The 72,089-nt window shown below is 38.5% G+C and overlaps 1 long non-coding RNA gene across 1 annotated transcript; it reads left to right on the top strand.

The window, feature by feature from the left end:
* The first annotated feature begins 41,665 nt into the window (after positions 1-41,665).
* Positions 41,666-49,275, top strand: LOC122639388. The gene is made up of 3 exons (XR_006329507.1): positions 41,666-41,678; positions 43,798-43,799; positions 49,141-49,275. It is a non-coding gene; the product is annotated as an uncharacterized LOC122639388 (long non-coding RNA).
* The last annotated feature ends 22,814 nt before the right edge of the window (positions 49,276-72,089 follow it).

The following is a 72,089-nucleotide window of genomic DNA, read 5'->3' as shown; positions in this document are numbered from 1 at the left end:
AACTATTTGATCAAAAGAATATGACCTCATCTGAGGATGAGAGAGAGAGAGAGAGAGACATCAATTCAGTGATGTTGAATCTGCTACTCAAATATTACCTGGATTTTTTATGATTAAGTTCCCTTAAGAACGGACCCAGGTTATCCAAGGACCTGCCATCAATATTTAGCTTTATGACATTAGCTCTAGGTGGTATCTAAAGAGGTCTCATTTACAAGTTATGTTTACATAATGATTTTCTTTAATACATTTAACAATGCACTCGAAAGAAGAAAGGGAGAAGTCTTCTCTGCTCTTACTCTATTAGGTTTCTGGTAGTTTCTGGAGTTGATTGTTCTGATTCTTTGTTGTAGAGTTGGCCTTGAGTCTACTCCTTGTAACTGTTTGCTCTTTGTCTCTTATTTTGAGCTTGAGCTTGAATCTCTATCTTAATTTGATGACAGAATTGCATCAATGGCATCCTTTAGTTGAGAAACCTCAGGAGCTTTTCCACCTTGAGCCAGCCAAAATTCATCCATAGCCAAAACCTGAACCAAACATAATTCTTATTATATTCATGTACACTCTTTAAGCTTAGAGAGAATTTTTTGATTGAATAATTGAGTTAAGTAATCACCTTCACTTGCAATTGAAGAAAATTGACATAACTAATGGCCTTCTCTAGCATGGTAACCAAATCAACCTAAAGTAATAAAATCAAAGAAAGGGGAGACTATTCTCATCACCTCCAAAAACCCAATACAGAATTAAAAAGAAAAAAAATAAAAGCTGGGTAAAGAACTAGATAGGAATCAAACCTTTGCTCCATTGGGTACTAGATCCTGCAATATCTTCAACCTCTCACTGATTCTTAATTTCTCTTCGATTCTGAAACAGAATTGAGCTTTTAGCTTTTACATTTTACTAGACCTATATCTGCTAACACTAAACCTGTTTTTGGAAAATTAAAATCACAGAGCTACAATGCAAAGCTTTCGGATTTTGGTTTGGCCAAGGATGGTCCAACTGGTGATAAGAGCCATGTGTCTACTAGAGTCATGGGGACCTATGGATATGCAGCTCAGTAGTACCTGGCTACAGTATACAATTTATTTGTCTTTGTTTGCCTCCATATTTGCATGTCATGTGCTATTTTGAAACAATTTCGAACTCATGTGGACTAGTTTGGCTTCTATGCATTTTATTCTCTGTGTTATTATGCTGGTGCAGCAGTTGATGCACCTGATTATAAGAGTGCTCACAGAAAAATAGAACCTGACTGTGCAATGACCTTGTTTTGGTTACTAAATGTCTCCTGTTTCGTTCGCAAACTAGACTTGGTTGTAGATACTGGACTTGACCTGCTCTATCGATCTAAGTTGATTAGACCTGTTTTTGTATGTTAAGTCCTAATTAGTGTCCTGATAGGCTACTTGCTATAGCTGGTGGCAGTTCGCTTTCTCATTTTTTAAACTAGTTTTAGGAAATCCTAATCAGTATTTGATTGAGGCCAAGGTCCTTTTCTTAGTCTACAAATAAATTGCAAGGCTACTAAGTCAACCCCACATTTTATGGAATAGAATCCAGTCCTCCCCCCCCCACTTCTTTTCGTGAGTGCTTGCGAGGGTTTGCATTGTGGCTTGGGCAGATTCTCAGCATAGTTATTAAGGCGTCGCCATGGTGTCGAGGCTCCTTGGTTGCCTTGGACGCCATGGCGGATGCCTTGCCGTCATGGCAGTGTCGCCATAAACCTCTATCCCCTCTAAAATGCCATGGTCGCTTTCCCGCCTTGCTAACTATGATTCTCAGATTCCTTGTGGATTCCAGGCATCTGAACTTGCAAATGGATTTCTGTTCCTCTCTCAGATAGAATCCCAGTATCTCCACCCCCTCTCATTTCTGTGAGTGCTATGAGGTTCCTTGTGGATTCCTGTTCTTCTCTTCCCTTCTACAATCTTCTACTTTCTATTTATTTTCCAATATGTCAGGTTAGTCTTCTGCCTATTTCCTACCCTGCAGCACCTCTGTTTTCATTCTTATCCAGTTAACTTCTATAAATCATATCTTCTTATTTATTCATATGTTTACTAAAAAATTTCATATCTGAGATTTATTCGAAGTGCTCTCTTGTTTAGTCAATTCCATATTCTTCCCTGTTGTTTGGAGATCAGATTTGCCGTTACACTCTTTCTTACTACACTACACTTTTTTATTCTAGATGCAGTATCGAAGAAGAAGAGAAGGATGAGCTGATCTGGTCCTACTATGGAGGTTCTTTGTCTTTAAGAATCTAATACAGTCCTGGTCTTGGCGTAGTAATTAGGAGTCACTTTTGATTTGTTTATTCAGTACTGTAAGCTGGAATTAGGTCAGTATTATTCCAGCTTGAATTTCAAGAGTTATTTTAATGTTCTAGATGGAATAGGAGTCTCCATCAGCCAGTCGATAGCTTAGTTTTTGTTTTCAGTTATGGACTTTAAGTTTTGGGTTTGATTTTGGTTAGTCCATATTGGAGTCTGAAACTGTCCACTCAATTCTATAAATAGATTTAAAGGCATAAACCCCCCCACCCCCCAATAAGTTTATGAATTATATTTCAGTTTTCTACTACACATTGTCAAATCAGTACTTGCTCTGAGTAGATTCTTAGGTTCAACTTGGTAGATGCCAAAGGGGATTCTAGGTGAATTCCCGACCTGTTATATCTCTTCAATTTTTCAACTTAATTTATCCCAACAAAAGACCAGTTTATTCTAGCATCTAAACAACTGTGGCCCCCCTATTCTATCAAGTTTTCCTACTAGTTTGCTGTGCTAATTTCCAGAATACTTCATATTGTTGTCTCAGATTTGGTATTCAACTTTCTGAATAAAGTTTAATGGATACCTGATATCTTATACTGAGTTTGAACTGTTGGAATACTAGTGCAGGATCTACAGCCCTATTTTCCTAGATTTGTACTGCTGAGTTGGAGGCATTGAATGGTATTAAGACTTGATTCATCTGAATGGAAAACCCCAGCCCGACTCAATTTTATAATTAGATGACATGGGGCACAGTTGCTTAGAGAATGACTGCTACTTATATGTTAGTACCTCCCAACTTCTTGGGAGTTCATTCCAATCCGTAGTGCAGACCTAGTTGCTTCTATTGGTTTGGCATGAAGGGTAGTTTTTGAATTAATCACTATATTTTTAGGAAGAAGCTTATATAGCACGTGGGTTTGACATCTCAGAGTCTAATCCAACAGTAGAAAATTTAATCATATTCTATTCGGTTGTGGATGGTTTCTGAGCTCCTGTGATCTAAACATTTCAGATTTGTTTGCCTTTTGTTTTTATATATGTCTGAGCTCTAATAAAGTATTTCCTAATTATTTTCTAAAATAGGATATGGTTACATTTTTGTTGTTGTTAATTTACCCTACATTTGCAATTAGATTCTGAGCCCTACTCTAATTAGGATTCCCTTGAAATGTCCGGTTCCAATTGGTTTTTCAATAAAATCAAGTAATCCTACAACAAGACTACACAAAATTGCTTGGTTTGGTTGAACCTGTTCATTGGTTGATCAGTCCAGTCAAATTCTTAAAGCTACATGGAACCAACAGTCAAGAATCAAACAACCATGCCAACAACTGTATCAAAGGAGATTATGCCATAAGAAATGAGCCTCTAATGCAGTGAGTGCATTTTATGGTCAAGAATAGGAGGGGAATTTAGTCTCACATAGGTTGGGTACGTAGTGTAAGAAAGTCTATTTGAGCTATAGTGGTACTCATGTCACACTTGTAGGGAGACAAACCATTTTCGATCGTCAATGAAGAACAGGGGTTAGATTGTTTTTGTTTTATCTCGAACAATTTCTTTGTCAATATGATTTTGGAATCTCTGGGTGCAACCTTCTAATAATTTGTGCCTCCGAACTCGGGGTTTGGATTTATGTTCATGGAGGTTTTCATATGGCAGTCTACTAGTCTAGAATGTGAATTCATCCATAAACACAACCTTCCAGGATTTCTTGTGTTTACTACAGGATCTTTCTATTACAATAATCTGAAAATTTCTAGTTACTCATGCAAACAGAGTCAGTTAAAAAATTCTTAGTTGTGTATTTCTACATTACTGCAGATAAATGTTTAACAAGATGTCCATAGCATGTACAGAGTATAGAATAGCAAATGACCACCAGGAAGTTAAATTTTATAGATGCATAAAATTGTGCCTGTAGTTCATATTTCATTTTTATGTCAGCATAGATGCAACCTCCTGAAAGGACTCACAAACCAAAGAAACCACAGAAATATCTAGTCTAAGAAGCCTATGAATTCCTAGAAGAACTTGGGTTTTCTCTTTTGCTTCCATGAACATACATTTACATCAGTTCCAATAACACAGGGAGAGAGCTTACTTGTCGTAGTATTGTTTAAACCAAACATATTTGCATGTAACACTTTGCTCCACAAGAAGCAGGAATAGTGCTTGTAAATGGCTCAAGAGTCTTCCATCTAGTGAAGCTCTAATGGGTCTATGATAAGAAAGAGAAACCTCCTAGTACCTTATAACAAAAGAATGTTCATTTAAGGTTTTATGGTTGCAAAGAGAAGTACAGAATGGAAGAAAGAGGGAGAGAGGGAGGGGACAGATTCTGATAGTGATGGTTTTAAGGTATGAAAGGCCTTTTCAAGGTTTGGATTTTAACAATACTTTCGAGCATGAAATTCTTTTTCAAGGTATATATGAAGATGCTATTAAATAAAGAATAAACTAATTGATTTGAAACATTAGAGCATGACAAAATATCAAATTTCAAATTACTGACTCCAACAGAGGAGCCTCATGCATTGGGTGCTCCCCTTTTCTTTTTTGTTTTTAAACTCCAAAGAGGAAAGGTTGTTAAGATGAATGAGTAGCAAGATCATGAAAGAGATTCAAAAACAAATCCTACTGAGGAATTAAGTTTAGCACTCATTCAAATTTTAATCTGATCATGTTCAATGAAGGCCAGTGGCTGCAACTCTGGAATGGAGCACAATGGTGAAGATCTGAGCTTTAAAATAGAATGGCAGACAAAGATGTCAATGAGGTATTCAGAATTGATTAGAGAGCTTACACTGTAGTACAGAATATGGCTTTGTATGGGAATGGACTGGCCTTGAGAACTCCTAATGTCTCTAAATCTGGATATGCCCTTTCTCAAAAACTACTTAATGGTCTATGATTTATTGGTGGTAGACGGTGGTTGTGGAAAAATGAAGCTTGATTAAATTGAAGTGTTATCATTGCTTGTGGGAAGTGTTATACATGGTGGAATATAAAGCTGAGATGCACACTTTATTGCTTTTCCACATGGCTAATCTCAAGGGGACCTTATGGGATGGACAGGCCTGCTTTTGCATTTCAGGGGTAAAATCCATCTATTTTTTTTTTCTTCTTCTTTCAATTGTGGTAAAGTCCTTCCTACACACTTACTTTGAGGAATGAGCACTGTTATATTTAATAGGTTTTTTTAAGATGAAAAACACCTACTCTATTTAAGGTTGTGTGCAATGTTTCCATTTCAGGATTTTGTTGAGCATTTTTTTCTGGGTTTAAAGCCTTGAAGATCGTTACAAGGTATGGCTCTCTCGATCTCACTCACTCTAAGAATAGCTTTTAATCCGATGCTGAAATAGGAAAATACCTGTATTTTAGTTGTAGGAACTCCACCCATAAAGATCTTCTTCATCAAAAAATCCTTAAGAGTTAATGGCTCCCTTTGGTATGGTCCTCTTGATTTCAACCTAAATATTTCAAACAAAAAATACCTACCTGTTTCCCATTTATAATTTCAGTGTTTTGACTGACTTTATCTACCACAAAAGAACCTGCATAAGTCACAAATCCAAACCCATATCCTTGTCATTTATCTCTTTCAATTATCAGATGTATTTAGAGAAGGTTAGCAACATAAATATTTTGTACATGCCCTGCGATGCTTGTTTCATTTTGGATTTGCAGACAGTAGTAGTAGAAGTATATGAAACTTATTGGATATTTCAGCTAAGAGACAGAGTTGCTAGCTATCTGCTCTCTACAGAGTTTCTTCGTTCACTCCGAAAAATTTAACCATGTTATTGATGATTTACAAACTATCCTATCACCATTAAGTTCAAATATTAGGTAAAAGCATCTAAAATTCAAAATACAGTACTTTGAAAGTTGAATTCACTGCCTGATTTAGTTTATACATCAAAATAAGGCACTAGATTGTAGATTTTTAGAGGAAATTTGAATTGGAAAAAGTGATTCTCTTGAAATAGCAATTACATCTTATAAAAAAAAAATTACACTGGCCTCCACCTTTCGAATACAAATATATTTTTAGGTTAGCATAAAAGATAAGCCCCCACCAGTAGAGGGGTTATGCAGCTGTTCAACATAACTACTTGAACATGAACAGAAATCTTGGGGTGTTCAGGGCTTAGGGTTGTTGTTAGCTATTATCACATTACATTGATTGTATTCTTCCATCTCCTTTTTGTAAGCCTCCATTGCTTCTGTTGCTTTAACATTCCAAAGCTGTTTATCCGCTTCATTGAGCTCCTGTATTACACAATCCACATTATCAATGAAAAATGCAGAATGTAAAGCATGGAAAGAAACCATATCCAATCACATCTATCCTGACTATACCTTCCATTTTACTGAAATCAGAGTATTAAGAGTGGAGTAGCTGATGCCTGGTCTTTCCAGCAGAAGTTCCTTCCTCATTTCTTTGCTGTGGCCACAAAATAAGAACACCTCATTTTGTTGAAGAGTTTCTAGAACACAGATTTTGCAATTGAATAAATTTTTAAGAGGTGTAAAAGTTGAATGGAGTGCACCTGAAATCTCCCAAGAGCAGCTGCATTAGCAGAAAGGAGTTTAGACAATTCAGTCATAGAAGCTGCTCTAAATGTTATTATTGAATGTAACCACCAAACAAGACTGGCCTTGACCCTGAAGTACTCCTCCCCCTTCAAACCCAATGGTGGCCCTAAGCTACTCTCCAAGGGCAACCCTGTGACCAGAAATTCTATCCATAGATTGTACTCTGACCCTTTGCCCCAAGACAGAGATTCAATCTTCTAAACAGCTGTACATGGGCTTAATGTAGATAGTTGCCTTTGCAAGAGGAAAATTATTCCTTTTTTATTCCTCCCCTCTATTCTCTATTTCTTCTTTAGAAAAAGAATTAAGATCTATATATCAAAAAATTCATTATAGTCATTACATCCTCCCTTCAGTGTATATATCAGTTTAATCCGAAGAATGGTGATTTCAAAACTGTGTTAGGGCCAAACCTTTAGTATTGCTGCTCCAATTTGATCAATCTCTAAAATTCGGAGACCCGCACCAATTTACACAGTATTTGAATCAGGTTCAATGATTGATCACAGTCCCAAGTGTATCATCGTCTGTGAATAAAATTCAGCATGGTCCTGCACACCCAATATGAAATTCAGTTCATTAGGTACAAGGATAAGATGGAAAGAATCGCATGCTTTGTGACACAAGAGTGTGAGGCATTTAAGTTGACATTCACCTACACTTTCCAGCAGAAGTTCCTTCCTCATTTCTTTGCTGTGGCCACAAAATAAGAACACCTCATTTTGTTGAAGAGTTTCTAGAACACAGATTTTAAGTGGATAGAAAACCAAACCACACCTGATGACTTTAAAGGGTTAGGTGCCATTCCACAATCCCTTGTTTTCATGGCAAATCCACCAACTACATACACAAGCCATAAAACTGTCCTCGTTATTTTCTTTTCTTTTCTTTCTTTCTATAGCTATGGCTGAGACCACATGGACCTCAACCAAGCACCTTCACCCCACACACACACACATACAACACAGTCCCATACACACACCCAACCACACACACATATCCACAAACACCTGGACAGCAAATAAACACAAATACAAGCACCATCATCATTTACCTCTTCTTCTTTTTCGTTTTTTCTTTTCTTTTCTTTTTCTTTAGTCTTCTCTTTTACTTGGTAATGGCTGGGGCCACAAAGCACCCCAACCACCACCGAATCACAACACACATGGAGAGGAAAGAGGGAAGCTGACCTCCAGCCCTGCTGCAATAGGGCAGCAGCTCCCAGTCTCCATCTCTTCTGCAACACTTCTTATATTTTGTCTCCTTCAACTTCTTCTTCCCATTCTACTCTTCTTCTTTCATTTTCTTCTTTACTTTTTCTCTTCCCTTTGATAGCTATGGTTGAGACCACATGGATCTGAACCAAGCACACTCGTAGCCACATGGCCAGCAACCCATGCAATAACAACATTATAAAGAAATACACACAAACCATACCTACTCCTTGCTGCCCCTACACATACTCACACACTCACTCACCCCCACCCCTTAGGCACATCTTCTAATCCTTTCCACAAACCAGGGCCAGTTCATGGGGGTGGGAGGAGAAGGGAACAATTGTTAGGGACTTGGGTAGAACTCATCCTTAAAAGCTCTAGCTAGTCAATCTCAGAACAGAGGAAATAGACACCAAAGAAGAAGAGGGACTGTGGGGGTGAGGGGAGGAGGGAGGGGGGAGAGTAAAAATCAATTCTATACAAGGATCCTTACTTCTACAATATCACTTGCACAATTGCAATAAGGGACTATATTTTCAGACACCAAAAAATTGTATGTTAAATTACCTGTCCTCAACTAGACCTACTTAAAGATTTTCAACTATTTAGATAGATAGGAAGAAATTTGAAGACTGATCAAAGGGAAGGTTGGGTTATCTTTTGGTCTTTTTTTTTTCTTTTTTCTTTTTCTTTCTCTCTTTAGGGACTTGGAAGATTTACGGGTAATGTATATGGAGTTGTTGGATTATTCTACATCTTTTTGAGCTTTGATAAGAAGATGAGATAAGTTTGTACTTGGAAGTTGTTATTGTGTATGTAAGTGTGTCACTGTGCCTCCTCATGACTACAGGCAATTAATCCAAGAAGCAACCTACATGCCCCTGTTCTCAAATCCCTAAACTCCTCCTTCATTGCCTATGCTTATTCCCATCCTCATTGGAATATACAATTGCTTTGATGTTACAGGATCGTCATAGTATTTCAATACCATATTATTGCTATGTGGACAAATTGCTAATTAATTTGCTATTTGATTCAGTAGTGCAGTGTGTCATAGTTTTTTAGATTTGTGGGGAATTTGGATCTGTAGCGCATCTCTTGAGTGATTGCCTATTTGGTTCACATGCATCTGTTGTTGGAAATCTCTGTTAGCTTAGTTGCAGAATCAGGGAAAGGCTCCTTATGTTCCAATTCCTGGTATTTCTTAAAGAGAGATTCTTTTAGAGGACATAAAATTCCAAACACTTCTTTATTCCACTGCTTAAAGTACATCATAACTACTCCATTTAGCTGAACAATCAAATTTTGGTTACCAAGACCTTACCATTTAGAAACTAGAAACTCATGAAATTGAGGATTAAACCAAGTTGCCTGAAAATGAACTTCTTTTTCAAAGCCCAAAGAAGGGAGAGATGAAGAGCTGCTTCCCTCCACAAGGAGATCCAAGTTGGATTACTAAAACCCCCCATCCAAGAGCATCCTTGATGAGATTTGGGGGATTTTGTCTATTTGCAAAGTAGAATAGGACACTAACAAAGGCAGTTCAGGTGTGTGCTCAGGTATTGGGCAGCAAGGGGGTGGGTGCTCAGTTGTAGGGCGGCAAGGGGGGGTGTGCTCAGTTGTAGGGCAGCAAGGGGGGGTATGCTCAGGTATTGGGCAGCAGGGGGGTGTATGCTCAGGTATTGGGCAGGAAGGGGGGTGTGTGTGCTCAGGTGTAGGGCAGCAAGGGGGGTGTGTGCGGTGTGTGCTCAAGTATTGGCTAGCAAGGGGTGTGTGTGTGCTCAGGTGTAGGGCAGCAAGGGGGGATGTGTGTTCAGGTCAAATTGGGCAGCAAGGGGTGTGTGTGCTCAGTTATAGGGCTTAGTAGCACTCCCTTTTCTTGGGGTCCTACCTGTTCTCTTATCTTCCCAACAGGGAATTGATCAGCTTAGAAAATCTGATATACTACTTTTATTAAGAGGGTTCCTCACCCTTCTTGAAATCCATGAATGAGTTCTTTAACAGTTTTAAGCAATTGGCATTAATAGTGTATGGATTTGGCATTATATAATTGATTATCAAATGAAAGAGGAAGAAAGAAAGAGATTAGTATGAAAATTTTGAATTTTTCTTTGATGATTAAACATATGGCCCTTTTGTGAGCTCCACTCCTTGGATGGAGGATGCAAGCTTGCAATGACACTATCTGAAAGTGAAAAGAAGACAACCATGCTCCCCTTCTCCCCCATTAGTTTCTTTTTATGGGATCCAAGTGGGGGAATGTGAGTTGGAAAGCTTTCAATTGGGGTATAAATCCATGCACTAAATCCGTTTGAGAAAGTGAAATTGAGTATTAGTATCTTTGTAGGCCTACTTTTATTTTTATTCAACATTTCATATTCTCCTCAGCAGCCTTAGTACCCACTGAGTTAGCTTGAGACAGGTTAATTAGATTTGAATGGGATGCAATAGCTATCTCAGCAGCTGCTGGAGTCTTCCTTGGTAAGTAGGTTTTCGCACTTGTACAGAAGTGTTTGTTTCCTTTCTACTGTTGGAATATATATCATGATTCCCTTTTTTTCATTTTTCTGGTTATGTTGTTTGAACTTTATGGAATTGATGTCGGAAATACAACCTATATTTACTTAAATGTGGTGTTAGTGATTAAAAATGGTAGTTTAGTTTGGTTTGGCATTATCAATGAAATTAAAGTGTCAAGATGATGACTTGGCAAGTTGGATATGGTTTACCACTTCTTAGTGTGAAGATGATGACTTGTCAAGATGATCTCTTTTTGTTTCTTTTAGTCCTTCAAAGGATTTTTACTTATGTGTAATTTGTTCATCTATGTTTCCTTCAGGTCCAATGAAGTTAGAAGCTAGAAAGTTCCAACTATGAAATTCGAAAGGATGGAAATTGGAAGGAGGACTAGATTATGATGTTCTTGATCTGCAATGTGGACAGCAACGGTGATGAAGTACTTTATTGGAAGGAGTACTAGATTATGATGTTCCTTTGGCTAGAAATTTTTTCTCTCTGGGTTTTTTTTGTTGGTGTTTTGGTTAACAACATTGGTGGAGAGTTGATTGAAAGTGAATTTTAAAGGAATACTAGCCTTTTGAGTTTTTTGTGTTAATGGAAAGCAATGAATTAATGCAATGTTTATATGAATTTTGTAGTTAATTGTTTTTCTTTTATGGAATGAATATTATATATAGATGTAAATTGCAGGTGAAAATATCCTTTTCTGAATTATAAATGAAAAAAACAAAAAAAGAATTTTTGCCGACGGTAAACTTATTACCGTCGCTAAAGATTTATTTTTACCGACAGTTATTTAATTGTCCGTCGTATAAATTAGATTTTCTCTGACGGTATACAAAAGGCCGTCATCTAATATTTACATTTTTAGTGACGATTAAAACCGTCGCTAAAAATACATTTTCCACGACGCTTTATGTTTCCGTCGCTAAATATATATTTATGGCAACGGAAGCATAAATGTCGCCATAAATATATTTTTAGCGACGGAAACATAAAGCGTCGTGGAAAATGTATTTTTAGCGACGGTAATATAAAACGTCACGAAAAATGATTTTGCTAGACGGTAGCAGTTTTACTGTCGCGATTTTCCCCGACGCCAGTTTAGCCGACGGACTGGCGACGGTTAAATTTACCGTTGCTTATATTTTTAGCGACAGATATCTATTTTTGGCGACGATTTATTACCGTCGCGAAAAATCATATTTCTTGTAGTGGGAAGGGTATTTATGGAAATAAAAGGGACATATGATTGCCTTTCAGATGTACTTGCAGGTGTAGAGCACACCACCATTTATGAAATTGTTCTCTATGTTACATCAGTTTCAATAGCCTGATTAATTGTGCCTATAATCATTTTCATTTTATTACTTTGTCTTGTCCAAAATTTCCTTTGGACATAAAGGCATTTAGTAGTCTTAGTTCATAACTAGGGTTGGATTGTTTCTCTTTTAACTTAGCGAAATAAACTGTCCTTTGTTTAGGAGTAAAAGCTTGGAGCCTAGAAATTCTTGCAAGGGACTTTGGAAATAGAGCTCGAAGAGCTAGACGTATGGACCGATATTGGAGATATCATGCGTGGGTGACATCCTCTATGTTGGACTTGGGAGATATTCCCTTTCTTAATCATAATTAACAATATTATATCTCATTTTAAGATTGTAAATATAAAATGTAAGTAGCAACATCTTTATCTAGTCTCCATAAAAAAATGCATCTTTATCTAGTTTATAAACTATCAGAACTAGAGAGACTAACTATGTTGAAGGTAGTACTACTTTAGATGTTATTTTCGCAGTTTTAAGTTAACGATCTTGTTGCCCTCCACCCACGGTGGATAGGATCCCAATCACCGTAGGGTGGGAGAGGATAGGAAAGAGTATCGGGAGGTTATTTTGAAACATACAAAAACCTTAAGAAGAATTTGTGCACCCTAAGATGGTGTGTGAAGTGTATGGGGAAGGGAAACTTTTATTTTGGGTAAACAGAGGGAAACTTAGTCCTTGTCATTTCTTTTTGTTTTGGTTTTGCATAAAAGAAAACTCATCTCATTTACTTATTTTTAGGGGTTGAGAAGGTGGGACCCTCCACTCATCTTTTTTTTTCTTCCCCTTTTCATTATAAATAACTTCACAATTATCTCTCCTTTCTTTTTGTTAAAGGACCCGACCCCACACTATTTGTCTACTTTCTGTCCCCCTCCCCCTACTCCCCCCATAGAAAAAACAAAAAATTTTGTGGAGCAACATGAGAATCTGTCTTGTGAGACAATCTGTGCTAGCTCCAGCATCTCAAATTCCATGATCAATTGACCCTAAAAAACTAAACTTAGTATTTATTTGTCTAGAATAGTGTATATAATCCACCAGGTGCTGGACCAGAACCTAATATGGGGAATTGCAGATATGATAGACATTAATGATGAGATCCATTTATAAGTTGTTTCTAGACTTCATTTCCTGATGCAAATAGAAAGAAAAGAGATTTATAGAAAACAGATCTGCCATTTTTCATTCCTGTTAAAACTTTAATTTACAAAATCCACTTTCTTCTATAGGGCTGGGGTGCTTTCTCATCTGAGTCTACCAACCCTCAAATCTCAATGGAAACTGGTTCTCTGTATATGAAGCAAAGGAGGAGAGAAATAATACTCAATAAATAAATAAAAGATGAAAAGGCTATTGTAAAACTTCTAGGAGAAGTTTGAACCTCAAATATCAATGGAAATTTTCGACACCAAAACTGGTTCTCTGTATATGAAAACAGAGGAGAGAAATAAAAAGAAAAGCTGAAAAGGCTATCGTTAATCTTCTTGGAGGAGCTTGTAACCCATTCGGCATGTCTTCCTCTATGATTGTCTCTAGCTTCTTCGGAGAATTAGATGATTTCTGACGGGGAGAGATGTAGAGTGCTGGTGCAACTTCTTCCATCCATGGCTGCAAATCTCTTGCCATCTCGTTTGGTGGGTGATCTCCTTTTTCTTCTACGCCCTTTCCTTAGAAATGAGAATTCCTTCTCTGTTTTTAGAAGAGAACTAAAGATGGAAAGAGAATTTTTTCAAATGAAAGTCTTCACTGGGAGATGTGATCTTGAAAACTTTGAAGTAGTATGGTATTAAATAGAGAGAAGGAACCGTGTATTGTATATTTAAAAAAAAATAAAATAAAATAAAGAGCTGGTGACTTGTGAGCAGTTAAAACCAATTACAATATTACACGGTGTTGGAGAATACAGGTGAGCAATGTTGAGAAAAGCTTGTAAAAGTTGCTTCTTCATTGCAATTGATGGACTCCTACAAATGTGAATACAATTCAGATCTTCTACGACGCTGCCCGTAGTGGCCTGAACGGTGCACAAATAGGGTGCATTGCAATGACCGCCTTATCCCTACCTGAGCGCTTTCTCTGAGCGGGGGTAAGGCGGTCATTGCATTGCTCCCTATTTGTGCGCCGCTCAGGCCGCTATGGGCAGCATGCCGTAGACGATCTAGATCCAAGTTGAGAGAGAGAGAGAGAGAGAGAGGGGTTGTGGGCCTTCTCTAAATGGCACACACATTCTTAATGGGTAGGTTATATTTTGTATGGAGAGAGGAGGGGAGTGGAGAATGGTTCAAGTTCTCTTATGTCTGCCGCACAGATGGAATCCAAGAGAGTGAGTGGATTCCATCTGTGCGATAGATGCTGTACAAGAACCTGATCCAGCCTCAAGGTGAGAGTGGGATTGTCTCCACTTTCTTATTCAATCCTCCAAAGTAGTGGGAGACCTTAAAATAATTTCTCTTCCTCCTTAAGTATTATATATTTCTTTAAAGGGAAAAAGAACCCTGTCTGTCCGGGAATGTGGTCAATGCCAACACTCCCATGAGTCTATCTCTCTCTTCCCCATAAGAAAAAACAACTCTGCCTCCTTGTTTTAAGGAAGAGAGAGATAGACACATGAGAGTACTGGCGTAGCCCACACTCGGACAGAAAACTGTTTCCCTTCTTTAAAATTATAAAACAAACGAAAGATAATGCTACATGGGCATGTGCGCTGCCCCTATGCCAAACATAGTGACAAGTGAAATGATCACCGTGTCCCTTGGAAATTCCACCTTTCCATGGGGGCGTGGTGGTTATTTTGCGCGTCCTTGTGTCTGGGCATAGGGACAGCACACCACACGTGTCCATGTAGCGTTCTTTCTCCCATAAAATAATTAAAATAAATGTATTCTAAGAAGGAATTAAGTCCACCATGTCTCCCTTACCCAAAGTCAATCCCAACGTAGAAATAGCTAGGTAACTTTTAAGAGTCTGGAAGGCCACCAAAGCACCAATATTTTCACCCTTTTTATAGAGTCAATGATTATTTATTTTTTCAATGCCCCCTAAGGAGGATAATTTATTAAGCCCTAGAGGGCAGCAATTGTTGTACAATATTAAACAACTTCTTACGGAGCAAGGAGACAGACCCAAAGACACATACAAGGATAATCAAATGCTCATTTAGAAATAGAATGGGTCAAATCATTTTCTCCTTATATACAAGATAGAAGTAACATGAAACAAACCTAGGCTGAAGGAACTTTATATCCTCAACAACTGTGAATACCTCCGGCCACAGGGGTTAAGTACGCCCCAACAACAAGCACTAACCCCAAAGTCAAGGAAGTTGAAAATGTGGATCAATTTAGACCTATTAGTTTGTGCAATACAATATACAAAATTTTTTGCAAAGGTCTTATCCAAGAGGTTGAAAAAATGCTTGAATGCTACATGGGAACGTGCGCTACCCCTGTGCCAGACATAGTGGCATGCGAACTGATCACTGTGTCCTTTGGAAATTCCGCCTTTCCATGGGGGCATGGTAGTTATTTTGCGTGTCCCTATGTATGGGTACAAAGACAGCATATCACACGCACCCAGGTAGAGTTCTTTCTCCAATTAAACAATTAAAATAAATGTATTTTAAGAAGGAATTAAGTCAACCACATCTCCCTTACCCAAAGTCAATCCCAACGTAGAAATAGGTAACGTTTAGGAGTCTGGAAGCTGAAAATATGGATAAGTTTAGACCTAAAAGTTTGTGCAATATGATGTACATAATTTATACAAAGGTCTTATCCAAGAGGTTAAAGAAATACTTGAATCTGATTGTGATGCATAAGTAGAATGCATTTGTTGAGGGAAGAAGCATTTCTAAAAATGTTTTGATTGCTAATGAGTTATTCCATCACATAAAACAGAGAAAAGGGAGGCATCAGATGTGAATACCTTGCAACTTTCAAGCTTGATATGAGGAAAGCATATGACTGTATTAAGTGGGGCTTCCTTTTTACAATTTTAACTTCATTGGGCTGTATGAAAAATGGTTGCATCTCATATCTCAGCGTGTCAACATAATTTCTTACTCATTCCTTCTAAATTTAGTTTAGAAAAGGAGTAGTTGAAACAACCAGGGGGCTTTTTCAGGATGGAAGGAGAAACTTCTCTCTCCGACAAGAAGTGAAGTTTTGATCAAGTCAGTTGCTTCAGAAATTCCCTCATATACTATGGCCCACTTCTCTTTGCCTATTGGCTTGTTATCATATTTGAACAAGACCTATTGTAGATTTTTGTGGGTGTAAAAGCTGCAAGAGAGGAAGTTTCACTGGGTTAGGTGGGATGTCGTTAGCATCCCTAAGATCCATGGAGGGCTTGGGATGTATGACCTTGTTATTCAAAATGAAACATTGTTGGCTAGTTGGGATGACAACTTTTGAACAAGCTAAACCTCCTATGACAAGGTTGACTAGAAGTATCAGTTTTCCACATGGTGAGTTTCTCTCTGCACAGTTAAGGGAGCAACCTTTATGGGTATTGAGAAGTATTTGGAGCGATAGGAATGTACCGGTGATAGGGATCCTATAGATGGTGGAAAAAAATAATCCCATCCAGATTTGGAATAACCCATGGGTGCCTGATCTTGAAGGGTGTAACATTCATTCCCCCAAACCCCTAGATTGTATAGATTGGTGGTGGCTGCCTTAGTTCTCTTTCTGCTCAATGGAGGGTGGATAAATTGATGAGGCTCTTTAAGCCTTTTGAGGTGGAGGGTATCCTCAAAATCTTTCTTAGTTTTGAAGGAGGACTGAAGTGTTTATGTTGGGGCCTCAAATCCTAAGGGCACATTCTCAGTTAGATCTACTCACAGATTGGGATCATCTTTGGCTCCCCCTTAATCAAGTTCTATTAGAAGGATTACTTGCATCCCTAAACTAGGGTTGGACATTATTTGAAACTATAAGACCCCTAATAGTCTAGTCTTTTCTTTGGAAGGCTTGCTTTAATGCTATAGGAGTTTTGGTGAACCTCAAGAGAAACAATATTGTACCATTTAAGTTGTACCTAGAGTGTGGGCATAAGGTTGAAACAGTGGAGCATGCGCTTCTTGAATGCCCCTTAGCTCAATAAGCTTGTTTTGCATCTTGTGTGAGTATGAGGTCCCCATTTGGTCCTCCAATGCCTTTCTTTGAATGTATTCTTAAATATGGTAAAGTCCCTTGCTTGACAAAGGAGTAATAGAGGTTCCTTACTTCACATGTGATTGTTGTTTTAGAGATTTGGAGGTTGAGGAATTCAAGATGCTTTAGAGTCTCCAGATATACCTCCTTTCAGCTCTCGAATCTATTGTTAATAGAAACGTGGAGGAATCCCTCTCTTTGATCACATATTCATCTCCTGCTCATAGCACTACTGAGCTATCTCCTTTTTCCTTTGACGACCCCTTAGAGACCTTCCTTGTGTATACTGATGTTGTTGTTTCTGCTTGACCAAAAGCAATGGGGTTGGGAGCATTATTCTAAATGGGAAGTAGGAGCTTTGTTTTTACTACAAGAAAATAAACTTTTAGCATCGATTTTAAACTGATGTCGTAGACGTAAAAAACATTTCTATAGACCTGTAATGGTGGTTTAAAAAATTATCGGGAATTTGTCATCGATATAATGAAACAATACAATTTGATGTACGGTTGCAGTTTAATAATTTGACAGGTATCCATTTTTTGTGGCATTTTTTAAATTTGCGGCCATATTGTGTGAGGTATATTTTAATTTAAATATTTGTTAATTACATTTTCCCTTTTATGAGTTATTTATTCATCTTTCGCGGTGATTTTCTAACTGAGACCATGGACCACATTTTCATCTATAGATCTATTTAGAGAAAAATAATTAAAATAAATGTATTCTAAGAAGTAATTAAGTCAACCATGTCTACCTTACCCAAAGTCAATCCCTACATAGAAATAGGTAACGTTTAAGAGTCTGAAAGGCCACCATCGCACTGATATTTTCACTCTTTTTATAGAGTTAACACTTATTTTTTTTTCCAATGCCCCCTAAGGAGTATAATTTATTAATCACTAAAGGGCAACAATTGTTATACAATATTAAACAACTTCTCAGGGAGCAAGGAGACCCAAAGACACTTACAAGGATAACCAAATGCCCATTTCGAAATAGAATGGGCCAAACCATTTTCTCTCTATATACATGATAGAAGCCACATGAAACAAACCTAGGCTGGAAGAACTTTATATCCTCAACAACTGTGAATATCTCCATAGGGGCTGAATGGGCAACAACAACAAGCACTATCCCCAAAGTCAAGGAATCTGAAAATGTGGATCAATTTAGACCTATTAGTTTATGCAATATGATATACATAATTTTTGCAAAGGTCTTTTCCAAGAGGTTGAAGAAATGCTTGAATCTGATTGTAATGCCTAAGTAGAATGCATTTTTTGAGGGAAGAAGCATTTCTGAAAAATGTTTTGATTGCTAATGAGTTATTATTCCATCACATAAAACAAAGAAAAGGAGGGCATCAGGTGTGAATACCTTGTACCTTTCAAGCTTTATGTGAGGAAATCATATGATCGTATGAAGTGGGGCTTCCATTTTACAATGTTAACTTCGTTGGGCTGTATGACAAATGGGTGCATCTCATATCTTAGTGTGTCATCGCAATTTCCTACTCATTCTTTCTAAATGAGTTCAAAAATGGGGGATTTAAAACAACCAGGGGACTTTGTTAGGGTGATCCACTATCTACTAGTCTCTCTATTATGTGTACGTAATGCTTCACATCTCTACTTGTCGATGTTGTGTCTTTTGGGAGTCACATGGAATTTAGGGGCAGTGACAAAGTCCTCAAACCACTCATCTTTTTTTGCTGATGATTGCCTCATTTTCCTAAAGTCTAAACATGGCTCCCTGAAATATCTCACAAATTCTTTTGATTTGTATTTTGGTGCAGTGGGCCAATTTGTGAATAACTTTAAATCATGTGCCACGTTCATCCCAAATAACCCTATTAGACTGAGACATATTTTCACAAGAATAGTGGGTGGTCGTGGGATCACAAAGAGGAAGGTACTTGAGCCTTCCATTTCTGATAGACTAGAAGAAAGCCTTCAAAGAAATAAAGGATATAACACTTAGCAGGATATCAGGATGGAAGGAGAAACTTCTCTCTCTGGCAGAGAGAGAAGTTCTGTTCAAGTCGGTGGCTTTAGAAATTTCCTCATATACTATGACGCACTTCTCTTTGCTGATTGGCTTGTTATCAGATTTGAACAAGACCTGTTGAAGATTTTTCTGGGTGTAAGAGCCTTTCAAGAGAGGAAGATTCACTAGGTTAGGTGGGATGTCATTAGCATCCCTAAGCTCTGTGGAGGGCTTGGAATCCATGACCTCGTTATTCAAAATGAAGAATTGTTGGCTAAGTTGGGATGACATCTTTGAACAAGCCAAACCTCCTATGACAAGATTGATTGGAAGCATCTGTTTTCCCCATGGTGAGTTTCTCTCTGCACAGTTAGGGGCACAACCTTTAAGCACATGGAGAAGTATTTGGAGGTGTAGGAATGTACTGGTGAAAGGGATCCTATGGGTGGTGGAAAATAATAATCCCATTCAGATCTAGAATGACCCATGGGTGCCTGATCTTGAAGTGTATAACATTCATTCCCCCAAACCCATGGATTGTGTAGATTGGTGGGTGGCTGCCTTATTTCTCTTTCTCCTCAATGGTGGGTGGATAAAAAATTGATGAGGATCATTGAGCCTTTTGAGGGGGAGGCTATCCTCAAGATATTTCTTAGTTTTGAAGGAGGGTAGGAGCATTTATGTTGGGGCCTCAAATCCTGAGGGCACATTCTCAGTCAGATGTACTTATAGATTGGGGCCATCTTTGTCTCCCCCTTAATCAAGTCTTGTTAAAAGGATTACTTGCATCCCTAAACTCGTATTGAACTTTATTTGAAACTGTAAGACCCCTTATAGTCTGGTCTTTTCTTTGGAAGGCTTGCTTGAATGCTATATGAGTATTGGTGAACCTCAAGAGAAACAATATTCTAACATCTAGGTTGTGCCTAGAGTGTGAACATGAGGTTGAAATAGTGGAGCATGCTCTTCTTGAATGCCCCTTAGCTCAACAAGCCTATGTTGCGTCTTGTGTGAGTTTGAGGTCCCCATCTGGTCCCCCAATGCCTTTCTTCGAATGCATTCTTAAATGGGGAAAAGTCCCTTGCTTGACATAGGAGTAATAGATCGAGGTTTCTTCACATGTGACTGTTGTTTTAGAGATTTGGAGGTTGAGGAATTCAACATGCTTTACAGTCTCCATATATTCCTCCTTTTAGCTCTTGGATATATTGTTAATAGAAACATGAAGGAATCCCTCTCTTTGATCACATATTCATCTCCTGTTCATAGCACTACTGAGCGATCTCCTTCTTCCTTTGCCGACCCCTTGGAGACCTTCCTTGTGTATACTGATGTTGTTGTTTCTTCTAGACCAAAAGCAATGGGGATGTGGTGCATTATTCTAAATGGGAAGTAGGAGCTTTGTTTGCACTACAAGGAAATTAACTTTTAGAACTAGTTTTAAAGCGATGTCGTAGACCTAAAAACCGTTTCTATGGACTTACTATGGTGGTTTTAAAAAGTACTGGCAATCTGCCGTGGATACAATGACGCAATACAAATGAATATACGATTGCAGTTTAATAATTTGACAGTGTAACCATTTTTCGTGGCATTTTTTAAATTTGCGGCCATAGTGTGTAAGGTGTATTTTAATTTAAATATTTGCTATTTACCTTTTCCCTTTATGAGTTTTTTATTCTTCTTTCGCAGCGATTTTCTAAACTGAGGCCATAGACCACATTTTCATTTATAAAACTATTTATAATACAATTAATACCACCAATGCCACCACCATGCGTCCCCACCCCACCCACTCCATCGCAACACCCCTAACCGTAACATACCCTACCACTGCTGCAGTCCGCCATGGACACCCCAACCTGCTTCGTTGCTACCTGAGAGAGAGAGAGAGAGCAATTCAGATCCTCTATGGCGTCTTGCCCGTAGCGGCTTGAGCGGCGCCCAAATAGGGTGAGCTATAATGACTGCCTTATCCCTGCCCGAGCGCCTCGACTAGGGTGCCGTAAACGATCTGGATCCAAGAGAAAGAGAGATTTTTGTTAGAGTATTAAATCAATCTAGTGTAACATAGTTAGTACAATGGCATTTGATGTAAATACTTGAATTATGTAGGGTTGTATTACAAACCATTATGTTTTAATATATCAAGTACAGAACTCTTTTAGAGTCTCTCATTCTGGGAGAACTCTCAAACTCGTCTCTTCTCTGTTCCTCTTATGGTATCAGAGCAAGAATAGAGCTGGTCTCTCGCGTTCGTAGCTGCTTTCCTGCTTGAAGCCAGTGCTATGGCAGGTTCATCCATGGCATTTCCCTATCCAAGGGCGCTCAAAGTTGCTAATTTCGTCACTATCAAACTCACGCAGACCAATTTTCTGCTCTGGGAGACACAAATGCTTTCCCTAATTGAAAGCCAAGATCTGGTCGGTCTCATCAATGGTGAATGCTACTCACCATCTCACGGAATCCTGGACTCAGATGGCAAAGAGATCGTGAATCCAGCCTATCAGGTATGGATTCAAACAGATCGCCTGGTCAAAGCGTGGATCACCGGAACCCTTTCTGAAGAGGTTCTTGGTCTCGTAGTAGGCATTAAGACAGCCTGTGATTTGTGGAGCACTCTTGTTGCTGCTTTCTCATAGGCCTATGAAGCTAGGGAGTTCGAACTACTGTCGAAGCTCCATTTCTTGAAGAAAGTGGATTCCACTTCTCTCTCTGCGTTCTTGATTGAATTCAAGAATATATGCTATCAGTTAAGTTCCATAGGCAAGCCGGTTGAAGACCAGAGGAAAGTCTTTCTTCTTCTTACAAATCTTGGATCATCTTATGAAACTTTGCAACCACCATGCTGAAACCCCCTGTGCCTAGTTACCAAGAACTCGTTCCTCTCTTGCTTAGCCATGAGCTTCGGAACAAAGGTAACATGTCTTCCTCTGATTTGGCCAATCCACATTTGGCACTTCTTGGGGCGAAATCTTCTCGAGGGAAGGGACGATGAGGTTCTTTCACCTCTCGTGGTCGAGGTTTCATTCAGAATTCCTCTCGGTCTTCCAATTCTGATGACAAAGAAAATAAAGTTGAGAACAGAGGATCTTCAAATTCCTCACAGCCGAACAAAGGATCTTCAAATTCAGGCTACAGATCTGTTATTAAGTGCCAGATATGTCATAAACATGGACATGGAGCGCTCAAGTATTACAGCTGGTTCGACAATAGCTACCAGCCTGATGATCTTCCTCAGGCTCCCACTGCAATGCATCTCAAGAATTCGCTAGACTCTGAGTGGTTCCCTAATACCGGTGCCTCTGCTCATGTCACTGATAAACGAGGTATTCTTCACTCTCTTACTCCCTATAAAGGTAGTAGTACTATAATGGTGGGGAATGGGATTCACCTTCCTGTTACACACATTGGGAATGCTAACATCACTGCTGGTTCTGCTTCTCTACCACTTAAAAATGTTCTGCTAGTACCAGATATCAAGAAAAATTTACTCTCTGTGTCTCACTTACCAGAGATTTTCCATGTTCTTTTGAATTTGATCATACTGGTTTTGTGGTTAAGGACCTACAGACCAAGAGGATTTTGGCATCGGGGAGTAACTGTGGTGGTTTGAACACCTTTGATGCTCCATCCGAAGTGAAGCACCAGTCTGATAGAGATCTCTTAGCCTTGTTTTTGTCTCGATTTCATTCCACTACAGAGGATGTTTGGCACCAGAGACTTGGCCATCCTCATGGCCGTATTGTTCAGTTTCTTTCCAATAGAGGTTTAATATCTGTAACTAATAAATCCAAACATTTGTGTTCTAGTTGTGAGCTGAGTAAGAGTAGGAAACTTCCCTTTCTTACCTCCTATGCTCGTTGTACTGCTCCATTGGACCGTGTTCATTGTGATTTGTGGGGGAAAGCCCCTATTGGTAGTGTTCAACACTTTAGATTTTACGTTATTTTCATTGATGATTTTTCTAGATATACCTGGCTGCATCCTCTTAAGAGGAAATCTGATTTTTTTGCTGTACTTTTGGAGTTTCAATCCATGGTGGAATGGCAATTTAATACCAAACTTAAGGTGTTCCAATGTGATGGTGGAGGGGAATTTATTGACAAACAATTTTTGGCTCATCTCCGGCGCTGTGGTATACTCAACACTGTGTCTTGCCCTGGAACTCCTGAGCAAAACAGTGTGGCTGAAAGGAAACACAGGCACATTATTAAGCTGGGCCTTGCAATGCTATATGCTACTTCTGTACCCTATCGGTTCTGGGTAGATGCATTTTCTTCTGCTATTTTTTTTATCAACAGACTCCCCTCTAAGGTTTTGGAAATGGACACCCCGTTGCACACTTTATTTCATAAATAGCCAGATTATTCTATGATGCGAGTGTTTGGTTCTTTATGCTATCCATACTTGCGTGGGGATGCTGCTCATAAGCTTGCTCCATGCTCACTACCATGTGTTTTTTTGGGGATATAGTGATCGACACAAAGGGTATCGGTGTCTCTACAGATCTACTGGGCGCGTCTATATTTCTAGACATGTTGTCTTTGACGAGGCTCTATTTCCTTTCAAACAGCCCAACCATATTCCTTTGGTCAGTTCATCTTCTTGTGATATTGGAACTTTTGAAAGGTGGCTTACTCCATCATCACAGGAAGCTTCCACTCAACAGCAGGAACCTGCTCCACGGGTGGATTCATGGTTCTCTGATTTAGCAACTCAGCAAAATGCTCCTGCACCTGTAACTGATAAACAGCCCCATGGGCCTGTTCCTGGTCTGCAGCCCCATGGGCCTGATCATGGGTCTGATCCTGGTTCTAGTATTCAATCCCATGGGCCTTCTGGTTCTAATTTGCAGCCACATGGGCCTGCTCAAAATGGGTCAAACACAACTATGCAGCAATCTGGGCCTGCTATTACTTTACCCTCAGATGGGTCTCCTCAGCCTACTGTGGATCAAACTGGGCCTATTGCTGTGTCTCATCCAATGCTCACTAGGAGCCGTGCCGGCATTCGCAAACCTAACCCACGCTATGCTCTCGCTGTATCCTCTATACCCACTGAACCCACTTCAGTCAAGGCTGCTCTTCGCCATCCCGGTTGGGCTGCTGCAATGCTTGAAGAAATGCAAGCACTGGCCCAAAACCAGACTTGGACTTTGGTGCCTAAAGATGATTCTATGAATATTGTTGGGTGTAAGTGGGTTTTCAAAGCCAAATTAAAAGCTGATGGGTCATTGGAGCGATTGAAAGCCCGCCTCGTTGCCGAAGGGTTCAATCAACAAGGGGGGGTGGATTTTATTGAAACCTTTAGCCCGGTTATCAAACCTGGTTCTATTCGTTTGGTTCTATTGGTTGCCACTGTTCTTGGGTGGCCTATTCATCAATTAGATGTTAAAAATGCCTTTTTACATGGCTTTCTTTCCACACCAGTGTATATGCGTCAGCCCCTGGGGTTTGTTGATTCCTTGTAGCCTAATGCTGTGTGTCGCCTTGATCATGCTCTATATGGTCTTCGACAGGCTCCTCGGGCCTGGTTTGATCGATTTAGCATGTTTTTTTAGAGTGTGGCTTCTTTTATTGCACATCTGATTCCTCTATGTTCGTCTACCTGTCGGCTGGATGTGTTGTAATACTGCTTCTTTATGTTGATGATATTGTTCTAACGGGGAATAACTCGAAGTTTGTTGACGAGTTTATTCTCACATTGGGTTCTCGTTTTGCAATGAAGGATCTCGGCCCACTGCATTACTTTCTTGGCATCGAGGTGTCCACAACCCCACAAGGGTTATTTCTTTCTCAGGCGAAATATGCTACAGACATTCTTCGTCGTGCTCACATGGTGGACATTAAACCCACGGCTACTCCTATTGTTCTTCGGCCGGATACGACTTCCACTAATCCTTTTCATGATGTTACCTTGTATATGAGCCTTGTTGGGGCCCTTCAGTACCTAACGATGACACGGCCTGATCTGTTGTTTGCAGTTAACTCGGTGTGCCAACACATGCATGCCCCAACTATGACACATTTTGGTATGGTTAAACGGATTCTTCATTATGTCCATGGCACTCTAGATCGAGGTCTGCGGATTGTTCGCAATAGTACCTTGGATCTCTTTGCTTTCTTGGACTCAGACTGGGTAGGTTGTCTGACCACTCGACGTTCCACTACTGGTTTTTGCACGTTTCTTGGTTCCAATTGCATCTCTTGGAGTGCCAAGAAGCAACCCACTATAGCTCAGTCTAGTACGGAAGCGGAATACCGGGCTATGGCCACTACGACGACTGAGCTCACTTGGCTAGCTTTTCTTCTTCGTGACATTGGCATTACTCAGTCTAGGCCAGCAACGTTGTTTTGCAACAATATTAGTGCACTTCATATGACGGTTAATCCGGTTCTACAAGCCCGCACTAAACATATCGAGGTGGATTATCACTATGTACGTGAGAGAGTGGCTCTTGGCTCACTTATCACCAGATTTATTCCCTCCAACCACCTACTGGCTGATGTATTCACTAAGCCACTTCCACGGGAGCCTATGGCGCGTATTTGTGTCAAACTGGGCCTCTGCTCTCGGCTCAGTTTGAGGGGGGATGTTAGAGTATTAAATCAATCTGGTGGAACATAGTCAGTACAATGGCATCTGATGTAAATACTTGAGTTATGTAGGGTTGTATTACAAACCATTATGTTTTAATATATAAAGTACAGAACTCTTCTAGAGTCTCTCATTCTGGGAGAACTCTCAAACTCGTCTCTTCTCTGTTCCTCTTAATTTTAATGTAGGTTTAGGGTTTTAACATTTCACGCACATATATATTATTGACATAAAATAAGTAAAGAAGGAGATGCATGCAAACGAGCAACATTGGAACTAGATGCTTTCGGTCTCAAAAGAAAACTTGAAAAAGAATGGTTAGAGGCCGCTCTTAAGTCAGTATAGAAGCCAAAACTCGGATTCACTGCAGCCCCTAATTAGGGCTTTTTTTTACACTCTCTCTCTCTCAACTTAACTTTGGTTTCATCACTTAGAATAATTTAAAGAAAAATTCAAAAACCCTCCTCTCAACGTATGGGATTTGGCTCCTCTCCAGAGAGCTCAGCACCCAGGGAGTGCCCAGGGGGCATCCATGGGTTGGGCTGTGCCACACACATCTCGATGCACACTTAGGGATGTGTGTGGCACAGCCCAATGGCTAGATACCCCCTGCGAGTACTGGGCTCCCTGGAGAGGACCTCAATCCCAACGTGAGAGGCTTCATACTTGTAGACTTATAGGAAGAGCACAGGCTCCTTATACGTTTTAGGATTAGAAGCCCCCATCCAAATCATTCATTGGGTAAAGGATTGCACATACATGGAGTACGAGAAAGGTTTTTTTTTTTTTTTGGTAGAATAAAATTTACAAAATTCGACATCAAAAAGTGTTCTACAATAAAAAGACAAAAAAGTGGTCGGCTCGACAACGACAGGCCGTCGAAGAATATTAGTCTTCAGAATCGAGTTGAGGCCTTGATTTATCGATCAGATTCTACTCGATGTTTCAGAGAGGTTTAGGGGTGTCAACGGGCCGGGCTGGGCTAGGCTTGCACTAAACCTAAATCCAACCTTAGGAACCTTAACCTAAATCCAAGCTGAGCCCGGCCCTACTAGGTTGAAGAAAAGCTTGTATGGATTGAAACAGGCGCCAAGGCAGTGGTACAAGAAATTTGATTCATTCATGGTGGACCACAGCTACACAAGAACTTCTGCAGATCATTGTGTTTATTTCAGAAGATTCCCTGATGGTAACTTCATTATACTTCTTCTTTATGTTGATGATATGTTAATTATAGGACAAGATTGCAAGATGATTGGCAGGTTGAAAGATGAATTGTTCAAGTCTTTTGACATGAAGAACTTAGGCCCTGCAAGACAGATTTTGGGAATGCAGATTGTTCGTGACAGGAAAGCAAAGAAATTGTGGTTGTCACAAGAATAGTATGTTGAGAGAATCCTTGAGAGATTCAATATGAAAGGTGCTAAACCAGTTAGCACACCTCTTGCAAGTCACTTCAAGCTGAGTAAGAAGACATGCCCCTCCACTGAAGAAGAAAAAGAAGAGATGACAACTGTTCCTTATTCATCTGTAGTTTCTAGCTTAATGTATGCAATGGTTTGCACACGTCCAGATATTGCACATGCAGTTGGTGTGGTGAGCAGATTTTTGTCTAATCCTGGCAGAGAACACTGGGAAGTAGTGAAGTGGATCTTCAGATATCTGAGGGGTAGTTCCAAGTTGTGTTTGAGCTTTGGGGATTCCAAACCAATCTTGGAAGGCTTTACAGATGCAGATATGGCAGGTGACCTTGATGGCAGAAAATCCACTTTAGGGATTTTGTTTACTTTTGCAGGGGGAGTTGTGTCATGGCAGTCCAGATTGCAAAAATGTGTTGCTCTATCTACAACTGAAGCTGAGTATATTGTTGCTATAGAAGCAGGTAAAGAGATGTTGTGGATGAAGCATTTTCTTAGTGAATTGGGTTTGAAGCAAGAAGAGTATGTGGTATTTTGTGATAGTCAGAGTGCTATGGACTTGAGCAAGAATGCTATGTATCATTCCCGCACAAAGCATATTGATGTGAGATATCATTGGCTTCGTGAAGTTGTGGAGAAGCAGTTACTTCGGCTCAAGAAGATTCATACAAAGCAGAATCCTTCAGATATGATGACCAAGGTTGTTTCCAGGGAGAAGCTTGAGCTTTGCACAGCTTTGGTTGGGATGGACTCCAAGTGAGGAGTCGCATGGTGGATCTCCTTCCTCATGGGCTGGAGGGGGAGATTGTTAGTGGGGCCCAGCCATTTATTTTGTCCAGCCCAAGTCCCAAAGAGAGCTTAGGCGGTGGAAGCAAGAAAACCAATTTGGCTTTGTTTATTTGGTTTTTTTTTATTATTTTTTCTTTTCTTCTTCAATTGGTTTTGGTTATGTGGTGGTGAGTTCTCCAGAGAGAAGAACGAACACAGAGAGGAAAAACCAGAGAGAAAGAGAAGAGAGAAAAAGAGAGAGAGAGAAGAAGAAGGAGGAGAAGGTAAGGAGCAGGGGATTCGAGTTTGGCTTTGGAGCCTTGGTGTTTCTACTACAACTTTGAGATCTCTACAAAGCAAGGTGACTTTGGGAGGTGGTATTTGTGGTGAGAACTTGGTTTGGCTCCTTGTGAGGTAATCCCTATTGTATTGTCTCCAATTGTTTGTACATCTCAAGTCTGGGCAAGAACTTGAGAGAATCACTGTACTCCTATTTTTCTCATAGTGGATTGGTGCAATATTTGCCCCGTGGTTTTTTTCCTCTACACTGGAGGGTTTTTCCACGTAAAATTCTTGGTGTTGATTGTGTGATTGCTTGCTTGCAATTTTATTTTTGTTATGTTCTTGGCTATATTTGCTTGGTAATTTTCTTATTGGATTATTGTATTTCTCAATACACACTAGACAAGTGGGTTTGATTAATCCCAACAGATTGCCCTTTCCTGCAAATACCGTTCTTGATCAGATTTGATTTTGAATCTTATTTGGGTGAGAATTAAAAGAAGGGTTTGAATTAAGGTGAAGGGAGGAATGGACTTGAGAGATATGCACTTCTGAGAAATGTATGCTTATGAATGCCTTTAAATAGAGAGAGTTTTGATGCAGAAAGCAAATTCGAGGTGACTAGTGAGTCCTAACTCCTAACCCAGGTGAGCAAGAGAAGGCACGAAGAACCTTCTTTAGTTCTGCTAGAGGAAATGACCGGGAAAGCCGTTTTTCTAGATAAAAATGGGGGTGGCAAGACCAAGTCCACTAAGGTGACTAGATATTTCTTTGTTTAAGGATAAGGTTCAAGTAGAGAATTGTGTAGTTAATCGAACTTTGTTGTTTCATCACTGTGCTGGTGCAGGGGAGAGGGACCTGAAAGATTTTGCATTTTAAATATTCTAATCGTTATATAGGAATGACTCATTTGATTGCTCGACATTGATGAAAGTGGATATTCTATGGATTGAATGTGACTCACAAGCTGAAGTAAGTTGTATCATAAAGCATAAGATTTCATGATGTTTTCAATAATAATGGAGATATTACAAGAGTTTTTTTTTTTTGGTTAATTGGGAGCTTTACATATATATTTGATAGGAGGGGGGGGGGGATCGAACCGGGGAGGGAATAAGATACCAGCCAAGACACTCGAACTCGAGACCTCTTGATGAGCATGGGCATGAAGAGCACTACAGCTCACCAACTGAGCTAAGCAGTTGTTGGTGATAGTACAAGAGTTATTTGGATGAGATCTCATTGACAACCTCTCATGTCTTTTTTTGGTAGGTAATATCGCTTTATTGAAAAAAAGAGAGAAACTATACAAAGAATACAGAAAACAAGAGAAGAATAACTAAAGAACTCTCAGATGGACAAACCCAAGAAAGGGAGACAAAGCCAACAAGACAACTACTTTCTTAAGGATAAACAAACACTAATCTCATAGTGGATTGAGAAGGAAAGAACCAAAAAAACCTCATCAATGGTTCGACCATGAGACACAAATACCCCATTTTTGAACCAAGAAGCAATTTCTCCCAAATCTCTAACCCTTGAGCACCAGCCCATTGCATCTATCTTTAACATCCCTCTGAATATCTAGGAGAACCTCGGGGATGTTCTTGGATCTTTGGCAAAAGATCTGTGCATTCCTTTCATTCCAAAGATGGCAAATAGTAGAACAAAATACAAGACAAACAATTCTTCCAATAGGATCCCCATCGAACTCGATAGCCACCCAATTTGCTTCAAAGGAAACTGAAGATATAATCCATCTAGAAGGGGAGCAAAGACGGAAAATCTCCTACCACCCGATGGTAACCACTATTCAACTATTTGCTCAAGGGGGTGCCTTATTTTCTGATCCCACCAAATACAAGTCAATTGTTGGGGCTGTACAATACATTACTCTTACACACCCTGATGTCACCTTCTCTGTGAACTGGGGGTGTTACTTTATGCATGCTCCCAGCGATGATCACTAGTCTATGGTGAAACGGATATTACGGTACCTCAAATACATCTAAAATTTTGGATTGTTCATTTCTAAGTCTGATTCTCTTTAGTTACAGGCCTTCATTGACGCTGACTGGGCGGGTGATGGGGATGACAGAAAATCTACTGGCGGGTATGCAATTTATATGGGGCCTAATCTGATTTCCTGGACCTCCAAAAAGCAACGGATAGTGGCTAGGTCATCCACCAAATCTGAGTACATGGCACTGGCTGATGTCTGTACTGAGCTTACCTGGCTACGTTCTTTATTTAGTGAACTTGGGATCCCGATTCTTCAGGCCCTGATCCCCTGGTGTGACAATATTGGTGCGACATATCTCTCTACAGACCTAGTATTCCATGATCGTACCAAGCATGTTGAAATAGACTTTCATTTTGTTCATGACAAGGTCGCGCAACGTGAACTACAGGTTCATTTTATCTCCACAAAGGGTCAAATTGCTGACATTATGACTAAGGGTTTGGGCACCGCTTGTTTTGCTTCCTTCGTGACAAGATGAAGCTTCGATCCTCTCCGTCTTCAACTTGAGGAGGTGTAATAGACGAGGTCCCTATCTGTTCACAACTTGCACCCCAAGCCAATATAACATATCTTCTATTATTAGGAATCCTTCTAATTAGAACTCTTTCCAATCACAATTCTTCTCAGTTTAGGACTTTGAGTTTTCTATGGTTATTGAGATCCTAGGCTGTGGGCTCCTCTAACATTATAAATACCTCTCTCTATAATACTGTTTTAACATCAATTAATAATATCTACAGCATTCTATTCTAATAATCAGCGATGCATTTGATTATGGCGATATATGTTTTAGCAGACAAAGTTCCCATTTTGATATTCTGAAGATGATCATGCAATAGACCAAGTTGAGCCTGAGATTGTTGTAGAAAAAGAGTTTCAAGTGCGTTCCAAACATTTTTGGAATTCTGCACACCCAAATCATGTCCATACGCCACCAAGAGACAGAGTGGCTTTGATGCAACTAAGAAGAAACTGATCTCATTTCAGACAAACCTTATATTCTAGATTTGGCCGAAGTTATCTTTTTTTCAGTATCAGTAAAGAGTTGATCCAATGGAGACAACGTGCCATGAATGAAACTAAGAAGATCACTACATATGAGAATGAACATGAACTGATCTTTCCAAAATAAGATAGTTTACAGAATCTAGTTTGACAGAGACATGAGAGACACTATTGGTGATAGGGAATGCAAAAGGAGAGAGTGAGAAAGTAGTAGAAGAAGAAGCCATGAATAAAGAGTCAAAGCGGCTGTTTTCTTAGTTTTCTGGTTTGTTTCCTTGGTGGCTCAGCTTGTGAAATTGCTTCCTATTTCTACATAGAATTTTCTAAATATAATGTATTTAGTGTACGATGCTCCCACTACTCCGGAGTCTGGGGAGGTTCATAATGTATGCAGCCTTACCGTTTGCTTTGAGAAGAGGCTGTTTTCTTTGAACTGAAAATCGATTGACTCAATTAACACTCTTAGTCTGCGGCAGATCCTTCGTTTGTAGTTTCCTTACCCTAGGGAAGATGAAACTGTAAAGACTAAAAAGAAAGAAGTGAATATTGAAGGGTTAAGTTAACCACGGTAACCGTCAATTAGACTCTTTTAAATCTACTAAAATATTAGGGTTTTATGTTAATTTTTAAGGCGAGTATTCGGTCCGGATCCTGATAGATCCACTAGATAGGTGGGTAGATCCGGATCTGATCAGAACCAAATTGTAAGACCATTTTCAGATCCAGGACCAAGTATTAAGTCCGAATCCTGATTCAATACTTGGTTACTGGTTACTCAGCTCATTGACACCCTTAGATGTAACCATTGAAATTGATAAACACAACGTCTGGATCCTTGCTTGAGCTACAAGGATCTTAATTATTAAGCTTTTAGGGTTCCGTAGTTGCAATCTGCCAATCTCTTATCAGGAACATCCTTATTGCGTTCTTGTACGTTTTGTTTATATCATGCACAGTCCATGCATGTTCATTCCCCAAGCACACTTAGTTGATTTTCAGGTATTAATTAATTCATCAATCCCATACCTTGGACCCTTCTCGTCCAAGACCGGAGAGTTATTGCTTATTAAATCCTCTAAAAGGAGCCACCTCTGTATAGATTATATAAATAGAATTAGTGAAAGTTATCCCCAATTTTATCCTCCTTCAATTAAAGCCACCACTAGAAATTCTATAAAACTACTTATCCTCACCTACAAAACCAGCACCATCAGAACCACCTGCATATCACATTCACAAGAAAGAATAATAGGAGGTTCCAACCCCTCACTCACCCTCGGTTGTTGGTAGTTTTGCCGGTGGGGAACAAAAGCAGGCCGGATGGGATATTTAAATTTAGATATAATAGAGTTACGTTCTATGAATATGGAAAAATGAACAATTATGACATATTGGAGGAAACTAATAAACAAGTAAGTATTATCATACATTTAGGTTTTAATGACATTTTTGTAATTATGACATTTTTGAAACTCATTAGGAATCTCACCACTCAGTTACCCTCTATTAGTCCAATAGCCAAACCAAAAGATTTCAATCCGACAACTAACATGATCAGCAATTCAATTACCTCTTCTCAATCACATTCGGTAGAAAAGAAAAAAAAGGGAGTGAATATTAAGATCATATTCTTATTTTTTCTATGGGAAAATATATAAGTGCTAAATTAGGGATACAAGCTTTGACAAAACCTGACCTGGTTGATGTTTTTATTATGAAAAGAAAATTTGTTACAAGACTAGGAATAGCAGTGGTTAACAATATTGTTTAGAACATCCCCATGATTTAAACTAGTTCTAGCTAAGTTAGCTACCATGATCTATTGTCCATGCACCTTAATACAATCTGAAATAAAATTGTATTAGCTGAGTCAGTCCAGATTTCAATTTTTTGTTGTCCCATTGATAATGTATTAACATTGTTGATATTGATGAACATACTCAAACAAAAAACATAGAGCGGGACACAACCAGGCGGATATGCCACAAAACACTGCCGATGTCATGCAGTCAGCGAACCCTCCAGCGATTTCTTCAGGGCAACAAAATCTGGATGTATGAAATAAAAAAGAAGCATGAATACTCCTATCATCTTGATATTTTTTGCATTCAAGATTTTTACTTGGGTTACAAAAAAGAAAAATAAATACTAACAAATTTCAGTTACTTAATTACTAATTCAATCCAATAGAGTTGTTTGACTAAAAGAAAAAGAAATTCGAAGTAGAAGGATGTTCCAAATAATAACAACAACAACTCAGCCTTATCCCAACTAAATGGAGTCGGCTACATGGATCCTTTCAAAACAAAGTAGGCAAAACTGAGATCCACACAAGAAAATGAAATAGGAATGAAGAATAGAAATGAAGGAATGAGACGAGAAAAGTGAGAGGTGGAAAATGAAAAACGAAAGTTGGAAGTAATAGGAGAAATTTAACCTATATAATTATTATTTAAATCATCTATAGTCATTACTTAAATATTATAAATGATCAAAATGACTTCAATTATTGTTTCCCATATATAGATTATGACTACCATTGAAATTTTATGAATGTCAATTTTACATAGACAAATAAGTATAATATGAGACTCGGGATATTAAATTATTAATACAAAATGAAGTAACCATACTAGAATAAACCCCATGGGCATAAACAGTTCAAAAAAAAATCTCAAATACAGTAATCCTAATGGATTTGTTATGATTGGCATTTTTAAGAGCCAGTTTATTTCAAATTCCATAGAGCGCTCAATGATCATATAAATTATATGAATATGAACTAGAAACACAACACTGACTTGTCCTGATCTTTTATATTTATGGAGGCAATTTCCATTTTAATACTTCACAGTAGCATAGCTAATCTATTTGTAAAACCAATTGACCAAGCTAGCTAGACCTCTTGATACAATTATTACCTACCATTGGTTGTCATATACTTGTGCAAAAAAAAATTGATGTGTGTCATAAAATTACTATGTGATAAGAATCTCAGGAAGGAATTCCTCAATTTGTTCATGATATGCATATCCATAATATGCTAATAATTCTCATAAAAAAAATTCTAATAATGATGATAAAGCTTAATTACCAAGTGGTGGGGTAGAAATTAGTTTTATGAGGCTGTTAAAAAAGTGGTGTCATTAGCAATTATATTTTTATGCATATACCACTATATATTAGAACTGTTGGAAAATATTATGATTAGGTCAATGTGTTGAAGATTTGGCCATTTAATTTAAGGCAATTTTCTAATCAGCAAACCAAGTAAGGATTGTCTCAGTTCGGGACACCTAATTCAGCCATGTCGAATTGTCAAATGGCAAGTCAACTATCGGGACACCTATTGGCATGAATTCCCCATGTATGTTCAGCATGCCTCTAATACTCAAACTAGTATTAGATCACTATTAATTTTTCAATGCTTTGTTTTGTCACATGACAAACTCCATTTAAGCTGATATCAAATGTGAATAGGAAAGACCACAAAGAATTCAGCCAAATACAATTTATTATATGATAGGAATAGATATTCGACCATAGCTGGATTATATGGACCATAGACTAAACCTTTCTCCCCATATTTATTTCCTATTTTAGCAATTTTAATCATTATAACACCAAATGCATGGTTTGATCACAGACAGATTTAATTTTTAGGCAAACCCAAGAGAGGAAACTCAAGATATCAAGACAATTGGAGCAACTGTTGCAGTTCCGGTGATCGGAGTCTCAGTACCAGGTATATTTGGTTTTGGCCAGTTGCTTCGTGGGAATCAGAACATGCAATGTAGAACAATTTGTCTTTTAGCAGCCACTCTATCCCTGCTGTGCATATCTTTTCTCATGGGCATAGTTTTATTTGTATTGTCAAAAATCCATCGAAACATCCAGACCACAAGATTCTTTAATAAATTTCTCCTCTGGTCTGCAGTAGCTTCAATTAGTATAGGTGTACTATTGGTAGCTCTTTATATTTTTTGAATAGACTGTAATTTCAGGCTGTTCAATAGTTTTTACTTTTTGTGGTGTTAGCAGAGGACATGCATCTACTTCCTGTCATACTTTCAAACAATTATTCAATGAAAATTCCTAGCTAAGGCCTTTTATTTTGGTGAGCATTAGTGATTTCAACTGAATCAATTCAAAACCTTCGCTTTGAAATCTTTTGAGATGAGGGGTTCAAAAAGTAATCCCATTGAATCAAGGCCTGGGGTATCCATTGATCCTGTTGTCTTTTTTTTTTTTTTTTGGTAAACCGCTGATCCTGTTGTTGCTGGCATCTATAGTTGAGGACAGCAAGTGGGAGAGGCACATCAGTGGGTTCGGAAGCCAACAATGGAATGGGAGTAGTTTTTTTTTTAGGGGGGAAAAGGAGGGGGGAAGGTAGCAACCAGGAGACTTGAACTTGAGACCTCCTGGTGAGCATGGGTATGAGGCGCACCATGGCTCACCAACTGCACTAGGCAGCTATTGGCATAGGAATAGTTTGTTCTCCAGGTGAGTCAACACACTTATTGAAAATGGAAACATGGAACACATGGTGGATCCGTGATGTATTTGGTAATGCCAAGTGATACGCCACTTGCCCAATGTGTTCTAACACTTGAAATGGACCAAAAAACAGACCGCTCAATTTTTTATGAGACGCAAGGCGATTGAATGTTGGTGATACGGCTTTAATTTGACAAACACCCAATCATCCACAACGTACTGCTTATCCACCCAGTGTTTATCAGCTTGGGATTTCATACGGGCTTGTGCGCAAAAAAAATTTGAACTGAGTGAGTGTAAATTCATATCACGAAGCTACAACTCCTGATCCACAACCGCATTAGAAGAGGAACCACCAATATACCTGGCCAACACAGGTGGAGGGCCACCATACAAAGGCCTGAAATGTGGTCATCCCCACAGCAGAATGGAATGATGTATTGTACCAAAATTCGGCCCACAGTAATGCTTAGGTTCATCAGAAATAAAGCTTCAAAGATATGTCTCCAAACATCTATTGAGGATTTCAGACTGACCATTTGATTATGGATCGTAGGCACTGCTCATGGCCAAGCCCGTCCCTTATAGATGAAACATTTCTCTCCAAAATGAGCTAACAAACAGAGGTCTCGATCACCTGCAATGGTACGTGGAATTCCTTGTAATTTGGTGATGTCCCAACACAAACAAAGCAACAACCATGGCACTGGAGAAGGGGCAAGAAAGAGCAAAAAAATTGTGTGTACTTTATGAGTCGATCGACCATCACCATAATTGCCGATTTGCTATTGGAATTTGGTAGTCCGGTGAATAGATGGGAGGCTTAAAGCGCTCAATAGACCCATTTGCAAGTTCCTTAATTTTATACACCCATCGGCAGCCAACAATATTGATAGAGGGAGAGAGAGGGACCCACCCACTCTATTCATATTATTAGTTAACCAAGGGCATAACAGGGAAAAATATGAAAAAGAAAAATACACACAATTACACACCTACCATCACCATCTTGGTATTAGACTAGTGCTAATACCGAGATTCACATAATCTTGATTAACACTCCCCCTTAAGCTGAAACATAGATGTTAAGCATGCCCAGCTTGTTACAAATATAATCCCCTCTTACACTCCCCAAAGGTTTTGTAAAAACATCTTGCTCTCCTGTATGAACATGACAAGGAGAAATCAACCTTTGTTGCAGCTTTTCCCAAACAAAATGATAGTCTACTTTGATGTGTTTCAATTTTTCATGAAACACAAGATTCGAAGCAACATGGACAATAACTTGATTATCACCCTCCATAATTGCATAGGAGAATCTTCTGAAAATCCAAGCTTAGTCAATGATTGTTTCACCCACGTTAACTCACAAGTACCCTGTACCTTGATCATATATTCTGACTCTGCCTGTGCTAGGACATAAGGTTCCCTGCAACAAATGTACAGTAACCTATAGTCGACCCTCTTGTCAACTGGAGTTCCCGCACAATCAGCATCCGAAAAACCCTCTATCCTCCCATGCCCATGATTACTGTAGAGGAGACCACGTCCAGGAGCCTTTTTGAGGTAACACAAGATATGCACAACTACCTCCTAGTAAGACGTCAGAGGGGCAAACAAAAACTGACTCACCACACTAACAGGAAAGGCGATGTCAGGCCAAGTCACTGTTAGACAATTTAATTTTCTAACTAGCCTTTGGTACTTCTCAAGATCACCTAAAACATCACCATCATCAGCTGTAAGCTTTAAATTGGGATCCATGGGAGTATAGGTTTAGAGCCCAAGAAAGAAGATCAATAACACATTTTCATTGTGAAAACAAAATCCCTTTCTTTGACTGAGCCACTTCCACACCCAAGAAATAACTTCAAATTTCCCAGATCCTTGGTTTGAAATGTTTTTTGTAGATGCACTTTCAAGTTCTCAATACCAAAGGCATCATCTCTTGTAATAACAATATCATCTACATAAATGACAAGGAATATTTTCCCTGCACCAAAACGTCAGAAAAACACTGAATGATCACTACCACACTGTGTAAGCCCAAATTCTAACACAACTGTAGTGAACCGGTCAAACAAGCTTGGGGGGATTGTTTTAGCCAATACAATGATTTTCTTGAGCTTATGAACCAGACCAGACTCCCCCTGAGCAACAAACCCAGGAGGTTGCTCCATATAAACTTTCTCATGAATATCCCCATGCAAAAAACATTCTTAACATCTAATTGATATAACGGCCAATGATAAGTAGCAACAAGGGAAATCAAAATATGAACATAAGTAAGTTTAGCCACAGGAGAAAAAGTATCAAAGTAGTCTACACCATATACTTGGGCATAGCCCTTTGCCACAAGATGGGCCTTCAAACAGGCTAAGGATCCATCAGGTTTCACCGTCACCACATACATCCAATGACAACCAATAGTAGATTTATCTAAGGGTAAGGGAACAAGATCCCAGGTCTGATTTTCCTCCAACGCCAACAGTTCCTCATTCATAGTAGCCCTCCAACCAGGAATAGATAATGCCTCTAAATAGACTTAGGAATAGGATGATTTTCAACAGTATTCATACATGAATGGAAGGTAGAAGACAAACTAGAGTAGGACACAAAGTTAGAAATGGGAACAACTCCGAACACCTTTACGATGAGCAATAGAAATATCAAGATCAGACGAAGGTTCCAAGGAAGAAATACCTAGTGTAGGCTCAGCAAGCGAAGAGGTAGATGGAATAGAGACAGCCAAAACGGATGGGGCCCATATCCAATGGTGATGTTGGAACACAATAGGAGGTGTCAGTGATGAGGCCGCCTATGGAATGAGGTTAATAAGTGGCTGAACAACATAAACGGGAAGATCATCATCCAATTTCGAAATAGTAAAAGAAGATGCATCGTAAGGGGTGGATTCAAGAAGGAAACATCAACAACAACAAAGTATTTTTGTAGGTTAAAAGAGTAACAACAATAACCCTTCTTGGTGTGAGAATAACCAATAAAGAGATACTTAAGAGCTTCAGGATCCAACTTTGAAACACTAGGATGATGATCACGAATGAAGCAAACACTACCAAATACACGGGGTGGTAAAACAAAGGCATAAAAGGAATTAACAAAGAATAAGGAATACCACCAGGTAAAACAGAGGAAGGCATATAGTTAATAAGGTAACACAGAGTCAAAATAACATCTGCCCAAAAAGGTTTAGCCACTTTCATCTTAAACAAAAGAGATTGGGTAACTTTCATTAAATGTCTATTCTTCCTCTCGGCCATTTATTTTGTTTTGGAGTGTCAACACAAGAGGATTGATGAACAATACACGTTGAACCATAAATTTAGTAAAGGGGGCATAAAAATACTCCTTAGCATTATCACTATGAAGAACACGCAAAGGAGTTTGACACTGAATATTGATTTAATTTACAAATGCATAAAAGATGGAAAATAATTCTGAATGATTTTTCATTAAATAAAGCCAGGTAATTCTGGAATAGTCATCAACAAAAGTAACAAAATAACGAAAACCTAACTTGAAAATGACTAGACAAGGATCCCATACATCAGAATGAACCAAAGAAAAAGGTTAGTCAGACCGTTTATTGACTCTAAGAGGATAACTCGTATGGTGAAGTTTCCCAAACTGACAAGACTCACAATTTAAACTATAAAGAGATTGAAACAAGTATCCAAAAATTTCACACTCTCCAACAAAGGATGACCTAAACCACAATGAATCTGGTGAGGTGACGCCACACTAGAACACGCCATAGATGAAGTGTCCTCAAGTATATATTGGCCCCCTGATTCACGACCTTTACCAATCATCTTCTTCGTCATAAAATCCTGAATTACACAAGAGTCAGAGAAAAAGGTTACAGAACAATCATAGGTTTTGATAAACCTATTCATGGACAAAAGATTAAAAGAAAAGTCAGGTAAATAAAGAACGAAAGATAAGGACAAAGAAGATGTAACATGAACAGTGCCAGTACCAGTCACTTTAGCTATGAAACCATTAGCTAAAGTAAACACTAGACGATGATTTCTAGAAGGAGAAAAATATACTTGAGACACCAGTCATGATTTGAAGCCCTTGAATCAATGATCCAGGGATGAGAAGTAGCAGTCGAAAGACATGCAGTGGCATTACCTGTCTGAACAAAAGTGGTAGTTAGAAGCTAGGATGACTGAGAAATTTGAAACTGGGTAAAACGAGCATACTCCTCATCAGACATCATCATAGTCTTACCCTCAGATTATGAAGATGAAGAAATAGCAGACTTAGTAGTAGCAACAGAATTGGCAAACTGTTGCTAAGGTGGTTTGCCATGAAGTTTCCAATAAAAACGTTGGATATGACCTGGGTGACAACAATAGTGACCAGTCTTCATCGAACTTGGATTATCAAGAGCAGTCTGTATACCTGAAGAAGGGGTTTTCCCATAACCAGCCCGAAGACCACTACTACCACCACTATTACTATTGCCACCATTACTAGCCCCACTATTGGGTCCACGATTAGATAGAAAAGAAACCAAGGCTGATGTATCCACTGAAGCGGAACTCTTGCGAGAGACACAGAACTTGGGAAAATGTTTTTGATAGTATGGCTATCTTGTTACCACTACGAATTTGAGAACGAACTGAATCAAACTCTTTCCCAAGTCCTCCTAAAAAATTCCATGACAACGAGCTACTCTTGTTGACTTTGCATTTGTTCCACATTAGAAGTGATAGGGGGATCTCAGCTTATCATATATCCTCTTGAAGTCTAAGAAATACTAGGTCAAAAGGCGACCCTTTTGATCAAACTGATAAAACTCTTGAGACAGATCATAAATGCAAGAAAGGTTGTTCTGTCCAGAATGCAGAACATTAAGATACTCCCACAGCTCCTTAGCAGTGTTAATGTAAGTCACCAAATCAACAATTTGGTTATCCATAGAATTCAGCATTTATCCCAAGATTCTTGCATGACTAGTATCTCACAAGTATCATCATCTGGTTTAATTTTTAATAAATGATCCTGCTGATCACGTCTAGTCAGAAAAAACTTAACAATTTTCTTCCATTGGTGAAAGTTGGTAATCCCCTCCAGCTTCTTTTCAGTAATACAATTTTATGATGAAGATAATAGCTTAGTCACCACATTCTTCGATCGTTCAAACATTATTCATAGCCAAAGGATGGAGTGAAATTGCAATAAAAGATGAAAAATTCTGGAAAGTCGATTCTAAAAACCCTTACAAAAATTGTTCTCAAAAACTTGAACTAAAAGGAAAATCTGCCTATACAGTAGCTTCTGGAAAATCAAGCAAGCTCCAAAAACTCTAGCAAACTAAAAAATTGATTCCAAAATCCCAACAAAAAGAAAATCGATTATTCACCCTCGGAAAAATCGATCTCAAAACCTTGACAGGGTGCTGCGGATATTTGATCTTCAAGTTCTAGCGTAATAGGGTGTTGCACCCCTTCAAACAAAAGACAATAGAAGGCACAAAACCCCAATTTGAAATGAACACTTCAACACTGATAGATGTCTTGAGAAAAGAGAAGAAAATAATCAAGGATAGCTGTAACAACGCTTATAGCTCTGATACCATATAAACAATGAGAAAGAGAGAGAGAGAGAGTTGGGAGTCACAACTAAACACAATTACACATCTACTCTCACCATCTCGGTATTAGCCTAGCGCTAATACCGAGATTCACATAATCTCGAATAACAAAGGCATTATGGTAGCGGGTGATCATTGGGTGTGATCGAGTACTTGGTATGGAAATTGGTAATTGGGCATAATCAGGGGGGACAAAGCAGGGACTAGAAGGCCAACAACTAAGGGGATACTTGGAGAATAGTCTGATGAGGGAGAGGATTGAGACATAGGTGAAGTTGAGGATGGGGGTTATGGTGGCAAAGAAGATAATGGAGAGGATTTAGTACCTGAAGATGAAGAAGGTGGAGACGAAAGGAACAGTGGTAGAGTGGTAGGTGCGGCCAGTGAGGAGAGACCTATAGAGATAGAGTTCGAAGAACTTACAGTAGAGTCTTGAGAGGCAAAAGGAAAAACTGCTTCATCGAAGAGGACATGATGAGATAGATATATGCAAAAAGAGACAGGATCGAGACATCAATAAGCTTTATGAATATTACTACAGTTAAGAAAAACACATCGGTCTGATTTTTTGATCAAGCTTATCTTTGTGAATGGAACCAAGATAGGGATAATAGGGACACCCAAATACCTTAAGATGTGCATACTCTACAGGGGACCCAAACAAGATCTCATGAGGGGAGCGATTGTCCAACACAGGAGTCGGAAGTCGATTGATTAGGTAAACTGCAGTAGCAAAGGAATCAAGATAGAGATGAAGAGGGTAAATGAGCCTGAAAGCTGAGAGAGAGTGCTTGCTTTTCCCTTCTTTACAAGCTTCACAAATAGATGCATTGGATAGACTCGGACAAACAAATACTTTTATACACGAGATTAGAAAGGACACGAGATGAAGGGTGACCAAGGCGCCGTGCCATAACATAGGCGAAGCTGACTTTAATGAGACTAAGGCAGACGTAGTTGAAGCTGCAAAGGGACAACCTGGGGAAGCACAAGATTGAACCTGAATATCTTTGGACTCCACATGCTGGTAATCGATAGAGGTTGTTTTCAACTAGACCATCTAAATTTATCCTCCCCCATGTGAAGATCTTTGATCGAGTAGCCCCAAGGAAAGTATTGAAAGACACAGAAATTATCACAAGTGAGTTTGGCAATAGTTAATAAATTTTCTTTAAGAGTAGGAACATTAAAATTATTGGACAGAGATAATGAAGAAGAGAGAGTGGATAGAAGACCATTACCAACACGCTCAATATTTAATGCATTACCACTGCCCACATAGACATGCTCATTGCTAGAGTAAGGACTGGATTGGTTCAAAAGTGATGGATTGGCTACTATATGACTACTTGCTCCAGTGTTGGCAATCCACTAAGAGGACAAATGGTCGGAGAAGGCATCAGATGAGCAGTTGGCAATAAGGTGCATACCAACAAAGTTAGTGGCTAGGGATTCTTACTCATGAGAGGGATGATCACTACGCTTGCTGGAATCACAAAAATCTCAAGAGTCGCGATTGTAGTGGAAATAACAGTGGTCGGCAGTATTCCCCGACCATTTACAAATTTGACAAGTGCTGGAATTTCTGTTATTAGTCCAACCATCACGAGAGTGAGTACCACCATCACAAGATTGAGTACCACGAGAATCACGTCGCTGATTGCCAGGCCAAAAAGTCTTGTGTTGGCGATCACCACCACATATTGGATTGGAGGGACGTGGTGACTATGATCGGCTACTAGTGAGGTTTCAGTAACTTGAAATCCTACTGGAATGGGACCAGGAGACGTGATATGAAGTTGTTGGACCCACTACTCATGTACAAGGAGTTTTGCGCAAAGATCATCATAGGTGGAAGGTTGCTCACGATTCTCAATAACAAACACAAAGGGCTTATGGTCTATATATCATTCTGCAGTCCATTTAAGATTTGTGTGACTTAAAAATCCGAATCGGTAACACGATGACTGAGAGCAGCAAGTTGATCAGTGATGCATTTGATTATGGTGATATATGTTTCAGCAGACAAAGTTACGTTCCCATTTTGAAATTCTGAAGATGATCATGCAATAGACCAAGTCGAGCCTGAGATTGTTGTAGAAAAAGAGTTTCAAGTGCGTTCCAAACATTTCTGGAATTCTGCACACCCAAATCATGTCCACACGCCGCAGGAGACAGAGTGGCTTTGATGCAAGTAAGGAGAAACTGATCTCATTTCAGCCAAACCTTATATTTTGGATTTGGCAAAGTTATCTTTTTTTCAGTATCAGTAACGAGTTGATCCAATGGAGACAACATGCCATCAACAAAACTGAGAAGATCACTATATATGAGAATGGGCAAGAATTGATCTTTCCAAAATAAGAGTTTTCAAAATCTAGTTTGACAGAGACATGAGAGACACTATTGGTCATAGAGAATGCAAAAGGAGGGAGTGATAAAGTAGTAGAAGAATAAGCCATGAATAAAGAGTGAAGGCAGCTGTTTTCTTAGTTTTCTAGTTTGTTTCTTTGGTGGCTCTGATACCATGTAAGAGACCACAATTAGAAAGAGACAACACACCCTAATCTGGGGTGTTGTGTTATTATATACATGTGAGTATGTCAGTAATAGCCTTTACAATATAAAACCCAAAAACCATTTACAATAATACCCTTAACAAATGTCTCTATACTTAAATGTTCTATTAGTATATATTGGGTTTCTATTAGTCCAATAGCCAAACCAAAAGATTTCAATCCGACAACTAACATGATCAGCAATTCAGTTACCTCTTCTCAATCACATTCGTTAGAAAAGTAAAAAAAAAAAACAAAAAAGAAGAGTGAATATTAAGATCATATTCTTATTTTTTCTGTGCAAAAATATACAGTTGAATTAGGGATACAAGAAGAAGTTGACAAAACCTGACGTGGTTGATGTTTTTTTATGAAAAGAAAATTTATTAAAAGACTAGGAATAGTAGTGGTTAACAATATTGTTTAGAACATCCCCATGAACTTAACTAGTTCTAGCTAAGTTAGCTAAAATATGAGCTACCATGATCTGTTGTCCATGCACTTTAATACAAACTGAAATAAAATTATAGTAGCTGAGTCAGACCAGATTTTAATTTTCTGTTGTCCCATTGATAATGCATTGACGTTGTTGATGTTGATGAATATACTCAGACAACAAGTGAAGAGAGTGATACAGCCACTACGGATATGCCGCAAAACACTATCGATGTCATGCAGTCAGTGAATCCTCCAGTGATTTCTTCAAGGCAACAAAATCTTGAGGTATGAAATAAAAAAGAAGCATGAATACTACACTACTATCATCTTGATATTTTTTTCATTCAAGATTGTTAATTGGTTTAGAAAAAAGAAAAATAAATACTAACCAATCTGAGTTATTTAATTACTAATTCAATCCAATAGAGTTGTTTGACTAAAAGAAAAAGAAATTCGAAGTAGAAGGATGTTCCAAACAATAACAATAACAACTCAGCCTTATCCCAACTAAATGAAGTCGGCTACATGGATCCTTTCAAAACAAAGTAGGGAAAACTAGTATCCACATAAGAAAATGAAAGAGGAATAAAGAATAGAAATGAAGGAATGAGACGAGCAAAGTGAGAGGTGGAAAATGAAAAATGAAAGTTGGAAGTAATAGGAAAAATTTAACCTATTAGTTATTACTTTGATATTATAAATGATCAAAATGACTTCAATTATTGTTTCCCATATATAGATTATGACTACCATTGAAATTTTATGAGTGTCAGTTTTACATAGACAAATAAGTATAATGTGAGACTCGAGATATGAATACAAAATGAAGCGACCATACTAGAATAAACCCTATGGGCATAAACAATTCAATAAAAAATCTCAAGTACAATAATCCTAATGGATTTGTTATGATTGGCATGTTTAAGAGCCGGTTATTTCTGCTTAGGATTTCATGCACTCCGACCATCTAATTGTGGATGGTAGTCACTGCTCATGGCCAAGCCCGTCCCTTATAGATGAAACAATTCTCTCCAAAATGAACTAACAAATAGAGGGTCTCGATCACTTACAATGGTACGTGGAATTCCATGTAATTTGGTGATGTCCCAAGACAAACAAAGCAACAACCATGACACTGGAGAAGGGGTAAGAAAGAGCACAAAAATGTGTGTACTTTATGAGTCCATCCACCATCACCATAATTACCGATTTGCTATTGAAAATTTGTATTCAGGTGAAAAAGTGCATGGTGATATCCTCCCAAACCTAGTCTGGAATCAAAAGTGGGTGAAGGAGGTTAGCAGGAGAGGTGTTGATGACCTTAACCTGTTGGCAAACCAAACATTGAGCTATGAAATGCTTAAGTTGATGCCGCATTCCTTTTAAAAAAGAAGCTTGCAACCAACTGAGCATATGTGTGAAGAAACCCAGCATTGCCACCTAACGGTATGGACTGATACTCTTCTATGAATTTGGTAAAAAGAGGCGAGTCTGAGGGCACCATAAGGCACTGCCTAAAGTAGAGAAGTCCATCCCGAAATGCATAATCAGGCGACAGGCAATTGAGAAGGATCAACTACAAGTGCAAAAATAGCCATGAACTGATGTGAAACCCGTGAAAGAACGTCGGCAATGACATTATCCTTACCTGGACAATACAAATTTCAAACACATACCCCAAGAGCTTGGACAACCACAATTGTTGTTCCGGGATTTGAATCGTCTAGTCAATGAGAAATTTCAAGTTGCCAGTTTGTATGTAAATTTTTTAGCCCAATAAATATTGGCATCATTTGTAAACAGCTTCTTTGATGGCATACATCTCCCAGATATAGGTGGAAGCAGATTGCATCTTTAAGGAGAGCTTTCTGCTAAAGAAGGTAATCGGGTGGCCCCCTAGAGAGAGCACAACTTGATGCCAACACCCGACGCTTCAGTTGCAATGGTGAAAGGGGCTTGAAAGTTGGGTAATGTCAAAACAGGCGTTGAAATCATGGTTTTCTATAAATTTTTTTAAGGCAGTTTCTGCCGACACCATCCACTTGAAGGCACCATTGCAAAGTAAATCTGTCAAGGGCACTGCAAGTTGGGCGTAACCTCTGATGAACCACTGATAGTAATCCGTGAGGCCCAGAAATCCCCGCGTATCCATAGAGACCCCTTCGATAGAGACTATATGACCAAGGTAATCCACCGATTGTTGACCAAAAGAGCATTTCAATCGCTTAGCATGGGGAGGATTACCACGCAGGAGCTGCAAGACTTCTGTGAGGTGTTGTATGGACAAACCAAGACTAGCTATAAACCAAGATGTCGTCGAAGAATACAAGCACGAATCTCTGTAGGCAGTGTCGAAACAAAGTTCATCATAGTCACCTGAAACGTTGTTGGAGTAGGTTCGGTGGAGGGGTGGGAATGGTAAGGTGATCAAGAGGGTGGGGATCAAGCTGATCAGGTTGGGGTAAGGGTAAGACGGGTGTAGCGGGGGTATTTGGGTGGGTAACATGGCATAGGGAAAAAGTGTTTCATGAAAAACAGCACCATAGCTAACATAAACTTTCTTTGATATAAGATCTAGCACTTAGAGTGCGTTTGGTAACGTTCAGAACAGTGTTCTGAGCAGTTCTTTTGTTCAAAAAGAACAAAAAAACATGAAAAAGTGTTTGGTTTTATGGTTCGTTTTTTCGTTCTTTGAGAACGAACCGGAGGTCTTGAGCACCAAAAGAACGTTCTTTGCAGACCGTCTCAGAGGCGGTCTGTAAAGAACAAGAACGAATGGAAGGGTACAAAATTTGGAAACCCGTGATTTTGCGAGACAAAACCCGTGAGGAGAAGTGTGGAAGGAAGGGGTCTCTTGGGCCGTGGAAGTTTGGAGAAGAAGAACCAGAGCTCGATCTGCAACCCTTCAGGTGAGATCTCTCTCTCTCCCTCTCTCTCCCTCGTAGTCTGCATCTCTCTTGCGCTGTTTCCCTCTCTCTGTCTCTCTCTCTCTCCCTCTCTCTCTCTCTCTCTCATTCTCTGCATCTCTCTCTCGCTCTTTCCCTCTCTCTGTCTCTCTTTGTATCTCTCTCTCCCTCTCATACTCTCCCTCACTGTCTCTATGTCGTTCTCTCGCTCTTTCCCTCTCTCTGTCTCTCTGTCTCTCTCTCTCTCCCTCTCATACTCTCCCTCTCACTGTCTCTGTGTTACTCTCTCTGACGATTTATGCAATTTTTTCCCCATTTTTGTCTCAGGAATAGGATCAAACACCCCTTTAATCAACACTCCTCAACCAAAAAGGTTTGGGCTTCAGGGATTTTTTTGAGAAAAACTGATTTTAGGTAATCTCTGTTCTAGGTATACAATTTATGGATTTTATTCTCTGCTCTAGGTATTAATTTTTTGTTTTGTAAATTTGATGTTGCACCTCCTTACTCATCATACATATGTGTGTTGTGAAAGTTTGATTTGATTAGGTAATCAGATCTCTCTATTCCCTTTTTTCAATTTGAGTAAACCGATTTGTTTGGGCTCCCTGTTATTGGTACCACCACCACCACCACCACCGTATGTAGATGTAGTAGTTGAGGCAATTTGAGTAAACCGATTTGTTTGGGCTCCCTGTTATTGGTACCACCACCACCACCACCACCGTATGTAGATGTAGTAGTTGAGCAGAAGCTGCTGCAGGGCCCCTTATTAATAGCATTGAGATAGTCGAGAAGGAAAGCCATGCTCTATCTTTCTTACTTACTGACTGTACCTGCTGCTGCTTCGTTTTCTGTAGATGTAGTAGTGATTATTAGGCTTTGAAGAAGAAGATATTGTGAGGTTTATCAGTTGCTGCTGCTTCCTTTTTCTGAGGGTTGGGGAACTGTTACTAAGAGAGTTGAGATTGATTTCTTAGTTGTATCGAGGTGTTCAATGCTAATCAATTAGGGCCGGTTAGTGCCACATTTGCATGCAGCCATACAGCCACAGGAGGCAGAACTCTTTTCTTCTTCTTTTGTTATTTTTTGGGAAGGGGGTGAATCATGGGGTGAAAATTGTTAGCCTGGTGGTAAAGTCTCTGTTGTTGGTACTTCATGTAGTAGAGACTGAGGAGACTAAAGATCAAGTCCTACCTCACATGGGGTTATTGGGTTTTGGGGGAGGGGGTCATGGAGTGGGGTGTGAGTGGGGTGTTTCCTTGCATTACCAAAAAACTATGAGTAGAGCCATGGGCTGAAAATCATGGCTCAACCTTGCTACTGATTAGACCAAGATATATATATTTGGCCATAAGAAGCATCAGGTAATGTAACATAAACTTCATGTGGCAATAATGGAGAAACATTTCATAATCACCCACTGTCTCATAAATAATTTTGTAGTAGTAGGGAAAGGTTTGCAATTAGGCCCTCTTACTTAGTAGGATTTTGTAGCATAAACTTCATGTGGCAATAATGGAGAAACATTTCATAATCACCCACTGTCTCATTAATAATTTTGTAATAGTAGGGAAAATCATGTGTTTGTTAGATCTGATATGCTTATATAAATGTCCAATATGCATACTCAATCTAGAAAATGCAGTGGTTACCTATTGCATTCCATTTAATATATATGTTCACAGTTGGCAATGTTTGTGGCTTTTAATTTTGAAAAACAAATCCATCTATTAACTCAAGTGGACATTTTCTGTTTGCAATTTTTAAAGTAAGAATTCATTCTCACGCCCTTGTTATGATATCAAAACGGTCCATTCTTATTGTGTCATATGGACAAATGATGTGGCTATTTTGAATTATTCTTTTGTCTCCCCTATCTAACTGCCCAATAGGACTTTAGCTGGGTAAGGGACACCGAGCTTGGGGAGGATGATAATAGGTCCATAAAGGGTAGACCTCAGCCATGAGATATGGGCATGCCACAAAAGGGTCCCTCTCTGTCCAGTAATAGTGAAGTTATACACATAAGATTGGCCTCTTTGAATAGGGCACTGGGTTGCATATGCTGGTCCATCTGCCCATTATACACATAAGTTGTCGAATTCCATGCCTGTTCCAATTTAAACCATTTTAATTCTCAGTAAAGAAGATAGCTAAATTGAGTGAGTTGGAGAAAGAGAGAATGTTATATATATAGCTTTTAATTTAGTCCTTACCAATGCAAGGATTGCAAGCTAATATTGTTCTGGACATGGTAAATGCTACATTTTGATATTTATAAGTTGATTAATTCGTGGCTTTCTTTAATTAAGATTTTCTTAATTTTCATTTGTCATTGGCATTAAAACCAGAACTTGATTTGAAGATGTTTTGTTGAAGTAATATGGTTATTGGTGCTAAAACTTTAACTTAACATGATCATCCCTTCTCTCTCATTTTTTTTTTACTGATCAGAGATATGGATGAACATTGGATTTTTAAACTATTTCATACATCACTAACCTTGAAATACTCTTTACCTTTATTTGAATGGACATCCTGTGAGTATATAGAACCTTCTTAGGGGGCCTAAATAAACATTAACCACAGAAACAGGGGATTCCTTTGTTAATGGACAGAACTAAGCAGAATAAATCAGCTAAAACTAAGAGAAGTACTTGGCTTCAACAAGTATGTGTCGTCTTCGTCTTCACCTTCCATTCCAAGGTGTGAAGCTTCATATAAACTCATCAGTCCTCTTATGTCTTCACTTGATTCTTGTTTGAACTGTCCCTCCTTGGCCTTGAAGGTCTCAAAGACATCCATTCCAAGTTCACCCAGAATTCGCCTAATGACTCTTCAAGTTTCTCAATGTGTTTGACCTGAATTCCAGCCTACAATAGTGAAAAGCAAGAAGAGTATTAAATTAGTTGTTGGACCCCAAAAAATAAATATTATTAAACATAAAGTCGCCCCATTTCTTGGAGAAACTAATTAAGAATTAATGTTCAATTCTTACCATATTGACATCATTACTACTGGTATAATGAAAGAATAGCATGAGGTTCCCTTCCTCCTATTTATCTTCCCTATTTCCATTGGTCTTCATTGAGATTGAGGCAGTACAAAGTTCAGTCATGAATTACATACCTGTTATGTGATGAAACAATAGCATGAGGTTCCGTTTTTCCTTTTTTTTTTTTAAAGTTAGATGCATTTTGATGAGATCATAACTCACCTGTTGAATTCATGTTGACTCTATTTATTTTCCATTTTGATGAGATCATAACTCACCTGTTGAATTCCTATTTGGAAATCTTGCTTGTTGCAAAGATTCATTTCATTGCGACTCTCTTGCTGTATTTCTATTTTAGACCTTTGCTCATTTCATTCCTCATGTGAAGATTCATGCTACTGTGACTTTTTTTTGTTGTATTTCTGTTTTGGATCTCTACTTAATGGGTCTTTAGCTCAAATTGGTAGAGCATTTGGAACATGAGCATGCTCATGTTCCAAGGGGATGGTGGTTCGAATCCACCAAGATCCTTTTTATTTCACTGTTCATAGTATAGTCAGTTATAGCACTAATCCACACAAGAACCCAATATTAATGGTTTTTTTAAATTTGACATATTTTTATAATTATTTTGGTTCTGTTAATGAGATATTTTAATTTTATGCTAAGGTTGGTAAGAGAGAAAATGATTTTACAAGTATTTTTTGGTATAATTTAGAAGGAAATGGTATTATTGAAATTAATATCAAATTTGAAAGAACAGGTTTTACCAAACACCATTTTCGTTCTGAACATGTTCTTGAAACCGTTACCAAACGGTCATTTTCGGTCTCAGAATGCCGTTCTAGACCAAGAATGCAAAAGAACGTTTCTAATCAAGAACGGGTGTTCTTCGTTCAGACCGTTACCAAACGCAGCCTTAGTATCCCTTCTCACCATGAGGATAGCCAAGAAAAATGCCCGATGAAGCCTGTTTGTCAAATTTGTGGTGGACAACGAGGTTACGCCCAAAAACTAGACAGCCAAAAACACAGAGGTGATTGAATGGGGTGGTTTGTCATGTAGGGCGCGGATGGGTAACCGATTGATTAGATATGTGGCAATTAAAATACACTCACCCAAAAATTCCAAGGGAAGGTTGGATTGAAAATGCAAAGCCTGGGTAACATTGAGCAGATGCCGGTGTTTACGTTCAACCACCCCATTTTTTTGGGGTGTATGAACACAACTGGATTGTTGAATGACACCCAAAGATTGAAAAAACTGATTTGTAGTTGTGTAAAAAATTTTAGTGCATTATTAGATCTAATACACTTTATGAGACCCTGGAATTGGGTGTGTATCATGGTAAAAAAAAATGGGGTAGTAAATGATTGACCTCTGATTTTATGGTCATTAAAAAGACCCATGTGCTATGGGGAAAATCGTCAACCATGGTGAGATAATAACGGGCACCAGACAAAGACAGGGTGTGGTAGGGACCCCAAATATCAATGTGTAGTAATTCAAAACAACATGTACTAGTAATAACACTAGAAGAAAATGGAAGCCGTGATTGTTTAGCCAATGTACAAACGGTGCGTGTACACTTCTTAGAAATATAAATAGTAGAGTCAATATTACGAAGATGGGGTTGGGAAAAAGAACCAGGGTGTCCCGAACGCCAGTGCCATAAATCAAAGTGCGCCCCTAGAGATGCTGCAGAAACGAATGGTGAAGTAGGAACGGCTTCAAGAAAATAGAGGCCACCTTTTCTCTTATCCGTCGCTATAGTCTTCTTTGATTGAAGGTCCTGAGAAACACAAGCATTACACCTGAAGGAAATCAAAATATTGGAGTGGGCAGTCAATTGACTAATGGAAATGAGATTGTATCGAAAAGAGGGGACAAGCAAAACGTTGTCTAAGGAAACATGGGGGGTAAGAGATACGGCCCCTGTGTGACTCACGGGGGCTTGAGAGACATCTGGCAATGTAATAGAAAATGAGGCTTTGTGGGCCTTGATCATGGTAAATAATGAGGCATCAAAAGTGATATGGTGGGTGGCTCCAGAATCGAATATCCATGTACAGAATGTAAAGAAACCGGTTTGCCTGCTATTTTCACAAGTGGATTGTTACCCGATGGAATCAAAGTAAGGAGGTGCTGGAGTTGAGCAGCCATGAGAGTTGGGGCAGAAATCGGGTCGAAACCCGTGGTAGTAGCAACCACAAGGGGCTGCAAAGTGGGTGGCCGTGTACTCTTGATGGCCGTGTCATGACCAGGTCATTTAGAACCGCTGCACTCCTTCCACCAATCGGGATACCCATCTTCTTAAAACAACGAGACTCTGAATGTCCATCTTTGCCACAGTGGTTACAGTGGTAAAATGGTTTGGAGGATGGAGTGGAACGAGTGGTATCTGTTGGTAGACGAGTAGCAGCCATAGCAGCAGAATCAGGGACAATTGAGCGGACATCAGTAATAGAATGCTGGTGTTTCTCTTGAAGAAGCAATGAGTAAGCTTTGTTAATGGTAGGTAATGGTTCTATGAGCAAAAGCTGACTGTGATCAACAACATATTTATTGTTCAAGCCTTGTAAAAAATCCATGAGATTGTCTTCATCAAGAACGGTCTACAAAGTAGGCATGGCGCCACAAGAATAGGAGGGAAGCACTTGATGAGAGAGTAATTTGTCGTGATGGTCCTTTATTTTTGTGTAATAGGCAGGAATGGAACCGGTGCCTTGAGTATGTGTAGAGATGGCCCGACGAATCTCAAAAATTCGTGCGGCATTCTTTTGGGAAAAACAATCATGAAGGTCAGCCCACACGTACTTGGGTGAGTCGATCCAGAGGATACTACGAGCATACGAAAGGGTAGTCGAATGGACAATCCATGAGCACAACATGTTGCAGCATAACCAATGAGGAAGATCAGGTGAGTCGGAACTGGGTTTGGCAAGAGAGCCATCTAGAAACGACAATTTGTTCTTCGCCTCCAAGGCCATTAGCATAGACCGATGTCAGGTGGGATAATTATTCCCATCAAGAAGAGGGCTTACCAGGGAGGAGCCTGGTTGATCAGATGAAGGCAGAAAATAAGATGAAGACATGCGAACCATGGAAGCCGTGGAAGTGGTGGGAAGTGTAGGATCACCCCTTGAAACGATGGAAGATCCTCAAGACCTAGGCTGATACCATGTTAAATGGTAAACACTAGTATTGCAAGGATCAATTAGGCTTGATCTGCTACCTAATCTAATGCTAAGATTGAGGATATACAATCATTCTTTACTTATATGGGTACATGGATGAGGTGGAAGGATAAGGCGGTGAGATGGAATGGTAATATTTCAAGTTGTAACCTTTCCAAAATCGTCTCAAGCGACCCGGGGATATTGTACTCTAGCTTAAATAACCAAATCATCCCTTGTTTTAATTTCCTCAAGAGTTTAGTTGGGAATGTTGATAATGTTATTATTGCTCCAAAATATCAAACTTGTTTCCTCAAATACAATCTAGAGAATGTGGCTCGCAATATTGCAATATTGCGATATTGTGAGAAAATGGAGTCTATGAGTCTAATATTCTGATGCTACTGGCTAAGTATCCTAGAAGTATGATACCTGGAAGTGATCGTTTTAATGAGAATGTGGAGGAAATTAACCCTTCTGCAACCTTATTTCTTATTGCTATTCATGTGTTTGCATCAATGACCAAATCAACATGGAAGTAAAAATTGGAGGCTTATAAGAGATGGGGTTTGCCAGAGGGTGAGATTGTATTGGTGCTCAGAATATATCCTTGGCTTATGACACTTTCTGAGAAGAAGATAATGAGTCAAATGGACTTCTTTGTAAAAAAAAATGGGTTTGAAATTTACAGATATTATGAAAAACCGGGCAATTCTGGGGGTTTAGCTTGGAGAAGAGGATTGTTCCAAGGTGTCCAATTTTAAGAATTCTGATGTTGAAAGGCCTGGTGAAGAAAGATCTTAAAATAGGGTATCTGTTGCAGAAATGTGAGCAGCAGTTCTTGGAGAAGTTTGTAACTAAATATGTGAAGCAATGGTGGGCAAAGCAGTAATGTGCAGGGCAGAAGGGAGGATGGTGCAGGTAGCGATGGCGAGGCTGCAATGGCAGGTGTGAGGTGATGGGGCAATGAGCAGTTGCGTGCTTGGTGCTGGCGGTTAGCAGAATGTAGACTATACATGGGTTGCACCAAGTGATAGGTGCGAATGAGGAAGAAGAAGGAGGAGGTCACCGTTAGCAATGTTAGTCAAATGGGGTTGACTGTATATTTTGGAAACATAGGAGAAGATCGTGTAATTAAGGCAAAACTCAGGGGAGGTCGATAAAATTTACCATTAAATTTTATTGTTTGGAACATTCTTCTACTTTGAATTTCTCTTTATTTTAGACAAGCAATTCTATTGGACTGAATTAATAAATAACTAAGATTGATTAGTATTTATTCTTCTTTCTATAAACCATTCAAGCATCATTTGGATGCAAAAATTATCAGAATGATATATAGTAGTAACATCTTTCTTTCATACCTCAAAAATGTGATGTTCTGATGGATTCACTTGCGGGTTCTCCAACTGCATGTCTAGACTTTATTGTTGACCCTGTTCAGTGGTTGTATCACTCTCCTCGCTTCTTGTCTGAATATGTTCATCAACCACATATTAGTATATTAAAAAGCACTATAAAAGGCATAATAAAAGATATACATAGAAGTTATTATACCAAAAGTCATTATCATAACAACTAAAATAATTTACTACACAAGATAATAGAAGTTTGTAAATCATAAATAACAACAACAACACACTCAGCCTAATCCTAACTTAATGGGGTCGGCTACATAGATCCAAACAAAACAAAATAGGGGAAGATGAGGAAAAGAGGGACGGAAAAATAAATGAGAATAAAAGGAAAAATGAAAGATGAAGGATTGAAGTAAGAGGAAAGAGACACAACGCAACAAGTCAGGGGAATCTTAGCTAAATGGGGTCTGGTACATGGAACTTTGCCTTCTACACAATGCATGTCCTTCCTCAAACCTTATCCTATGGTCATCTTAGGCCTGCCCCTGACTCTTTTAGGTCCTTCAATCGAAATCATATCACTCCTCCTTACTAGGGTGTTCCTAGGCCTCCGTTGCACTTGACCATACCAACCATCACACAAAAACAAACTAAGATAAAACCTTGTAACAAAATCATACGTTGAAGCATATCAGAAGCATGTGTATAACAATAACTCAACCTCATCTCAACTAAATGGGGTTGGTTACATGGATCCTTGCCCTCCAATTAAAGCATACGTGTAAATCATAAATAACGCACAAAAAAAGCTTACTAAACTAGAGTCTCTAATATATGATATATTAAGGCTAAGAATTTACTAAATTTATTGTTATAAAAAATAAAAATAAAAAAAAGATAAATGGACAAGAAAAATACCAAAGAGAAAAACCCTAATTTTTTTTTATTTTTTATCAATGATGTCTAGAAGCTAGAACAGTTGTCCTTTTCTCATCTCATGGAATTCTTTCCATGACCACCCATCTGATTTGAGCAACAGAAAGGTCTCGTTTGGCCAATCAAACTATTAATTATGTTGGGTCTAAATAGGATCTTCCCTATTAAGACCCTATGTAATTATTTACTTTGAATTGAAGATCAAAGTAATTTTCCTTAGAGAAATTGAAAGAGAAAACATTATCAAAATCCCTCTCATTTTTTTTTTCTCATCTTGGGCGGCTCCAAACTCTATTCCTAGTATTGTTAATACAAACCAAAAACAAAAAAAAACCCAACACACCAAAACAGGGAAAAAAAACTCTTAACAGCCCAACAACTCATCACCTTTAGGTTGGATATGGACACCTTTATAGTTAAAATATGATCAAGTCCAAACCCTATCCAATATGATTGTATAAAAAATTCGCTCTCCATTAACAACTAGGGATAGTTGAGTTATAGATGGTTGAAAGGATGAGAAAGAAGCAAGAAATTGCTATAAACAATGAGAAAGAATTGAACAGATATACCTTCAATATTGAAGCCTTGTGTCGCAGAATTCATTCCTTTCTGGGTTCATCATCGATCTAATTCATATGTTGACAATTAATTGTGAGATTCTGTGATAAATAAATCTAAAGATAACCCTCCAAATAAAGTGGGGGTTTGGCATATTTTAACTTTTCTTGTTCCGGTGTCTGTACAATATGTGGAGTTGTAGACGCTTTCCAAAACGGGATTTAAGTGATTTAAAGAAAGTACTATCTAAATGACCACCTTTATAGGTATATTTAGAATTTAATATCTTGTAATTTTTTCAAGTCAAAGATTAAAAAAAATAATAATAATAAAAAATAATTAGAAAATGATTTAAGATCATGTTATTATCAAAATTGTTACTTTGTTACACATTTTCTAAATATACATGTGAAATAATATGATTTATTCCTCGTTATGATCTGCCAAGCCGTTATCAGGAACATCCTTTTTGCGTTCTTGTACGTTTTGTTTATATCATGCAAAGTCCATGCATGTTCATGCCCCAAGCACACATATTTGATTTTCAAGTATTAATTAATTCATCAATCCCATACCTTGGATCCTTCTCATCCAATACCTGAGAGAGTTACTGCTTATTAATCCTCTAAAAAGAGCCACCCCTGTACAGATTATATAAAGGAAAATTATCCAGGCCACCCCCTGACGTTTGCCTATATTTTAAGGCATACCCACTAACTATCATAATATCAGCGGCACCCCTTCTTTACCAAACTAATTCCACACAAACCTCCTACCGTTAGTCAGGAACTGTTAAGTAGCGATGTCATCCATTTAATATTTTTTAAAAGACATTTCTTTTCTTTTTAGTGGGAATTACCTAATCTACCCCTTCAATTAAAACACCCATAAACCCTTCTTCTTCTTCACACTCACCGACAATGTCCACTGCAACCTACCGTTTTAAACTAGGTTCGGCGATGCTTCTTTCTCGAACAGAGCTGCCGAGAGCAAAGTCAGCTGTGGCGTCTCGGAATTATTCCATTCCTTCCATTGAATTTAAACTGAAAAAAATAGAAACTAGAGAGGGGGATACTATGATCCGGAATCTCTCTGCGTTCTATTTTTAGAACCTCAAAAGCGGAGGAACCAAATTGTATACCTGGATACCTGGAAGGCCCTTATTCCGCACGAGAACCACTGACAACGGAGCTGGAAAACGTAAGTTTTCAAGGCCCTGATGTTTATTTTAATGTTTCAATGAAATTTGAAGTTGGGTTTTTTTTTATTCTTTCATGTCGATGTTCGACATTCAATGAGTTCTTCATTGGAAACCCGGATCAGATATTGGTTTTATCTTTGAATTCCTTGTTCTGGTGATGTTGATTTCTCTATTTGTCTGTCCTGCCTACTTTTAAATGGATTTTGGATTGTTTCTGTGTCTGGGTTTTGTTTCTAGCATTGCTTCCAGGTGCAGCTCCCCTGTTTGCTTGAACCTGTGTCTCTTTACTTGGGTTTCTGCAGATTGTTGATATAATGGGCCCGCTTAGAGAAGATGGTCAATATGATAAGTCAATAGCCTCTAATAGAAGAGACCAACTACTTACCTATCCCTGCATATCTAATAACTACTGGTACAGTGATTAATTTCAGTTGTTCTAGTATTATATTGATTATTAGAATAATACAACAGGAATATTAGGTAGACTTACTTATGCATATAATATATTGATAGTATATACTGGAAATCCTTAAATACAACTATAAGCTATTCAGTCCACTAGCATACACGCATGGACACAAACAAACTCATGCAACAGCAGTACGAAGACACTGCTTGCCGCCGTTTCTGATGGGTACTCTGGCAGGGAGGGAACAGTCGTCACTCAAGGGAGAAGTCCGGTCAATCTTGGAGAAGGGTTCTTCTTGTCGCTGAAGGGAACAACAGGTTTCTTACCACGGAGCAGAAGGGAACAACAGCAGTTGGACCACACTGGTTGCCAAGGTGGTTACTTGGGGCAGGGTCCTTCTTGCCATCTCCGATGGGTTTTCCGGTGTATAGAGAGAGGAGTGAGGGGAGTTCGTTTGCAGACGGAGAGGAATGGGTGGAGAGAAAAGAGAGAAATACAGGAAAGAGGGTTAGGGTTGAATGAAATAGGGGAAATTTGGATGTTCAAATACAGCCGTTGGATTTTGATAAACCCCGTGTCAAAAATCTAAGAGATGGTAGCCATTAAAAGAAATTAATGATTGTAAAAGGATATATTGGTCAAAGAAATTTTCTATGTTAACACCATTAAAAAATAGGTAATGGTTGATATTATGATAATTAATGGGTGTGCCTTAAAGTATAAGCAAACGTCAGGGGGTGGCCCTAATAATCTCTCTTATATATATATAGAATTAGTGAAAGTTATCCCCAATTTTATCCTTCTTCAATTAAAGCCACCACTAGCAATTCTATAAGACTGTTTATCCTCACTCACCCTCGGTTGTTGGTAGTTTTGCCGGTGAGGAACAAAAGCAGGCCGGATGGGATATTTAAATTTAGACATATACGTTCTAGGAATATGGAAAAATGAACAATTATGACATATTGGAGGAAACTAATAAACTAGTAAGTATTATCATACAGTTAGGTTTTAACGATATTTTTGTAATTATGACATTTTTGAAACTCATTAGGAGTCTCACCACTCAGTTACCCTCTATTAGTCCAATAGCCAAACCAAAAGATTTCAATCCGACAACTAACATGATCAGCAATTCAATTACCTCTTCTCAATCACATTCGTTAGAAAAGTAAAAAAAAGGAGTGAATATTAAGATCATATTCTTATTTTTTCTGTGGGAAAATATATAAGTGCTAAATTAGGGATACAAGCTTTGACAAAACCTGACATGGTTGATGTTTTTTTATGAAAAGAAAATTTATTAAAAGACTAGGAATAGCAGTGGTTAACAATATTGTTTAGAACATCCCCATGATTTAAACTAGTTCTATCTAAGTTAGCTAAAATATGAGCTACCATGGTCTATTGTCCATGCACCTTAATACAAACTGAAATAAAATTGTATTAGCTGAGTCAGTCCAGATTTCAATTTTCTATTGTCCCATTGATAATGCATTAACGTTGTTGATGTTGATGAACATACTCAAACAAAAAACAAAGAGCGTGACACAACCATGCGGATATGCCACAAAACACTGCCGATGTCATGCAGTCAGCGAATCCTCCAGCGATTTCTTCAAGGCAACAAAATCTTGACGTATGAAATAAAAAAGAAGCATGAATACTCCTATCATCTTGATATTTTTTGCATTCAAGATTTTTAATTGGTTTACAAAAAAGAAAAATAAATACTAATAAACCTCAGTTATTTAATTACTAATTCAATCCAATAGAGTTGATTGACTAAAAGAAAAAGAAATTCGAAGTAGAAGGATGTTCCAAACAATAACAACAATAACTCAGTCTTATCCCAACTAAATGGAGTCGGCTACATGGATCCTTTCAAAACAAAGTAGGGAAAACTGAGATCCACACAAGAAAATGAAAGAGGAATGAAGAATAGAAATGAAGGAATGAGACGAGAAAAGTGAGAGGTGGAAAATGAAAAATGAAAGTTGGAAGTAATAGGAAAAATTAAACCTATATAATTATTTAAATCATCTATAGTCATTACTTAAATATTATAAATGATCAAAATGACTTCAATTATTGTTTCCCATATATAGATTATGACTACCATTGAAATTTTATGAATTTGAACTTTACAGACAAATAAGTATAATATGAGACTCGGGATATGAATACAAAATGAAGTAACCATACTAGAATAAACCCCATGGGCATAAACAGTTCAATTAAAAATCTCAAATACAGTAATCCTAATGGATTTGTTATGATTGGCATTTTTAAGAGCCAGTTTATTTCTAATTCCATAGAGCGCTCAATGATCATATAAATTATATGAATATGAACTAGAAACACAACACTGACTTGTCCTGTTCTTTTATATTTATGGAGGCATTTTCCATTTTAATACTTCACAGTAGCATAGCTAATCTATTTTTAAAATCAATTGACCAACCTAGCTAGAACTCTTGATACAATTATTACCTACCATTGGTTGTCATATACTTGGACAAAAAAAATTGATGTGTGACATGAAACTACTATGTGATAAGAATCTCAAGGAGGAATTCCTCAATTTGTTCATGATATGCATATCCATTATATACTAATAATTCTCATATAAAAATGCTAATAATGATGGTAACGCTTAATTACCAAGTGGTGGGGTAGAAATTTGTTTTATGAGGCTGTTAAAAAAGTGGTGCCATTAGCAATTATATGTTTATGCATATACCACAATATATTAGATGTAATATCCCGCATTTATTCAGCTATTCAGATAACTATAAATTTTGAGGATGAAATTTCTTTATGGAGGGTGGATTGTAATATCCCAGCCTAGTGGAGGAATTAATTTAAAGCTTAACCTGTGATATAATACCCAAGCCCAAAATACAAGGGTAATTTGGATATTTTACATCAGCTTAAATTTCAAATCGACGATTAATTGAGAATCTTGATTTTGAATCCTTGATCAATGAATTTTGAGGTAAGATGATCATTTTTAAATATATTAATTTCTATGCATATTAGTATGTAAATTGCTTAGCCTAGTGGTTAGGATCTTATAAATATTAAAAGAGGTTTAAGGATCAATTCTAGATGGAAGTAATTAAAATGTAATTTTTATATTTTTACCTTGGGCTTATAGGTGGGCCCAATTGATATATATTCAAAAAAAAAAAAAAAAAAAAAAAAAAAAAGAAAACCGTGGGAGAAGAACTCAACCACGTGAAAGATAGAGTAGATGATTTATAAATTTGAGACGATGTAATGGTTAGTTAATTTTTAGTACTATTAGAGACTTAAATCTTATTATATTGATTGAATGGATGTGGTTAGAGACTTCCGCTGCAATGTATAATTTGAGGTTACTAGATGATTTATAAATTTGGTTCACATTCCGGTTCCTATTTCCCTATGACTTAGATCTTGTGGACCGTCAATGTCCCTAAAACGCTAGGGTGGTTTTGGGGGCGTTACATTAGAACTGTTGGAAAATATTATGATTAGGTCAATGTGTTCAAGATTTGGCCATTTAATTTAAGGCAATTTTCTAACCAAGTAAGGGTTGTCTCAGATCGGGACACCTAATTCAGCCATGTGAAATTATCAAATGGCAAGTCAACTATCGGGACACCTATTGGCATGAATTCCCCATGTATGTTCAGCATGCCTCTGATACTCAAACCAGTATTAGATCACTATTAATTTTTCAATGCTTTGTTTTGTCACATGACAGACTCCATTCAAGCTGAAATATCAAATGTGAATAGGAAAGAATTTATCTATCCACAAAAAATTCAGCCTAATACAATTTATTATATGATAGGAATAGACACTCGACCATAGCTGGATTATATGGACCATAGACTAAACTTTTCTCCCCATATTTGCTTCTTATTTTAGCAATTTTAATCATTATAACACCAAATGCATGGTCTGATCACAGGCAGATTTAGTTTTTAGGCAAACCCAAGAGAGGAAACTCAAGATCTCAAGACAATTGTAGCGATTGTTGCAGTTCTGGTGATCGGAGTCTCAGTACCAGGTATATTTGGTTTTGGCCAGTGGCTTTGTGGGAATCAGAACATGCAATGTAGAACAATTTGTCCTTTAGCAGTCGCTCTATCCTTGTTGTGCATATCTTTCCTCATGGGCATAGTTTTATTTGTATTGTCCTAAACCCATTGGAACATCCAGACCACGAGATTCTTCAATAAATTTCTCCTCTGGTCTGCAGCAACTTCAATTAGTATAGGTGTACTATTGGTAGCTCTTTATATTATTTTGAATAGACTATAATTTTATTCAGGCTGTTCAATAGTATTTACTTTTTGTGGTGCTAGCAGAGGACATGCATCTATTTCCTGTCATACTTTCAAACAATTATTCAATGAAAATTCCTAACTAAGGCCCTTTATTTTGGTGAGCATTAGTGATTTCAACTGAATCAATTCAAAACCTTCGATTTGTAATCTTTTGAGATGAGGGGTTCAAAAAGTAATCCCATTGAATCAAGGCTTGGGGTATCCACTGATCCTGCTGTCTTTTTTTTTTTGGTAAACCACTGATCTTGTTGTTGTTGGCGTCTATAGTTGAGGACAGTAGGTGGGAGAGGCACATCAGTGGGTTCGGAAGCCAACAATGGAATGAGAATAGTTTATTTTTTTTTAGGAGGGGAATAGGGAGGGGGTAAGGTAGCAACCAGGAGACTTGAACTTGAGACCTCCTGGTGAGCATGGGCATGAAGCGCACCACGGCTCACCAACTGCACTAGGCAGCTATTGGTATAGGAATAGTTTGTTCTCCAGGTGAGCCAACACACTTATTGAAAATGGAAACATGGAACACATGGTGGATCCGTGATGTATCTGGTAATGCCAAGTGATACGCCACATGCCCAATGTGTTCTAACACTTGAAATGGACAAAAAAATAAACCGCTCAGTTTTTTATGAAGACACAAGGCGACTAAATGTGGGTGATACGGCTTTAATTTGACAAACACCCAATCTTCCACAACGTACTGCTTATCCAGCCAGTGTTTATCAGCTTGGGATTTCATATGGGCTTGTACGCGGAAAAAACTCGAATTGAGTGATTGTAAATTCACATCACGAAGCTGCAACTCCTGATCCACAGCCGCATTAGAAGAGGAACTACCAATATACTTGGCCAGCACATGTGGTCATCCCCACAGCAGAATGGAATGACGTATTGTACCAAAATTCGGCCCACAGTAATGCTTAGATTCATCAGAAACAAAGCTTCGAAGATATGTCTCCAAACATCTATTGAGGATTTCAGATTGACCATCTGATTGTGGATGGTAGGCACTACTCATGGCCCAGCCCATCCCTTGTAGATGAAACATTTCTCTCCAAAATGAGCTAACAAACAGAGGGTGTCGATCACTTGCAATAGTACGTGGAATTCCATGTAATTTGGTGATGTCCCAACACAAACAAAGCAACAACCTTAGCACTGGAAAAGGGGTAAGAAAGAGCACAAAAATGTGTGTACTTTATGAGTCGATCCACTATCACCATAATTGCAGATTTGCTATTGGAATTTGATAGTTTAGTGAATAGATGGGAGCCTTAAAGCGCTCAATAGACCCATTTGCAAGTTCCTTAATTTTATACACCCATTGGCAGCCAACAATATTGATAGAGAGAGAGAGAGAGAGAGAGAGAGAGGGACCCACCACTCTATTCATATTAATAGTTAACCTAGGGCATAACAGGGAAAAATATGAAAAAGAAAAATAAACACAATTACACACCTACCCTCACCATCTCGGTATTAGCTTGGCGCTAATACCTAGATTCACATAATCATGATTAACACTCCCCCTTAAGCTGGAACATAGACGTTAATCATGCCCAGCTTGTTACAAATATAATCCCCTCTTACGCTCCCCAAAGGCTTTGTAAAAACATCTTGCTCTCCTGTACGAACATGACAAAGAGAAATCAACCTTTGTTGCAGCTTTTCCCAAACAAAACGATAGTCTACTTTGATGTGTTTTATTTTTTCATGAAACACAAGATCCGAAGCAACATGGACAACAACTTGATTATCACCCTCCATAATTGCATAGGAGAATCTTCTGAAAATCCAAGCTCAGTCAATAATTGTTTCACCCACGTTAACTCACAAGTAGCCTGTACCTTGATCCCATATTCTGACTCTGCCTGTGCTAGGACACTAGTTTCCCTCCAACAAATGTATAATAACCTATAGTCGACCCTCTTGTCAACTGGAGTTCCCACCCAATCAGCATCCAAAAAACCCTCTATTTGCCCATGCCCATGATTACTATAGAGGAGACCACGTCCAGGAGCCTTTTTGAGGTAACACAAGATATGCACAACTACCTCCCAGTAAGACGTTAGAGGAGCAAACAAAAACTGACTCACCACATTAACAGGAAAGGCAATGTCAAGCCAAGTCACTGTTAGACAATTCAATTTTCCAACTAGCCTCTGGTACTTCTCAGGATCACCTAAAGCATCACCATCATCAACTGTAAGCTTTAAATTGGGATCCATGGGAGTATAGGTTTAGAGCCCAACATCCTTGTCTCCGAAAGAAGATCAATAACACATTTTCGCTGTGAAAATAAAATCCCTTTCTTTGACTGAGCCACTTCCACACCCAAGAAATAACTTCAAATTTTCCAGATACTTGGTCTGAAATGTTTTTTGTAAATGCACTTTCAAGTTCTCAATACTAGAGGCATCATCTCCTGTAATAACAATATCATCTACATAAACGATAAGGAATATTTTCCTTGCACCAAAACGTCGGAAAAACACTGAATGATCACTACCACACCGTGTTAGCCAAAATTCTAACGCAACTTTAGTGAACCAGTCAAACCAAGCCTAAGGGGATTGTTTTAGTCTATACAATGATTTTCTTGAGCTTATGAACCGGACCAGACTCCCCCTTAGCAACAAACCCAGGAAGTTGCTCCATATAAACTTTCTCATGAAGATCCCCATGCAAAAAGTATTCTTAACATCTAACTGATATAAAGGCCAATGATAAGTAGCAACAAGGGAAATCAAAATATGAACAGAAGTATATTTAGCCACAGGAGAAAAAGTATCCAAGTAGTCTACACCATATACTTGGGCATAGCCCTTTACCACAAGATGGGCCTTTAAACGGGCGAAGGATCCATCAGGTTTCACCATCACCACATACACCCAACGACAACCAATAGTAGATTTACCTAAGGGTAGGGGAACAAGATCCCAGGTCTGATTTTCCTCCAACGCCAACAGTTCCTCATTCATAGCAGCCCTCCAACCAGGAATAGATAATGCCTTTGAATAGACTTCAGAATAGGATGATTTTCAACAGTATTCATACACGAATGGAAGGTAGAAGACAAACTAGAGTTGAACACAAAGTTAGAAATGGGAACAGCTCCGAACACCTTTACGATGAGCAATAGAAATATCAAGATCAGACTAAGGTTCCAAGGAAGAAGAAGTACCTAGTGCAGGCTCAGCAAGCGAAGAAGTAGATGGAATAGAGACAGCCGGAATGGATGGGGCCCATATCCAATGGTGACGTTGGAACACAATAGGAGGTGTCAGTGATGAGGCAGCCTGTGGAATGAGGTTAATAAGCGACTGAACAACATAAATGGGAAGATCATCACCCAATTCAGAAATAGTAAAAGAAGATGCATCGTAAGGGGTGGATTCAAGAAGGAAACATCAACAGTAACAAAGTATTTTTGTAAGTTAAAAGAGTAACAACGATAACCCTTCTTGGTGTGGGAATAACCAATAAAGAGATACTTAAGAGCTTCAGGATCCAACTTCGAAACACTAGGATGATGATCACGAATGAAGCAAACACTACCAAATACACGGGGTGGTAAAACAAAGGCATAAAAGGAATTAAGAAACAATAAGGAATACCACCACGTAAAATAGAGGAAGTCATATAGTTAATAAGGTAACACATAGTCAAAACAACATCTGCCCAAAAAGGTTTAGCCACTTTCATCTTAAACAAAAGAGATTGGATGACTTTCATTAAATGTCTATTCTTCCTCTCGGCCATTTATTATATTGTGGAGTGTCAGCACAAGAGGATTGATGAACAATACACGTTGAACCATAAATTCAGTAAAGGGGGCATAAAAATACTCCTTAGTATTATCACTATGAAGAACAGGCAAAGGATTTTGACATTGAATATTGATTTAATTTACAAATACACAAAAGATGAAAAATAATTCTGAATGATTTTTCATTAAATAAAGCCAGTGTAATTCGGAATAGTCATCAACAAAAAGTAACAAAATAACAAAAATCTAACTTGGAAATGACTAGACAAGGACCCCATACATCAGAATGAACCAAAGAAAAAGGTTAGTCAGACCGTTTATTGACTCTAAGAGGATAACTCGTAGGGTGAAGTTTCCCAAATTGACAAGACTCACAATTTAAACTAGAAAGAGACTGAACCAAGTATCTAAAAGTTTCAAACTCTCCAACAAAGGATGACCCAAACCATAATGAATCTGGTAAGGTGACGCCACACTAAAACACGCCATAGATGAAGTGTCCTCAAGTATATAGTGCCCCCCTGATTCACGACTTCTACCAATCATCTTCTTCATCATAAAATCCTGAATTACACAAGAGTCAGAGAAAAAGGTTATAGAACAATTATAGGTTTTGATAAACCTATTCATGGATAAAAGATTAAAAGGAAAGTCAAGTACATAAAGAATGGAAGATAAGGACAAAGAAGATGTAACATGAACAGTGTCAGTACTAGTCACTTTAGCTACGAAACCATTAGCTAAAGTAAACACTAGATGATGATTTATGGAAGGAGAAAAATATACTTGAGATATCAATCATATGATTTGAAGCCCTTGAATCAATGATCCAGGGATGAGAAGTAGAAGTCGAAAGACATGCAGTGGCCCTGTCTTAACAAAAGTGGTAGTTAGAGGCTAGGATGACTGAGAAATCTGAAACTGGGTAAAACGAGCATACTCCTCATCAAACATCATCACAGTCTTACCCTCAGACTATGGAGATGAAGAAATAGCAGACTTAGTAGTAGCAACAGAATTGGTAAATTGTTGCTAACGTGGTTTGCCATGAAGTTTCCAATAAAAATATTGGATATGACCTGGGGCGACCACAATAGTGACCAGTCTTCACCGAACTTGGATTATCAAGAGCAGTCTACATACCTGAAGAAGGGGTTTTCCCACAACCAGCCCGAAGACAACTACTATCACCACTATTAATATTGCCACCATTACCAGCCCCACTATTGGGTCCACGATTAGATAGAAAAGAAGCCAAGGCTGATGTATCCACTAAAGCAGAACTCTCGCAAGAGACACAGAACTTGGGAAAATGTTTTTGATAGTGTGGCTATCTTGTTACCACCACGAATTTGAGAACGGAGTGAATCAAACTCTTTCCCAGGTCCTCCTAAAAATTCCATGACAACGAGCTACTCTCGTTGACTTTGCATTTGTTCCACAATAGAAGTGATAAGAAGTAGGGATCTCAGCTTATCATACATCCTCTTGAAGTCAAAGAAATACTAGGTCAAAGGGCGACCCTTTCAATCAGACCGATAAAACTCTTGACACAGATCATAAATGCGAGAAAGGTTGTTTTGTCCAGAATGCAAAACATTAAGATACTCCCACAGCTCCTTAACAGTGTCAATGTGAGTCACCAAATCCACAATTTGGTTATCCATAGAATTCAGCATTTGTCTCAAGATTCTTGCACGAATTGCATCTCACAAGTATCATCATCTGGTTTAATTTTCAATAAATGATCCTGCTAATCACATCTAGTCAGAACCAACTTAAGAATTTTCTTCCATTGGTGAAAGTTGGTAATCCCCTCCAGCTTCTTTTCAGTAATACGATTTGATGATGAAGATAATAGCTTAGTCACCACATTCTTCGATCGTTCAAACATTATTCATAGAAAAAGGATGGAATGAAATTATAATAAAAGATGAAAAATTCTGGAAAGTCAATTCTAAAAACCCTTCCAAAAATCGATCTCAAAAACTTGAAGTAAAAGGAAAATCTGCCTATACAGTAGCTTCTGAAAAATCCAGCAAGCTCCAAAATCTCCAGCAAACTCAGAAATTGATTCCAAAAGCCCAACAAAAAGAAAATCGATTAATCACCTTGGGAAAAATTGATCTCAAAACCATGACAGGGTGCTGCGGATATTTGATCTTCAAGTTCCAGCGTAATTTTCACTCCATCAATCATCCAATACCATAAAAGAGACCTAGTTATTAATTTTGAACATGAACTAATCTCTAAACAACCCACAACACAGCATAGGGTGTTGCACCCCTTCAAACAAAAGACAAGAGAAGGCGCAAAACTCTAATCTGAAATGAACACTTCAATACCGATAGATGTCTTGAGAAAGAGAAGAAAATAATCAAGGAGAGCTGTAACAGCCCTTATAGCTCTGAAACCATATAAACAATGAGAAAGAGAGAGAGAGAGTTGGGAGTCACAACTAAACACAATTACACACCTACTCTCACCATCTCTGTATTAGCCTAGCGCTAATACCGAGATTCACATAATCTCGACTAACAAAGGCATTACGGTTTTCTAGTGCCATCCTTGGAGCAGGTGATCATTGGGTGTGACCGAGTACTTGGTATGGAAATTGGTAATGGGACATAACCAGGGGGGACAAAGTAGGGACTAGAAGGTCAACAACTAAGGGGATACCTAAAAAACAGTCTGACGAGGGAGAGGATTCAGACGTAGGGGAAGTTGAGGATGGGGGTGATGGTGGCGAAGAAGAAAATGGAGAGGATTCAGTAGCTAAAGATGAAGAAGGTGGAGACGATACGAACAGTGGTAGAGTGGTAGGTGCGGCAGCTGAGGAGAGACCTGTAGAGATAGAGTCTGAAGAACTTACAGTAGAGTCCTGAGAGGCAAAAGGAAAAACTGCTTCATCAAAGAGAACATGACGAGATAGATATATACAAAAAGAGACAGGATCAAGACATTGATAATCTTTATGAATATTACTGTAGTCAAGAAAAACACATCGGTTTGATTTTTTTATCAAGCTTATCGTTGTGAATGGAACCAAGATAGGGATAACCAGGACACCCAAATACCTTAAGATGTGCATACTCTACAGGGGACCTAAACAAGATCTCATGAGGGGAGCGATTGTCCAACACAGGAGTCGAAAGTCGATTGATTAGGTAAACTATAGTAGCAAAGGAATCAAGATAGAGATGAAGAGGGTAAATGAGCCTGAAAGCTGAGAGAGAGTGTTTGCTTTTCCCTTCTTGACAAGCTTCACAAATAGATGCATTGGATAGACTCAGACAAACAAATACTTTTATACACGAGATTAGAAAGGACACGAGAAGAAGGGTAACCAAGGTGCCATGCCAAAACACAGGTGAAGCTGACTTTGACGAGACTAAGGCAGACGTAGTTAAAGCTACAAAGGGACAACCAGGGAAAGCACAAGAATGAACCTGAACATCTTTGGACTCCATATGCTGGCAATCGATAGAGGTTGTTTTCAACTGGACCATCTAAATTTATCCTCTCCGTGTGAAGATCTTTGATCGAGTAGCCCCAAGGAAAGTATTGAAAGACACAGAAATTATCACAAGTGAGTTTGGCAACAGATAATAAATTTTCTTTAAGAGTAGGAACATTAAAATTATTAGATAGGGATAATGAAGAAGAGAGAGTGGATAGAAGACCATTACCAACACGCTCAATATTTAACGCATTACCACTGCCCACATAGACATGCTCATTGCTAGAGTAAGGACTGGATTGGTTCAAAAGTGATGGATTGGCTACTATATGACTAGTTACTCCAGTGTCGGCTATCCACTGAGAGGACAAATGGTCGGAGAAGGCATCAGATGAGCAATTGGCAATAAGGTGCATGCCAACAAAGTTAGTGGCCAGGGATTCTTGCTCATGAGAAGGACGATCACTACGCTTGCTGGAATCACGAAAATCTCAAGAGTCGCGATTGTAGTGGAAGTAACAGTGGTTGGCAGTATTCCCCGACCATTTACAAATTTGACAAGTGCTGGAATTTCTATTATTAGTCCAACCATCACGAGAGTGAGTACCACCATCACAAGATTGAGTACCACGAGAATCACGTCGCTGATTGCCAGGCCAAAAAGTCTTGTGTTGGCGATCACCACCACATATTGGATTGGAGGGACATGGTGACTATGATCGGCTACCATTGAGGTTTCAGTAACTTGAAATCCAATTGGAATGGGAGCAGGAGACGTGATATGAAGTTGTTGGACCCACTGTTCATGTACAAGGAGTTTTGCACAAAGATCATTATAGGTGGGAGGTTGCTCACGATTCTCAATTACAAACACAATGGACTTATGGTATATATATCATTCTGCAGTCTATTCAAGATTCATGTGACTTAAAATCCGAGTCAGTAACACGATGGCTGAGAGCAGCAAGTTGATCAGTGATGCATTTGATTATGGCGATATAAGTTTCAGCAGACAAATTTATGTTCCCATTTTGATATTCTGAAGATGATCATGCAATAGACCAAGTCGAGCCTGAGATTGTTGTAGAAAAAGAAATTCAAGTGCGTTCCAAACATTTCTGGAATTCTACACACCCAAATCATGTCCACACGCTGCAGAGACAGAGTGGCTTTGATGCAACTAAGGAGAAACTGATCTCGGTTCAGCCAAACCTTATATTTTGGATTTGGCAAAGTTATCTTTTTTCATGATTTAATGAGTTGATCCAATGGAGACAATGTGCCATCAACAAAACTCGAGAAGATCGGTACATATGAGAATGGGCATGAATTAATCTTTTCAAAATAAGAGTTTTCAAAATCTAGTTTGACAGAGACATTAGAGACACTATTGGTCATAGGGAATGCAAAAGGAGGGAGTGAGAAAGTAGTAGAAGAAGAAGCCATGAATAAAGAGTGAAGGCGATCGTTTTCTTAGTTTTCTAGTTTGTTTCTCCGTGGCTCACGATACCATGTAAGAGACCACTATTAGAAAGAGACAACATACCCTAATGGGGTGTTGTGTTATTATATATATGTGAGTATGTCGAATAGCCTTTACAATATAAAGCCCAAAAACCAGATTACAATAATACCCTTAACAAATGTCCCTATACTTAAATGCTCTATTAGTACATATTGGGTTTCTATTAGTCCAATAGCCAAACCAAAAGATTTCAATCTGACAACTAACATGATCAGCAATTCAGTTATCTCTTCTCAATCACATTCGTTAGATAACTAAAAAAAAAAAATGAGAGTGAATATTAAGATCATATTCTTATTTTTTCTGTAGGAAAATATACAAGTGTTGAATTAGGGATACAAGCAGAAGTTGACAAAACCTGACGTGGTTGATGTTTTTTTATGAAAAGAAATTTATTAAAAGACTAGGAATAGTAGTGGTTAACAATATTGTTTAGAACATCCCCATGAATTTAACTAGTTCTAGCAAAGTTAGCTAAAATATGAGCTACCATGATCTATTGTCCATGCACTTTAATACAAACTAAAATAAAATTGTATTAGCTAAGTCAGTCCAAATTTTAATTTTCTGTTGTCCCATTGATAATGCATTGACGTTGTTGATGTTGATGAATATATTCAGGCAACAAGCGAAGAGAGTGATACAACCACTATGGATATGCCGCAAAACACTGCCGATGTCATGCAATCAGTGAATTCTCCAATGATTTCTTCAAGGCAACAAAATCTTGAGGTATGAAATAAAAAAGAAGCATGTATACTACACTACTATCATCTTGATATTTTTTGCATTCAAGATTGCTAATTGGTTTCGAAAAAAGAAAAATAAATACTAACCAATCTGAGTTATTTATTACTAATTCAATCCAATAGAGTTGTTTGACTAAAAGAAAAAGAAATTCGAAGTAGGAGGATGTTCCAAACAACAACAACCACAACTCAGCCTTATCCCAACTAAATGGAGTCAGCTACCTGGATCCTTTCAAAACAAAGCAGGGAAAACTGAGATCCACACAAGGAAATGAAAGAGGAATAAAGAATAGAAATGAAGGAATGAGACGAGAAAAGTGAGAGGTGGAAAATGAAAAATGAAAGTTGGAAGTAATAGGAAAAATTTAACCTATATAATTATTATTTAAATC

Source organism: Telopea speciosissima, chromosome 9, assembly GCF_018873765.1.
Source record: "Telopea speciosissima isolate NSW1024214 ecotype Mountain lineage chromosome 9, Tspe_v1, whole genome shotgun sequence".
Classification (NCBI taxonomy): domain Eukaryota; kingdom Viridiplantae; phylum Streptophyta; class Magnoliopsida; order Proteales; family Proteaceae; genus Telopea; species Telopea speciosissima.
Note: the sequence above shows the minus strand (reverse complement) of the source record. Positions and strands in the feature narration are given on the sequence as shown.